The following is a 72089-nucleotide window of genomic DNA, read 5'->3' as shown; positions in this document are numbered from 1 at the left end:
ATTACTTCAATGTCTTTAATTTTTCTTAAAACCAATAGATGAGAGAGATTACTCTGTATGTGTCTCTCCTTCTGACTAATTTCACTCAGCATGATAGATTCCATGTATATCCATGTTTATACAAATTTTATGACTTCATCTTCCTGACAGCTACATAATATTTCATTGTGTATATGTACCACAGTTCCTTTAGCCATTTATCTTTAGAAGGGAATCTTGGTTGTTTCAAAAGTATGGTTATTGTAAAGAGTGCAATGCATATAGGTGTGAGAAAGGGATTTATGTATTGTATTTTTGTGTTCTTAGGGTATATCCCTAGGAGTGGTATAACCGGATCAAATGGGAGCTCAATTTCCAATTTTTTTTTTTTTGAGGAATCTCCATATTGTTTTCCACAAGGGCAGGACTAGACGACATTCCCACCAGTCTTGAATGAGAGTTCCTTTCTCTTCACATTCTTGCCAGCACCAATTGTTCTTTTTCTTTGTGATGTGTGCCAGTCTTTGTGGTGTGAGATGGTACCTAATTGTTGTTTTAATTTGCATCTCCCTGATGATTAGTGATGTGGAGTACTTTTTTCATGTGCCTTTTGGCAATTTGTATTTCTTCTTGAGAAATTGTCTGTTCATTTCTTCTCCCCATTTTTTGATGGGGTTAGATGTTCTTTCTTTGTTAAGTTCTGTCAGTACCTTGTATATCTTAGATATTAGCCTCTTATCTGATGGGTATATGGTGAATAGCTTCTCATTCTGTGGGTGGCTTTTGTATCTTAGGCATTATTTCCTTTGAGGTGCAGAAGTTTCTCAGCTTAATATAGTTCAATTTGTGAACCTTGGCTTTGACTTGTTTTGAGAGTAATGTTTCTTCTCTGAAGATGCCTCTAGTTTTAATGTCCTGGAGTGTTTCACCTACATATTGTTCTATATACCTTATGATTTCAGGTTTGTTATCAAGGTCTTTAATCCAATTGCATTTGACCTTAGTGTATGGTGTTAGCTGGAGGTCTAAGACCGTTTTTTTGCAAGTGGCTGTCCAATTGTATCAACACCACTTGTTGAAGAGGCTTTCCTTGCTCCATTTTGCATTTCTTGCCCCTTTTATCAAAGAATAATTGATTGTATATCTGGGGAGCATTTCCTGAATACTCTAGTCTATTTTACTGATTTAGGACTCTGTCTTTATTCCAATACCATGCTGTTTTAATGACTATTGCTTTGTAATATTATGTAAAATTGGGAAAAGTGATGCCTCCCATATTCTTTTTTCCCAAGGATTGCTCTAGCTATTCTTGGATGTTTATTGTTCCAATGAATTTTAGGAATGTTTGTTCCACTTCTTTGAAGAATGTTATGGGTATCCTTAGAGGGATTGCATTAAATCTGTATAATGCCTTGGGAAGTATTGCCATTTTAATAATGTTAATCTTCCCAAACGATGACCAGGGTATATGCCTCAATTTACGTGTGTCTTATTTATTTCTTGAAGCTGGGTTTTGTAGTTTTCTTTGTATAAGTCCTTCACATCTTTAGTTAAGTTGACTCCAAGGTATTTGAGTTTGTGTAACACTAATGTAAATGGGATTTTTATATCAATTACTTCATTGTCATTATTGGTGTATAAAAAGACCATTGATTTTTGTGTGTTAATTTTGTATTCTGCCACTTTGCTATATGAGTCTATTGTTTTTAGAATTTTTTGGTAGAGTCTTTTCTAAATACAGTATCATGTCATCTACAAACAGTGAGAGCTTGACTTCTTTCTTTCCTAGCTGGATTCCCTTGATATCTTTTTCTTGCCTAATTGCTATGGCAAGAACTTTCAGCACTATATTTAATAGGAGTGGTGAGAGAGGACTGCCATGTTTTGTACCAGATTTTAGAAGAAAGGCTTTTAGTTGATCTTCATTGACAATAATCTTTGCCATGGTCTTGTGGTAGATTGCTGCTACTATATTGAGAGAAGCTCCTTCTATTCCCATCTTAATGAGAGATTTTTTTTATCAAGAATAGATTTTTAACCTTATCAAATGCTTTCTCTACATCTATTGATATAATCATATAGTTTTTCTTTTACTTTTTGTTGATATTGTGTATTATGTCGATTGATTTATGGATGTTAAACTATCCTTGCATTCCTGGGATAAAACCTACTTGGTCATAGTGAATGACCTTCTTGATTAGGCATTGGATCTTATTTGCCAGGAATTTGTTGAGAAGCTTTGCATCTGTGTTGATCAGGGATATTGGTCTGTAGTTTTCTTTTTTTGCAGCATCTCTCTCTGGTTTTGGTATCAAGGTGATGTTAGCTTCTTAAAAACTGTTTAGTAGTGTTCCTGTTTCTTCAATTTAATGAAAGAGCCTGCAGAGGATTAGTAGATGTTCCTCTTGAAAGGTTTGACATATTCGTTAGTGAATCCATCTGGGCCTGGGCTTGTGTGTTTGGGAAGACTCTTTTGGGCAGATATTTATTGCTGTTTTAATTTCCTCAATAGTGATGGGGGTGTTTAGATATGCTACATCCCCCTTTTTCAACCGTATTCATTTCTTCCAGGTTATCATACTTAGTGGCATAGAGTTTCTCAAACTAGTTTCTGATTACCCTTTGAATCTCTGCAATATCTGTAGTGATATCTACTCCTTTTCATGTCTAATACAGGTTATCAAGTTTCTCTCTTTTTCTTTGTGAGTTTTGCCAATGGTCTATCAATCTTGTTTATTTTTTTTTAAAAAATCAACTTCTACTTTCTTTGATCTTTCTGATTGTTTTTTGGTTTTAAGAAAAATAAAAAAAAATTTTTTGCAATAATTCACAGAGACAAAAGAGAAGAGGCTGAAAGGTTCAGCTCACGACATGAAGCTCACCAGAAAGAGTGGTGAGTGCAGTTAGAGAAATAACTACATTGAGAACTATCATAACAATATGAATGAATGAGGGAAGTAGCAAGCCTGTTTAGAGTACAGGTGGGGGTGGTTTGTGGAGGAGGGAGATTTGGGACATTATTGATGGGAATGTTGCACTGTTGAAGCGAGGTGTTCTTTACATGAATGAAACCCAACTACAATCATATTTGTAATTAAGGTGTTTAAATAAAGATATTAATAAAAGAAAGACTTCAAAGTTGTATATTGACTTCTGCCTTCCATTTCTTTATTGTTTCCTGGAGTTAAATTATTTTATGAAAGCTGAAATGTATTATATGTTTTTACTGTCCTTGCAGCTAGACAGCTAACATATTATATTTGCAAATATTCTATTTGCACTTGAAAACACCCTACTTTGAGTTTGTGCTTTACTAATTGTTTATTTTAACTTTAAGAAAAATATTTAATAGACTGTTTTGAGAGCTGTCATTTGTGATATTTACTACATAAGTGCCAAATCTATTCTTTGTACCAACTTGGTCACCTTCATTATTATAGTCATTGTTATTTTATGCAGCTATTATAAAAGTGTTCTAACAAATGAAAACAATGAGTCAGAAGCTACTCTTTGTGCATATTTGCTGTTTTATTGTTAACATTAAAACTGACTTAATCCTATTATCTTGTGACTGAATTTCATTAAATCCATGTTTTCACCCAGGGATCATCCAAAACAATCCATATGCTGGAGCCACACCCTGAGAAATTCTGATTCAGTGGCTTTAGATGGGTCTTTGAAGGAGTAGCTTGAAGCTACTCCAGATGTGATCCTGGTATGCATCTACGACTAATAACAGTTGAATTAACTCAGTGCAGAGAATAGACTTATTCTTGATGGACTGTGGTGCACACTTTCATAGATATGAGAATAGAATTTTAATTGAGGTTATATTTCCATGGGAACAAGAAACCTAGGGCTCCTTCATATTCTTAATCATATCTGTAAAAAAGATTTCACAATGCTGCATTTCAGTGAATTTTGCTGAAGCTAATTTGCTGCATTGCATTGCTATAACTTAGCTCAGAATACATATTTACAATTTTAGGGAGTGGCATATCTATAGACTACTTTCTATCTCTGTGAATTATCTTCATAGAATTTTAGAGCTTGCTAAGTAGATAATACAGTGAGTAAGATGCTTTCCTTGCACATGGTCATTCCAGTTTCAACCCCAGTATTTCATTTGGCATTCTGAGCATTTTGAGGAATGCTTAGCTGTGTGGGATTCCCCCAAATATGCAAAACACTTGATGGTATTTGGGGTCAGCGCCATAAAACAGAAGGTAGGGAACTTGCCTTGCATGTGGCTGACCCATTTTTTTTATCCTAAGCACCTCATAAAGTCCTCCTAGCTCACCATAGTAATCCCTGGGCATAGACACAGGAGTATACCCTGACTGGTGTGGTTCAAAAATAAATAAATTGAAATGTGTAGCATATTTACTAGGGAAAGTTCTTAGAGTCAAAATAAAGAACAAAAATGTGAATGACTTAAGGTAAGATTAAGGAAATGATGAGCACTCTCTCAAAGCCTTATGAAAGCAAAGGGATATCTGGCACATAGATTCTTTCATATCTCACAGACTATATAGAACCATTCTAGCCTAAGTCACACAAGTATAAAACTGGTAAATTTAAATTTAGAAAATATAAGATAAATTTGTTTATTTTCCATTAAAATAAATCTATTTGCATATAGTTCATACTTTGGAAGTGCCAGGCCAATATAGTTGTCTATTGCAAATTTATCTCTCCCACAAGAATAAAGTACTGCATTATTGAGGGAGGGGATTTAGATAGTACATCAAATTGTGTGTTTGCCATGCACATGGCTGACCCAGGCTCAATTTCTAGCAGCATATATAGTCCTCAGGAATAATTCTTAAATGCAGGGTAGGAGTAAAATCTAATCAAGTTGGGTGTGGCAGAAAATAAAATAGAATAAAAAGTTCATAAAAATACAAAAATATCTAAAATAATAAAACTCTATTTGTATTAAAAATTAAAGACACTAAAGTAATTTATTTAGAAAAGTAGGAAATAAAGAGATGAAGACTGAGGCATAGAATGAGAGAAATAATTTTAATAATTTTAAATAAGTTTATTTAGGACATAAAAATGCAGCATGATCCTGTTCAGTGGAACAGACTCTGAAATAAGAAGTTGTAGAAATGCTGGATCTTCAAACAAATTAAACGTGGATATATGTAGTTAGTCCTTTTCACAAGACCATCTATTTCTTTTAACTGTTCTCTAATGAAGGAAACTGTAGTAATTAATACAATATAGCTGGCAGTTGTATTACACTGCTGCTTTTCCATAAATTATGCATTGAAAATTCACTCACTGACTTATAATCATAAAAATTTCAGATTAATATGCTCTGTGAGGTGTTTCATGCAATGCTAGTTTATTTAATGCTTTCTCTTAGAAACTTTTAATGTCCTGTTGAAATTACACTTTACATAAACATAAATCATTTGGTTAAGTCAATTAATGTAGATTATAAAACAAACAGGAGTCCTAAACTACTCTTTATGGGCATACTATTCTGTTTTTATGACGGCAGTTCTCAAAGCACAAGTTTATAAGAAGCATCATTTCAGAAATCTGAAAAGCATACTGGCATTTGCTGTAAAGAATGCAGTATCCATGTTTACAGGATAAGTGTGAGATGAATTCTAACAGATGCAAAGCAATCTAGACAATCACTCAACACATACCTCATTGCTGCAGTGGGGACAAAATAGCTATTCTCATCCACATTTTTCCTTCAAGCACTCAGGTTTATGTTAATACCATAGAGATAAAGAGTGATTTGTTGCGATAATAATGTCTTAAATATGAGTCAAAATAGTTGTAAAATGCTGGGTTTATAGAAAAGGAAGATAGACGAGGTTAAAGAATGAGAAAGGAAAATGTATTCAGGGCCTTACTTTAAGATGGTAATTTTTATGAATGTATTTTAATTACATTTAAACATTAATTAGCTAATAACAACTTCATATAGGTGTCATAGAGTTTTAGCAACAGGTTTTATGATTTTACTTGAAAGGTGTCTGTCAGAACCAGAAAGGCCCATCTTCTTAATGCTTTTCTTATTTTTCTTTCCAGCTACTCTCCTAAAATGTCAAAGATTCTGACATTACATACATTTTAGGCAGTATTCTGCCATGCTGTTCCCTCAGGACACAAATAAAAGTTAGAAATGAAAAATTGAACTTTTCGTAATCAGATTATTATATTTTAAAACATTACCAGCTGTGAGAAAATGTTTTAGTTGTTTGTTTTGAGTTTGGGGCCACACCATTAAGTGTTCACTCAGGGCTTATACCTGTCTCTTTGAGCAGAGATCACTCCTGACAGTGCTGGGGGACCATCTGTGGTTCAGAGGATTGTACCAGGATTGGTCACATGCACGGGTAGATAATAACCTATGTACTATCTTTCTGAGCCTCTTTACGTGTTTTCAGAATAATAAAACCATAATAGAAAATAACTAATTTTGTGATAAGTCAAGCTTAAAGTTTTTAATGTTTTTAAAGGAATCTAATAATAATTATGTAATTATTTACTTATCCTAACTGACATATTGAAAGAAGGTTAAATTTTTGCTAGCATACCAATATGCTCTATACTTGAGATCTTGAAAGAAAAAAATATTTAAATTATAAGGACAGTAACAGAAATAAATATATTTTATCATTAAAAATAGAAAGAATAAACTGAAGAGATACTTAAGTCAGTAAGGTGCTGGCCTTGCATGCTGTAGATAGACCCAGGCTCACTCCCTGGCACCCCATAGGGAACGTATTTCACTTTGAAGTGGTAACTGAGTACAGAGTTAGGAATAAGCCCTATGGGCCCTTCCAATAGAATATAATGTCTTTGAAATACTTTAAAATATGGGGACAAGATGATAATACAGCCTTAGGGTGTTTGACTTGCAAGCATAATGTATGATCCTTGGCAGTCATATAGTACCCCTAGCCCTATCAGGAGTGATCCCTCAGGGAAGAGCCAAGAGTACGCCATGAGCACATTAGGGTGTGGTCCAAAAACCAAATAATAATAATATTTTAAAGGTCATAGATCAGTTATTATCCAATCTTGATTTTTGATTCTTGGTTAATATTACAGATACAGAAAACCCTTTTCATTGAGTTATGCTTCTAAAATCTTCTCTAAATTAAAAATAATCTCACAGACTAATCATTCATGCAAAACGATCATAAAATATATAGGAAACATACATCAGTATTCGAATGAAATTATCTGGACCTCCTACCAAGACGAACAGTCATACAATAAAATGAGGAACAGAAAATATATAATTTCTTTCAAAAACTTATTATTTCTTTAGTTGAAACTCATAAAATTTGAGCAAAGTTTATTATGCATAAAACTTATTTTAATTGCCAGGATGACTCACTCTTAGCAGAAGATGATTGTATACTCAAGACATGTGCAAAATATGGCAGCAATTCTAAGACAAGGCTGATGGGAACCACGAAACTGGTTCTCCCTTTTTGGCTCCCTAAACTGATAACCTTGACTGTCAGCTGGGAATGTCAGTATTGGGATGGATCCAAATAAATTTTCTCAAAGGAGAGAGACATATTTCAGATTTTTCAGGGTTTATTCCTCAGAGATAATTCCTAGAGATGTATGTATTGTGAGGAATCATAGTGGGGTTAACTGCATGCAAGCCAAGTGTTTTAACCACTGTACTATCTCTTCAGTCCCAAAACCTTCATTTTAAATAAAACTCTCAGGTTTTCATATGCTATGAAATTTAGAGACATCCTTGACTAAGGCAATCTTTTCAACTTTAATGTGCATCAAAGTCAATGAGAAAATGAACTAAAACAGATAGATAAATCTCAATCTTGGTGTTTCTGACTTTTTTAGTCTAGAATTAGCCAGGATCTACTCACAACTTAGTGCCAAGAAGAACCAGGGATCAAAATCTGTGTCTTAAAGAATGAACTCCAAACCTCTAAACTATTACACAAGCTCTTTGTATTTATTTTTAAAAGCCATGGTTCAGTTTTCTATTTTTCATATTTTATTTCCTTCATGGTATATAAATTATTCAATAATGTTTGCACTGATATTTTGTAATTTAAATTTATTTATAACAATAGGAATTTACTCTAGCATTACAGGACAACTGAGAAGCAGCATAGGTGAGATAATCTAGAAAACCCTACTGATCATTTAAAATTTGTGTAGATTGAGTGCAACCAGTTCGATAACAGAGAAAACTAAAGGGGTTAAGAGGTAGGTCAACCACAATCATGTTTGTAATCAAGGTATTTAAATAAAATATTATTAAAAAATAAAATAAAATATAAACATAGGCTACAACATAGGCGGACATTCAGGCTTAGTGAGATGTCGTGGATAGACAGACAAGAGACTTTGAGCCACAAGAAAATAACCAAGATTGAGCCAAGATAGTATAGTTAACAGTCAGTGAAATACAAGTAGTAGAAAGCAGCAAAACTGGTTAGTGAACACCCTTGTGCTGCTGTCCTTGTATACAGAGACCTTTATCTCTGATCTGCTATAGTCCATGGAGATATACCAACACAAAGCTGTTAGAATTCAAACACTGAAGACACATTGTGGTGGGTATGCTATTCTTTTTGTTGTGTTTTGTTTTGTTTTGTTTTTACTTTTATTATGAGAACAAAGATGCAAAAAAAGAGAACAAGGTAAAGTTACAGTGGGAAAACCATCACCCATAAACAGAATTCTCAGAAGAAATCCCCTTGCTCACACCTTAATTTTCAACTTTCAGCCAAAGAACATTAAGAAAAATAAAACGAAACCCAGGCACAATTACTTTGCCCCTCAAGTCCCCAGATTGTAGTACATTATAACATTTCTTAGCAGTACACAAAGCAATCTAAAGCCACAAAATTTATGTAACTTCTCTAACATTGCAGGCATAGTATATTTTACAGTTCCATGCACATGCATATTTATTTAAGTTAACCTCAAAATTTCAAGGATCAGAATCAAAATAGCACAGTAAAAATGGTGTTAGAGAGGTCATTGTTGTTGTTTGCATAGGCCCAGCAAAATATGGGGACATGAAAAGGGAAAGACTTGTACTACATGAAAACCTCAGGGGCCCAATAATTAGCTATAAATAATTAGCTATAAATTAGCTAAAACTATTTCTGAAATGTATGTGAGTTTGTGTACATGTATGAGAGATAATACAAAAACTTCAGATAATACTGATACAATCCTTAATTAAAAACTTACAAGTATTAAAAAATTATATTAAAAACTTACATAGGACCCTTTATAAATATAAAATATGATTTATAAACATAATGATATATAGCAACCTAGATGTATGCTATCGTATTACTAAATGTTAAAATTCTCCATTCCAAAAGAGGCACATTAACTTTTATTTATAATGCTATAATACTTATAGGGAGATAAATATTGAAGACAATTAGTATTCAGAACTGAGATACTAGATTTTTAGGTTTTTTTAAATGATATCTGCTACCATGTAACAATTTTGTAAGAGGTTTCGATTTGGATTGTAGAAAAAAAATCCTAGTTAAGAAAAAAAGAAAGAAAGAAAGAAAGAAAGAAAGAAAGAAAGAAAGAAAGAAAGAAAGAAAGAAAGAAAGAAAGAAAGAAAGAAAGAAAGAAAGAAAGAAAGAAAGAAAGAAAGAAAGAAAGAAAGAAAGAAAGAAAGAAAGAAAGAAAGAAAGAAGAAAGAAAAGAAAGAAAGAAAGAAAGACAGAAAGACAGAAAGAAAGAAAGAAAGAAAGAAAGAAAGAAAGAAAGAAAGAAAGTAAGAAAGAAAGAAAGAAAGAAAGAAAGAAAGAAGAAAGAAAGAAAGAAAGAAAGAAAGAAAGAAAGAAAGAAAGAAAGAAAGAAAGAAAGAAAGAAAGAAAGAAAGAAAGAAAGAAAGAAAGAAAGAAAGAAAGAAAGAAAGAAAGAAAGAAAGAAAGAAAGAAAGAAAGAAAGAAATAAAGAAAGAAAAAGAAAGAAAGAAAGAAAAGAAAGAAAGAAAGAAAGAAAAAGAAAGAAAGAAGAGAAAGAAAAGAAGAAAGAAAGAGAGAGAAAGAGAGAAAGAAAGAAGAAAGAAAAAAGAAAGAGAGAAAGAAAGAGAGAAAGAAAGAGAGAAAGAAAGAGAGAAAGGGGCCGGGAAGGTGGCGCTAGAGATAAAGTGTCTGCCTTGTAAGCTCTACCAAGGAATGGACCGCGGTTCGATCCCCGGCGTCCCATATGGTCCCCCCAAGCCAAGGGCGATTTCTGAGCACATAGCCATGAGTAACCTCTGAGCGTCAAACGGGTGTGGCCCAAAAACCAAAAAAAAAAGAGAGAGAGAGAAAGAAAGAGAGAAAGAAAGAAAGAGAGAGAGAAAGGAAGGTAGGAAGGAAGGAAGGAAGGAAGGAAGGAAGGAAGAAAGAAAGAAAGAAAGAAAGAAAGAAAGAAAGAAAGAAAGAAAGATAGAAAGAAAGAAAGAAAGAAAGAAAGAAAGAAAGAAAAAAGAAAGAAAGAAAGAAAGAAAGAAAGAAAGAAAGAAAGAAAGAAAGAAAGAAAGAAAGAAAGAAAGAAAGAAAGAAAGAAAGAAAGAAAGAAAGAAAGAAAGAAAGAAAGAAAGAAAGAAAGAAAGAAAGAGAAAGAGAGAGAGAGAGAGAGAGAGAGAAAGAGAGAAAGAGAGAAAGAGAGAAAGAGAGAAAGAGAGAGAGAGAGAGAGAGAGAGAGAAAGAGAGAAAAACTGAAAAACAAATTAAAAATTCAGTGACTACAATAGGGTGCATTGGTGGTGGGAATGTTGCACTGGAGAAGAGCGAGGTGTTCTTTTTATTACTGAAACCAACTACAGTCATGTTTGTAATCACAGTGTTTAAATAGACATTTAAGAAAAAAATTCAGTGACTATTGTGCTGTAATTTTTCTGTTCATGCCACACCACTGAACATGGGATCTAGGTTTACTGGTAGCTTTTTAGTACATTGCTCTTCAGATTAAGAGAAAGTATGAGAGCAGAGAAGCATTATAGTAAGAAAGGCAGCACATGACTTGTCCATGGTTACCCGGGTTGCTTCCCTGACACATTTTGGTTCTTTAGGAATTGCCAGAAGTAGCCCCTAGTACAAAGTCAGGAGTAAACCATGAACACCACCAGGTGTGTTCCTACCCCCAAAACGAATAGAAAAAAATAAAAAATTAAAGATGAGCTTGACACACAATGAATGTATAAGCTGTCTAAATAAACCTCTAGCAAAAAGCTTATAACATAGGATAGACTGTGCTTGAGTTTTATACCAAGCACAGTTTTGAATTACTTAGATAAGAGAAAAATTTATTTTTTCTTTTTCTTTTTCTTTCTTTTGTTTCTCTTTCTTTTGAACAGATGAAATGCAGTTAGTTGAATATGAAGTTTTAAAAAATGCTCTGTCTGTTCATTTCTATATAAAAATGAAGTCATTTGGAGGACAGTATGAATGCCAGCATTAAATTAAATTGACTTGGACTACTTGCCTATTTTATTTGTGTTTTGTCTAGCCAAAATATGTTCTTCCAACTAAAGTCAAAATAAAAAGATGTCCTCAGGTTGCAGAATTCATCTTCTGTTAGAGAACACATGAAGTAGATTTCTGTGAAAGTGCTTCTGAAAGCTTTACTCTGGCTTCATTTCTATTCATGAGTATCTTAAGAGAAAAAAATCTGCAGAGAAGATAGCTTTTATAAAATGTTGGCTTCTTTAGGGTTTAACACTTGTTAGACTATAGGAGAGGATAAGTAGTTTTTCAAATAATAGGATTTTAGGAGTGAAAAAGATTTTATTTCCTCATGATCTATTAGTGAAGAAAATGAAACTTGCCAAAAAATATTTCCCAAAAGCTATGACAAAAATATAAAACAATAATTATATTTTGCTGGACTATCATTGCAATTTTTTATGAAAGGTATTATTTTGCTATCCCTGAAGAAATTGAATAATTGTCCAAAATATATGAGATTTATATGATATAACTGGATATGAATAATTGTTAGTGCTAAAAAACAATTTAATCACTTGCTTTGTCTTATTTTCTCATTGTTGGCCAATATATTTGAGGCACATATGACATAATTTTATATGAGTAATTGTTAGTGCTAAGAAATAATTTAGTAGTTACCTTTGTTTCATTTTCTCATATCAATATGTATTTGTTCAAAACAAATTCTTTAATATCTGAAAGTCAGGGGAATTATAATGTGAACATAAATTAGAAATGAAACTTGTAAGGTAAGAATTGATTTATCCAAGCACTTATCTTATTAATTTTTTAGAGAGCAATAATTAAAGACAAAAAAAGCTCTAGTACTACTTAATAGATAAAAGCTAAATGTTTGTAGTAAAGCTTATAAATATATGTGAAGCTTGTTATTTTGTCTTTTAAGTAAAAAATAAAAATAAATTATTTTATGTCTATATAGACAAAATTTAGTGCTTATACAATTATGTGTACAGATAAACTTTAAAATATTTTTCTAATAATCCTATTACAAAACTCATATAGTACAAATGCAATTTAAATGTATATAACAAATCAAATACAAAGAAATCAGTAGATCTTTAAGTCTCACATATAAAAGTGCTCATTCTGTATTATCACTTCAATCATCATAATATCCTCTAGTTCCATCCATTTTGCCACAAATCGCAGCCTGGTTTTGTTTTATCTTAGAATTGCATAGAATTCCATTGTGTATATGTGCTACTACTTTTTGTTTTGTTTTGTTTTGTTTAGTTTTGTTTGGGGTCATAGCCTTCTGTTTTTCTGGGTCTAAACTCAGGAATCACTTCTGGCAGTGTTGCAAGGACTATCTGGGGTACCAGGGATAGAACATTGGTCAATCATGTGCAAGGCAAAGGTACTACTCAGTGTACTATTGCTCCAGTCCCTACCAAAACTGTTTGATCCATTCCCCTGTAGTTGGGCATGTGGGTTTTTTCATATCTTGCCTCAATATTGTGCTAAATAAGCAGTGATCATAAAGACTTATAGCAAGTTAGCAACAAAGGTCCAAAGACAACATAATAGGAGATTGATCCACACAATCAAATTTATAGTGATGGGGTGGAAGGTAAAAGGTTGAGAATAGGAAGGTTGTGGTTCTTTATAAAGAGAGGTGGATATATAGTTGATGGGTGTGGTATAAGAATAATGTGAGGGCCCGGAGAGATAGCACAGCGGCGTTTACCTTGCAAGCAGCCAATCCAAAACCAAAGGTGGTTGGTTCGAATCCCGGTGTCCCATATGGTCCCCCATGCCTGCCAAAAGCTATTTCTGAGCAGACAGCCAGGAGTAACCCCTGAGCAACACCGAGTGTGGCCCAAAAACCAAAAAAAAAGAATGTGAATGATAAATAATTATTAATGAATGTAAACCATAGAATCTGTCAATAATTTTTTAAAATGGAATGAGTAGAAAGAAATATATCCTATTATATTTCTGTTTGTAAAGTATTACTTATTTTTTTATTTTAATTCTTACTGGGAACTATTTAAAAATAAAGCTTTGGTTTTAAAATGAACACCTATGAAATTAACTCAATATAATGCTTTTAATTATAGATTTTTATCTATTTTGTATGGATTTATTAAAATCTATAAATTTTTGTATATAGGTAATGTAGTTTTGGGGTCTACCTAAGATTGGGAGTGGGCCACATTTGCAATACTCCTGGGTCTGTACTCAGGAATTACTTCTGGCATTACTCATGGGACCGACCATTTGGGATTCTGAAGATCAATCCCTGGTCAGCCACATGCAAGGCAAATGCCCTACCCTCTGTAATTAACTTTAATTAACTTTGCCTCTTTGTAATCAGAAACAGTTTCAATATTGTCTTTTAGAAGAGCAATTTGTGTTATGAATATTTTGGAAAGTAGTTCAGCTGTTTAAATAACAATAATGGATTTTCCTCAGTAATTTTGCTTTTGGAGTTTAATCATGCACTAAAGCACACTTAATTTGTGGATTAGAGCATTCTGAACAGCACAATTGCCCACACAATTAGAGAGTGCTGTCAAAATTATTTGCAAGGCAAAGAACAAGGTCAGCACAAATGTTCCAGGCAGTATCAGTGAAGCAGATGTGAAGGATCATGTATTTTCAATGCATTTATTTAGGAAGATCTTATTGAATACCTACTGTGTTTTATTGACCAACTCAAGTTGCTAGTTTCATACTTATGGTTCAATGCAAACATGTCATTATACCATAGAACTTTCAAAAATGAGTCAAAAATAGTAAAAGCATTCTGTCCTGACCTCAGCTAGCAGTTCTAATTTCTGGTATTCTTCTACATGTATCTGTAAAACTTATTGGCATGCAAGCTTATGGCTAGAGACCATAAGTAATAATTCTGTGTTCCTAACATGAACTTTCATTCTCACTCATGGAAATGTGATCTTAAGATCAGATCAATTAATTTGTTTCAGTCAATCTTCTTGTTCTTAGCTTCCTTTTCTTGTCAGTATTCTCATTGATAATATTTTCTACTAGGTCACAGAATAAAAATTCTGAAAATATAACATATATTAAACAAGTAAGTTGATCAGAATTTAATACTTTATTTTAAATTTATAAAAAATCTTAGTATAAATATAATTTTATGAATAGAAAGAAATATTTACAAATAAATGATTTAACATAAACATATATTTTCTCTGTTAAGCTTAGAGGTCCTGGAAAGACATTTTCCAGTAACAATATGACCAGCATATATGTATTAGATATATGTCCAATTATTTCTAAATACTCATCTTAAATATGATAAAATAAAATGAGTCACCAAGGATCTTACATTGCTCTCAGCATGTTAAAAATTCATCGATTAGGATAACTGTGTATTAACAATTTCATATGTTCCAAAAATACGGAATTTGGTTTACTCTATCAGTAAGTGACAAAAGTTCAAGGGCAGGGCCTAACAAAAAACCTAATGACAAGCCTCTCTCTCTCTCTGTTTCTCTCGCACACACACTTACTCTTTTACTTTCTTCTCTGTTCACCTTTATTTCCTAATTTCTCTGCTTGTCTTCTTTATATTTTCTCCCCTCCTTCTTCCCACATGGCTCTGGTAGTCAAAGATGGATGAAAAGTGAACTTAGAATAAATCTGGTAATTGTCTCTCCATTTTGGTTTCTGCTACCACTCTTCCTAGGACTTTTGCAGCTTATCACATGGTTTGCCTAATAATTTTTTTTTCTATCTCTCTATTCTATAGTCCATCAGCTCCTCAAGTAGCATCTCTGAGAATAACAGAGCCATCTTCATGACTCCAGTTCATGCTAGACAAGCCACATTGGTTGAGTCTGTCCCCTGATGCTGACAGAAATGACAATGGTTTCTTCTATGATTTTTAATTTATAAATTAATAATTTCATGTGCTTTTACATCATCTATGCTTCTATATATGTTTAGAAATCACTTTTAAAAACACTTATGAGGGTTTTAGTTTTCCTGATTAGAGTCAAACAAATGCAGTGATTAATCACAAGTACTGTAAAAATTTATGTGTATTCACTGACCTGACCTTCTGCTCTTTAGGGTCGCTATGCATTCAGAATATAATACGTTGACTTAATAATCAGCTTAAACATGGTTTGATCATAGAGCCTATCTTTTTTCAAAAATGGAACTAGAATATAACTTGTAAATTATATATTTAAAACATTCAGGAGTAGAAGCATAGATCCTTAGATTGTAAAACTAATAATCAGTGTTGAATTACTAAGCAAATGTGTTCATAGTACTGTTAGAATTAAAAGTGGTACCATTATACACCAAAAGCATTTATTAAATTCTATTCTTACTATGCACTTTATAACAATAAGATATTTATTTTTAGGAAAAAGTAAGTACTAAATGTAACTTCACTTTACCTTTATATGATGAGCAATGTGCAAGAGGTAATGGCCAGATCAAAAATTTTCAGCCACTTTCATTCATTGTTTTATTGGCACCAACAATACTAGGAACATAATTGTAAAATAGGAGGTATGTAAGTATTGCTAAAACTATAATAACCTTGGCCTACATAAGTATCCCTTAATCATATGCTAAAATTAAATAATGAAAGGTATTAATGACATGAAACACTAATTTAATATAAAATGTTTCATGTTTAAACTGTATTATCTTTATGTGTGCATAAATTGAAAACAGAAAAATGAAAATATATCATGGAAATAGAAAGCCTGTCTATAGTACAGGTGGGGGTTGGGTGGGAAGGAGGGAGATTTGGGCCATTAGTGATGAGAATGTTGCACTGGTGATGGGTGGTGTTCTTTACATGAGTGAAACTCAAACACAATCATGTATGTAATCAAGGTGTTTAAATAAAATATATGAAAAAATAAAGAAAAAAGAAAAATCTTAGGCACCATACCTAAACACAGCTAGCTAAATTATTTTGTGTCTTATTGATAATTATACTGTTTAATAATATATCCAGATGTTCTTGTAACAACTAATAACTATATTTATTAAACCACATAAGCATATATATACATATATGTACACATATATATGTATATAAAGAAAGAAATATCTAAATTCATCCTGAGAGAAAAATGTACAGAGTATAATTTTTCATAAATTGAGCATAACCAGAATTAATATGTATCTGTAAACAGATATTAATAGAAACGAGGAAGACCCTTTTATTTTAAGCATCTATACTTCCCTTGCAGTATAAGAAAATTGTTGATTTCTATGACTACAATATCTTTTTGTCATTCTTTTCTTCATGTACACAGACTTACAAGATATATGTATACATTACTGTTTGTCTTCTTTTATTTAGTAATAAATTTGTTGTATTTGTATTATTGTAAGGATGGATTATTCATTGTCATTGCTATAGTCAGTCTTCTAAATCTACAATTTATTTATAGAACCTTGACATTCACATATTTGTGTTTCACATAATACTTTTATGAATATTTCAGTACTGATTATTGGTGAGTACATGCCAGTATTCCAAACTATTGTACTAATTGACATCTTCATAAGAAGCATATTAAAGTTTTGAAGGCCTTACTACATTTGTTCTAATTTTTATTAGAATAAACATATAATCTTTTTATAAAATAGAACTAATTACCTCATTAGTATTTGCTTGTTATCGTATAAAAGAGCTAAAAATGTCAAGTAATATATAAAAAGTTCAAATTCTTGAAATGATTCCTTGGACTCTGTGGTAAGTAGTGATAGCAAAGATAAATTCATATCTAGATCACCCTCTCTCTTCCTCCCTTCTCCCCTCTGCTACTTTCTTCCCCATCCTCTTTTTCTTCCTTCTTCTTTAACTTCCTCTAGGCTTTTAGATTCAACATGATTTTTATCTCACGATATGGTATGTCTGAACCTGGATGAAAGTTATAGATGCATATCCTTTATGAAATAAAAAATCTGCATATTTGTGTCTGTTCTATTTATGTTTACACACATTTGTACCAACTATTTATTTCTCTAATATTTTAAAAAATGGCACTTTATCAATGGATAGCATCACGAATGTTTAAATGTCTTAAGTAAGAAAACAATAGTATCTATTTTGGACTTGGTAGACCATAATAACTTCCCTAGCAATTACCAAAGTCTGTTACTATAGGTGAAAAGAAGTTACAGGCAATAGATACACACATGAGTGTAACTATATTTCTAACAAATTTTATAAAAATTTGTAAAAATTTATAAATTTTTTTAAATTTTTTTCTTTATTTAAACATCTTGATTACATATATGATTGTGATTAGGTTTCAGTCATGTAAAGAACACCCCCTTCACCAGTGCAACATTCCCACAACCGATGTCCCAAATCTCCCTCCATCCCACCCCACCCCCACCTCTACTCCAGACAGGCTTTCCAGTTCCCTCATTCATTCACATGATTATAATTTTATAAAAAATTTTATTAAAATTTTATAAAAATAGATACAAACTTGACTTGGTTCACGGGCTATAATTAAAATAAACAGAATTGCTTCATTTGTCTCTGTTCATTATCAAACATATCTAAAATTATTACTTTATATCCTGTGAAAAAATTAGAAATAACCAAAATACATAAAGTTCTATGCTGAGCAATTTTTCTTATTCTCCCTTAAGTGATATACTGAATGAATGAATGACACAATAAATCATGCATTTCAGTCTTTACTACACTGAATAATAAATATTAATGCTGCTTAATAGAGAAAATAAAGCCTAAAAATGTTAGATACTTAAAAACCATTAATATAGTGAATTATTATTTTTATGATATAAACATATGCACCTAAAGAACTGTTATCCCGCTCTCAGCTTCAATTTTTTATTATAAATGCATTTTGTCACCGGATGTTAAATATTTTGCACTTTACTTGTTTTATGGGTATGTGTAAATTGCATATAAATTAAATAATTTAAAAATTTAAACTATTTGAAAATGTGCACACAAATAGGATGAAAAAAAGAATCTAGAGTAAAAACAATTACCTGATTTTCTCATTCTCCCAATTCCTTTATTTCTTGTTCATGCTAACAATATTAAAAATATTTTTACAATTATTTTGGAATCTTTCCCCACAGAGATGCATTTGGGGGGCCTTGGGTTACACCAGGCAGAGATTATTCCTGGCAGTGCTTGTGGGATCAAATACTGATTAATTTTGAATTGAGGTTGGTCCCATATAAAGCAAGTGCCTTATCCCCTGTATTCTTCTCCTGCCCTTTCCGATATATTTTAGTTAGAGAGACTAGAGAGTCAGAGAATAATACAGCTGTCTACAAAGAGGGCCCTTTGCATATTTTATTTTTCCCCAAGAGGGAAAATTTGGAAGGCAGAAGAGAATTTTCTTTACTTCACTTGCTAATGAGCAAAATATTTTCTCTTATTTAAGATGCTATGTGTTTTGGGCTTCAGTTATTTTGAATTGCCCCACAACATTTTAGGTGCATTTGATATGTAGTGGTGACCTGAATAACTGCTACTAATATCCATAATACATTCCCTATTCCCTACATATTTGTCTTAGGCATGCTTACTAACAATTGCCAAGAATTGGAAACCTGCTAACTGAATGAGATAGGGACTGCTGAACTTCAATTTGAAGCAAAATAATATATACTGAAATATATTACAATTGTAATAATAAATATTGTATAACTTTCATTTCTTATGCTACTTCCCGTTAAGGAAACAAAATAAATAAGTATTTATTCTTCCAGGTGAATGAAAAAAAATTGTCCATAAGGAAAAACCTACTAGATTTCTTATGGAGACAGAGTGATAACAAGTAGATGTGGTGTTTGCCTTGCATATATCTGACATCAGTTCAATCCACAGCACTGGATATGATGTGTATTTATTTCTTAAAAATTAATGAGAGCACAGCAGTGGGGTGATTGCCTTGCATACAGCTGACCCAGGACAAACCTGGATTCGATCTTTGGAGTCCCATATGATCCCCCAAGTCAGAAGCAATTTCTGAGCACATAGCCAGGAGAAACCCCTGAGTGTCCCCGGGTGTGGCCCAAAACCAAAACATATATATATATATATATATATATATATATATATATATATATATATATATATATATATATATATATATATAAAGAAAATTAGTCTTATTCTTCTTCCATAGTAACTTATCTTTCTGGAAAATAATGATGTAAATATAGAACTCACATGAATTTCTACTTTCAAATGTATTCCCTTTATGTATTTTAAATCTTTTAAATATTTCTGAGAGTTTTAGAAATTTCATACTACTTGACAAAAGGCAAATAAGGGGGGAGGATGTAATTCTTTTTTGTTCATAACATCTAGTAGTCAGAGTTTAGAAGAGTGTACATATGTCCTAATTTCTTTTTTTTTTTTTTTTTTTGGTTTTTGGGCCACACCCGGTGACGCTCAGGGGTTACTCCTGGCTATGTGCTCAGAAGTCGCTCCTGGCTTGGGGGACCATATGGGACGCCGGGGGATCGAACCGCGGTCCGTCCTAGGCTAGCGCAGGCAAGGCAGGCACCTTACCTCCAGCGCCACCGCCCGGCCCCGTAATTTCTTAAAAATTGAATTCTTCTGGGCTGGAGCAGTGGCAAAAGCGGTAGGGCATTTGCCTTGCACGCGTGGACCTAGGACGGACTGCAGTTCCATCCCCTGGCTTCCCATATAGTCCCCCAAGCCAGGAGCGATTTCTTAGCACATAGCCAGGAGTAACCCCTAAGTGTCAAAACAAACAAAAATAAATAAATAAATAAATAAATAAATAAATAAATAAATAAATAACCTGAATTCTTCTACTTAAAAATGTGGAAAATAATTTTTTTTTTTTGGTTTTTGGACCACACCCGATGACTAACCCTCAGGAGTTACTCCTGGCTATGAGCTCAGAAATCGCTCCGGGCTTGAGGACCATATGGGGTGCTGTGGGATCAAACTTTGGTTCGTCCTAGGTCAGCGCACAAAAGGCAAGTGCCCTACCGCTGTGCCAGCACTCAGAATTTTTTTGCCTTAAAGGGATGAAGAGAAATTATGAGAAAAATCAGAAAGACCTGCATTTGATTCTGTTACTATTCAGTTATGAATCTTAACTTTCTCTGAGCCTGATTTATGAGTGAAAATCGAAATTGTATCTCATGTTGGAGATAATAATTAGACTATATAGATGAGTTATGGTATAAATTCAGTATTTGTTCATGCTTTTGAAGTGCCAGTTCTTGGCCTTAGTGCCTGGTTATATAGACCATTGAAAAAAAAGTCTGACATTGTACTTGCAAAATACACACTATCAAGGAAATCTTTTGATATCTGATAAGTCATATGAGCTTTATAAATGTGAAAGTTATCCTCTTGTTTTAAACATTTATCTGTTTGCTTAAGTTTTGGGGCCATACCTGGCAGTGCTCAGGGTATACTCCTGGCTCTGCATCAGAATTTGCTCCTGGCAGGCTAGAGGAACCATGTGGGATGTTGGGGAATCAATTGACCACGTGCAAGGCAAACGCCCACCTGCTGTACTATTCCAGCCCCTGAAGTTATCCTCTTTTATGAATGTGGTCATAGGCAGCAGAGATTGGGTATATTTAAAATTAACTAGGATTTTTTTCTACAATCCAAATAGAAACCTCTTACAAAATTGTTACATGGTAGCAGATATCATTTAAAAAACCTAAAAATTTAGTATCTCAGTTCTCAATACTAATTGTCTTAAATATTTATATCCCTATAAATATTATAGCATTATAAATAAAAGTTAATGTGCCTCTTTTGGAATGGAGAATTTTAACATTTAGTAATACAATAGCATACATCTAGGTTGCTATATATCATCTATGTTTATAAATCATATTTTATATTTATAAAGGGTCCTATGTAAGTTTTTAATTTAATTTTTAATACTTGTAAGTTTTTAATTAAACATTGTATCCAGTATTATCTGAAGTTTTTGTATTATCTCTCATACATGTACACAAACTCACATACATTTCAGAAATAGTTTTGGTAAAGTCAGTCTCATTTATAGCTGACTTCAAGAATACTTAATTTTTTTAAATCATGATTACTTTTATTTGCCTTTTAGATGATTCAATTGATAAGGTTTTGGTTATCTGCTTAAATCTATAATCAATTATCAAACTTTTATACTAGAACACTATACCAAAATATGAAGAGAAAGTTCTTTCTCATTAGTGTTAAACAAAAATTTTTCAAAGGGTAATTGAGAACAAACTTAAATATACATGCATCCATTTCTTAATTACCAGGTGTAGGGAACAAATAGTGGAAATGTTCAGGACCAGATCTCTTTATTAATACTTGTTTATATACCCATTAGACAAAATTATGTATCTACCATGAGCAGTCACTATGATGGAACCTGTCAATATTACACAAATAGCTAATAGATGTTATCTTACATTTACTATCTAGATGGAAAAGAGACAGTGCAATTCATTGAATGATAACAAGATTCTTGCCAGTCTTACTATGCATTATAACTATTCTTAAAAATTAGCTTTACGCTTTAGAGGGTAATAATAAAGCTAGTCCACAATTTTTTAGCTTTATTGTCATTTTTTGATAGAGGAGAAGTTTGAGACTTTGAATCAATTCATAATTGGTATGAACAGAATACATATTATGTGCTAGGTTAGATTACTTGCTATGCTTATCAGAGACTGAAAGAGAGAATAGTAACTTTCTTAAGCTATTATTTTTTTCACATGACCCTTCTTGGTACTGTATTTCAATTTCATTTGGAATTGACATAACCATTCAATCCATTATTAAAATGCAGTTACTGTGGAAACATCAGAACAAATGGCAGAATAATGCAGAATGATAATTTGAATCCTGATTGGTTTTGGTTCTATACATGGTGGACCCCTCTATTATAATCTTCCTACAAGAAGGATCCTATTAAAAGTCATTCATGTTATGTACATGAATAATAACGTTTTTAGAATTTACCTTTAAAATAGAATTATGTAAAGAAACCCTTTTGACAAAAGCCTTGCACAAGTTCTTTCACAATGAATGCAATTTCAAAGAAGCCATTCTCATTACAATATATTATCTCTTTTTTTCTAATTAATTCAAGGTCAAACTCCTGGAGCAGTCTCTGCAAAAGAGTAGGCCAGTTTTATTCCTCTTTTATCAAAGAAAAAAAGTAGCATGATGAAAGACTTAATTAAAAAATTACAAAGATATATATTTTAAAGCTGACTTTACTATAGGATGTGGCATAAGAATAAGAATAGAAAAGCATTACTTTGAAGTCTAACAAAGAGAAATTCCATTAAACTCAGGTTCAACAAGAAGTTATACTTTCAGAAAGGATATGGTTATGAGGTGCTGAAAGTGTGTGTGTGTGTGTGTGTGTGTGTGTGTGTGTGTGTGTGTGTGTGTGTGAATGTCTGGTAACAATATCAAGAATTAGAGTTCTCAGGCTATATACACCATTTTGGGGAACAAAAACTAGATATAAATAAATGATTTAAATATTACAGAGATTAAACAACACTTTTTTGGCAGGTTTAGTGGAAACACTTAGGTGCCATTTTCTTTGCATTCTCTTCCATTTAAAAACATCACAGAATTGTACGTGTTAATATGTCACGCCATGTGCTCTTATATTGTCATTGAGTATTTCAATACCTCCTGAAAACAAAAAAATCCCTTAACTCTGCTGTCTCCATGGAAACTGCATTTTAAGAAGGTGAAGTTTCTAGTTTAATAGAGCTGAAAGGCTATTAACGTCAGGTCTCACTAATACTAGAGTGTCAGGAGGAGTGAATATAACCATGGGATCTAACTTGACCCCACCTACCACTCAGTTTACTACTAAAAGATGGTCTAAAAAGTCAATAACATGAATTATTAAATGGTAATTAATATGCCATGATCTTACAAAACTTAACATTGATTCTAAGAGCATATGTATTGAAATTTACCTCTAATGCCAACCTTCAAAACATTTTTAGTAGAAAGAAACAGAACAAAATGATTATATCTAAATAATTTCATTGTGGTATTTTAGAGTAACTATATAAAAATCATACAAGATATAAATTCACTTTATTAATTCATTAATACTTCAAGATCTACAATATTTTTAAGTAAACCTTAGATATGGGAAGAAAGAGAATAAAAACTATTCTCAAGAAGAGTCATCTCCTAAGATAATCTAAGAGAAAAAAATATTTCAACTGAATAAAGTACATCAGTTAACTGAAGTTTTATGACAATTTATTAGAGCAACATATGCTAAACAATAGAAATTTATTTCTGCATATTTATGAGGATTGAAAGATTCACAATCAATGTGTCATCAGACTTTGTTCCTTTTCTATATTCATCTTGTAGCTTTAGTAGATTAATGATAACTTAGAGGTAGATACTTATATTCCTGATTTTTGTCTTATGTTCACATGGCATTCTGATTGTGTGGTTTTGTATCTAGATTTCCTTTTACAAAGAGAGAGGGTGAATGTCCCGTTCAATTTGGACCTGTTCTTGGATTATTATGTGCTCAAAAAAAAGATGAGGTACTACTTCTAGAGTTTAGACATTTAACATATAAATTTGGTTTTTCTTTTCTATCAACTGGAGTAAAAAATCTTAATATTCTTTGCACTGCATTAGGTATTAGAATTTTTTTTGATTTTTATTTTGATCATAGTGGCTTACATATCTTTCACATTAGTATTTTAGGTACATATTGACATTGAATCAGGGGAATACCCAGCACCAAATTTGTCCTCTCCCCTTCCCGTTCCCTTTCTGCAACCCATATCCCCCACCATCACCCCCAGGCTGCTAGAGTAGGAGGTCCCCTCTTTGTCTAGCTTACTATCAGTGATCATACATCTGTTTGGTCCTGGTGCCCTCCCTTGTTTCTCCCTCTATTTGAGAGGCTAACATCTGGAGGGAAAGAAAGGCAATAGAATGGGGTAAAGATTAAGGAAAAAAATTTTAAAAATTAATTAATTAATAAAAATATGCTGAAAATGGGCGGAGTCCTTCTAGTGGCTATCAGCCTCAGTTTGAGAGAGCACATGAAAAAGGTAATTGAAACACTATAACAATACAAAAATAAATGTCAAATAAAATATCCAGTGAGCCCTACAGCAATAAAGAGAAGCACCACACAATAGTCTCGGTTCTGAATTCAAATCATGCCAGAATGCAAAAAGAAAAAGATAAGATAAAATAATATAAAATAAAAAAGGAGACATCAACTTCAATATCTATACGAAAATAAAGACGTCAAAAAACAATCAATCAATCAATCTGTGTGTGTGTGTGTGTGTGTGTAAAAATGATTGTTGTGTGCTTTTTTTTCTTTTTCCCCCTATATAGGCACAGTAATTATTGGGGATATTGTAGAGGGGAATTCCCTTGGCCTAGGAGATACAGGGTTTCTCCACCCCTGAAGTATACTGTCATGGGATTAACTATAGACTCCTTGCATGATCATTTACTCTCCCCTCGGTGCTTTTGTGGTGGATGGAAGACTTCTGCTTCGTCATGGATGGTAAAATCAGTCCTCTGTATCTAGAAATCTTGGTGACTGTGCATCTCAAGGAATGTAATTTATGATGAAGGCTTTCTTTGTGGTTCTAGCAGTTCTGCTTCTTCAGTGGTGTTTTAATTAATCTTCTGTAGTTGGTGTTCTTGGTCATTATGTTGCTCCTAGGATGGAGTCTGGGACAGAGTCTTTCGTTATGTTTCTGGAAGACCTGTTCACTTGCGGTTGTCTCAGTCAGATCTCTGGAATTGGAGATCTTGTTTTTTGAACAGATTGTAGACCAAAATTAGGTTAGAGCTTTTTTGTTGTTGTTGTTGTTGTTGTTGTTGTTGGTCCCTGTATGTATGCGTACTGTCCAGTCCTGGTTGTAACATCCAGTCATCTATATATAACAATCTTGGTTTTTGTACAGATCAAAGGGTGACATGTCTTCTGATTTTGTCTTATCGTTGGCTGGTGAGGAAGGATAACGCTCTTAGATCTAGTTGTTCCCATTTCCTCGTTGTTAGGTTATCAATTTAGAACTTGTGTACGTTGGCATCAGTGCAGTATTATGAATGCCCTGGAGGGGACTTGGTTCTGGAGCTTTTGTGGAGAATTCTGTTGTTTCTATGTCTGGGATCCAGGAGTCAAGGCTGGGTGGTCGGTGCCTATTTCCCTGGAGTCTAGGTTGGTTTCCCATGACATATATTGAGGGTGGGAGATGTCCCTGTATTGTAAAAAAGTATAAGTTCTTATCCCTAGAATATAAGATCTTGTTTTTACAGGTAAAATTTCCCCTAATTTTAATATGCCTTTGCAGGAAGAAGTGGTGCTACATTATATTGCTGGTGGATTTGAGGGTGAAGAGAGAAGAAAACAGACCCATGACGAAAACTAAAAATATATATGCTCAGACATATCTAAAGAAAAAAGAGTTTCTTAAGAGAAAAAAAGGATTAAATAAAAGACATAATTAAAGGAATAAAGTGGGGTCAGGAGAAATAGCATGGAGGCAAGGCATCTATCCTTCCTCTCTACTATAATGAAATAATCTAAAGGAAATAATGCTGGTGATATAATACTTCCCATAAGAAATAGCCCCAGATATTTAAGTTCAAAACTACATTTCTACATTAAATCTTTGCTTCAATGGAAAAATATGCTACCATTTCAGCAATTACAATTTTAAACATTCTGATATAAATTTCTGTAATTGTTTGATTTTCATTTTAAAACTTACACAATATTAATATAATGCATAATTTATGTATTTTATGGATAATTAACTTAATGTGAGTGGGAAAGATCTAACTTTAAAACAAAGTACTTATAAAACAGTTATAACTCCATCAAAGATTCCTTAGAAGCATTACACTGATCTATAATGATTTAATAAGTTACATTGCACTCCCTAATAGAAACGCAAAAATTAACTGAAGTGTAGTGCTGAAAATTTTGCAATGCAAACAATGAGTCAATCAAGTCTTAGTCATTTCTTTAGAAAGAGAGACAGAAACAGAATAAGGTAACAGAAAGACAGGGATTGGTAGCACCAAGAAAATGCTATAAGGAGCAGAACTCCTGGGTAGATAAAGACAAAGTAGAAACTGAAAACAAGTTTACACTTTATTAGAACCAACCACCTACTATACTAAAAGCAATAAGTTCCTTTGCTACCTTCGATATTCTTGCATTGTTCAGATTCTGGAATCTATTTTGCAAAGACAATTTATAAACACAAATTTCCTTTATTTCAACTGTATTTTATAGCTTTTTGTTTTCTCCTAAATTGGATAATTCATATCTTTACACTCTGATTCTGAATTTTCTTTTGTGAGAAAATTTGACTAATTTTTCTACCTCTAAATAAATAATTCTGAACTTATACTTATTTGTATATTTATACTTATTATACTTATACTTATTTGTTTTGGGGGCTATTTGTTTGTTTGGGGGCCACACCTGGTGACACTCAGGGATTACTCCTTGCTCTTAGCTCAGAAATAGCTCCTGGCAGGCTAGGGGGACCATATGGGATGCCGGGGATTGAACCCAGGTCATTCCTGGATCAGCCGCTTGCAAGGTAAACGTCCTACCACTGAGTTATCTCTCTGGCTCCTATTTATACTTATTTGAAGATGAAGTTGAAAAACATTATTGAGCTTTCACTAGATGTAAAAAATTCTGATTTCATTCAGTGACTGTGATACTTAGATGGTACTAAGGTGCTCCAAGAGAAATGATTTTGTATTAGTCTCTCAGTTTCTCCATAATTCACTCTAAGTGGCTCTGCTCAAGTACTGGCTAACTCTTGTATCTTAGGGGATAGAAATTTAGAAAGAATACCAACATTGAGGTGCTGTATAGTTGGATTAATTGATGATGGAAGCTCTACTCAGGTCTACCCATAATTATTGCCTATGTTCTATTGACCTATTTTATTTCATTAATTGAATGCTAAAAAGAACTCAAAATTCTCTATTTTTATCACTCTTCAAAGTGCCAAATGCTTTATAAATATATGGTATGGTTAAATAGAACTCAATTGGAGGTGGGGGACTATAGTTTAGATTTTAGAAAAATCATAAATTTTAATCTTAGCAAATGTCACTATTCTCACTTCCTATACATTTGTATAGGAAATTTGGTTATATTTGTTTACATTTGTTTAGGTATAACCCAATTAAATATTGAGCTCAATTATTGAAGCATCCAAGAACAAGACAAATTATTTTTTCATGAAACTAGAAATATTCTCATGAACAAAGTTTATCCATGACTTACGTTATAGGTTTTCAACTGGGTGTTTCCAGAACAGTGGGGTTCTAGCTGCTAGAACCCTGAGGCTGATTTTTTAATGATTTTTTAATGAAACCTAACCTAAGGCTTCTTAAGGCTGTAGAATGGGCACTGAGTCTGATGAAATCTGCAAAGGAACTTGCAGTATAACTTGCTTCTGCAGCAGGACTCTTGGCCTTTACTTTCCAGGATGAGCCAGCCCTGATATTTTGGTCATCAAGGTAGCTCTCTCAGTAAGTTCTGTAGGGAATGGAGGTCAGTGGTCTTGTGTGTGTGGGAAGAGTGTTGCATGTGCAACCACAGAGGACAAAGTAAGGTAGGAAGGGAAGGGAAGGAGAAAGAGCAAAGATTCTCTTCACAAACCTTGGACTCTGTTTCCAAATGTTCATGCAGACACTTCTTTGGCAGTTTCTTATACAGTTATTTATGTAAACAAGTGTTCATTCTGAAGTTGTTTCCTCTTTGTGAAATTTGGGTTTCATCGTTGTTTTGAAACTTAAACTGTAATCGTGTAAGTATTTTGTCAAGTCTTGTACTTCCGCATGCTTCTTCACTGTCCTATAAAATTGTTATTGCTTTTATTTGTGCAACATGGCTGAAAAGTAATTCACATGCTCATAGGAAATATGATGTCTATCTATTTTTTAAAGAAAGGAGATAAAATTTCCTTAATATATCTTTGGCTAGAGTTAAGTTCTTTGGCCAGAGTGAATTTTGAAAAGAATTTTGAAAAGTGATTTAATAAATGTTGTCCATATTTACACAGACAGGCCCATTAATCACAGTTGCCTACATGTAAGCTCGTTGATATACAAATTCTGGAGTTCTTGGAGCAAGCAGTCATGTAAAACACCTCCAAATTCCCTGATATTGACAGCCATACAGAGACTCACCAAGTTACATGGGAAGGTAGCAAAGAAACCAAATAATTGCAATAAACAAAACCAACACAGTATTTCAGCTCTCTTTCCTTCTTGTTTCAAGCATTGTGTCATTTGCAAGGCCAACGTCCTATCCACTGTACTTTTGCTCATCTTTTGTCATTACAGTTTCATCGGCACTAACAATTCAGTTTCAGGTGCCTGATTAACTGAGTACTGGTATGATATTTTTTTAAATTTTACACTAAGTTGGCACTGCCTTGGCTCTTTTATTTTTATTATTTTAATTACCCTACATTCCGAAGGGACAAGGAGGAGCTGACCTAGTTTTTCTAGTTTATTTACCAGGGCTTTTGTGGAGAGGTATTCTGAGACAGAATTAAGATCTCATAGCTTTTTCACCAGTCCTAAATGTGTGTGAAGCAACTGGGCTAGAGCAGTAGCATAAAAACTAATGAGACCATAGTGATAAGGGTGCAAATTTGACTTCTAGCCTACTGGATGTACCAGATTAGATTTAGATGGTTTTCTTATTGTTGCTGCTGTTTTGGTTTTTGAGTCACACCTGGTGGTACTCAGGGGTTACTTTTTGCTTTTCACTCAGAAATCACTCCTCGCAGGCCAGATGGGATGCCAGGAATAGAACTGGAGTCTATTCGGGATTGGCCTGTGCAAAGTACACATCCTACTGCTGAGCTATCACTCTGGCCCATAGAGATGGTCTTAATAATTGTTGGTCCCTATGTCTGACTGGGTGGCAGACACAGGAACAAAAGAAGGTAGCTAAAGTGAAGTTGGGGCAGGTCTTGGGGGCCTGGCTGTGACAAAGTCACAGAAAGTACCTAAAGTCCCTTCTCTAACATTTGAGTTAGAGATGGCCTTAGTTTGCACGGTTTCCTAAGGCTTTCTCAGTGGTGCATGTAGGCATAAAATAGGGTCTTGTCTCATTTTTATTTTTAACTCTCTTGACAGCATGGTCATGAAAATGCAAGAGATTGTCTTGAATTCTACTGTTCAATTCAGTACTTTATTGATTAGCATTGACTGGATAGAGAAAAGTAGCAATAAACACTGTTTTGCAGATACAGGTTGGCAACAGAATTTTTCTCTGAGAATCAAATGATTCAGTTCTCTACTAGCTTCTTGTCATTTCTGTATTCAAAAAAATGTATATTTTTCCGTGAATGGCATGGGGCAGAGAAATGTGTTTTCTATAGAATACTTAGAAGTTTTAAAAATATGTGGCTCAATTATATAAGCCTTCTCCAGACCATCAATGAGAGCTTCAATTTTTAAGAAGAATAATATTTGAGTTGATTGACTATTCATACAAATAACAAAATCTTGAAGTTTGGGAGTGCCATGTTGCTTTTGGTCTCACATCATGTTTTATGAGTTGTGTTGAACTAAATAAAAAAGATGGTCAAGAGCGTTGTGATGTAGACTATCAGTTGACAATGTATAATGCCTTTTGTGAACTGTTGCTTTCTTTTTTTTTTTTTTTGGTTGTTGGTTGTTTTTTTTTTTGTGGGGTGGGCACACCTGGACACTCCTTGTTCTGTACTCAGAAATTGCTCCTGGCTTAGGGGACCACATGGGACGCTGGGGAATAGAAAGGCAGTGCATCCAAGGTTACCCCATGCTAGGCAAACGCCCTACTGCTTTCACCACTGCTCAGCCCTGAACTGTTGCTTTCTTAGAGCTACTATGCCTATACATTTTTTAAATAAAAGTAACAACATCTTTGTGATAGCTGGTTTTCTGAGCTATGTCTGCTATATTTAAGTTATAAATCAGCTTGTGGCTTAAGAAAGTTCTCTTTTCCAAATTCTTGCTTCTTAAAATTCAAATATTTGAAGCAAATACATTAAAAGCAAACTTTTAAAGTGTGTCAAATACAGCTCATTTCTCAAGGACTTCCTGAGCTGCTAATGAGACTTTTTTGTCACTTCTCCCACATGTCCTGCACAGTGGCTGCTTCAGTCACTGGTGGTAGCAGTATGGTGAAGTAATCTCTTAGGTATGGTTTCTTCTATAGGAAAGGTCAAAAGCCATAAAGTTCTGTAATTAGTGTTCTTTTTTTGTTGTTGTTAGTAGATTTTTTTTATTTAAACACCTTGATTACATACATGATTGTGTTTGGGTTTCAGTCATGTAAAGAACACCACCCATCACCAGTGCAACATTCCCGTCATCAATGTCCCAAGTCTCCCTCCTCCCCACCCGACCCCCGCCTGTACTCTAAACAGGCTCTCCATTTCCCTCATACATTTTCATTATTAGGACAGTTCAAAATGTAGTTATTTCTCTAACTAATCTCATCACTCTTTGTGGTGAGCTTCCTGAGGTGAACTGGAACTTCCAGCTCTTTTTCTCTTTTGTGTCTGAAAATTATTATTGCAAGAATGTCTTTCATTTTTCTTAAAACCCATAGATGAGTGAGACCATTCTGCGTTTTTCTCTCTCTCTCTGACTTATTTCACTCAACATAATAGATTCCGTGTACATCCATGTATAGGAAAATTTCATGACTTCATCTCTCCTGACAGCTGCATAATATTCCATTGTGTATATGTACCACAGTTCCTTTAGCCATTCACTGTTGAAGGTATCTTGGCTGTTTCAAGAGTCTTGCTATGGTAAATAGTGCTGCAATGAATATAGGTGTAAGGAAGGGATTTTTGTATTGTATTATTGTGTTCCTAGGGTAGGAGTGATATAGCTGGGTCATATGGGAGCTCAATTTCCAGTTTTTGGAGGAATCTCCATATTGCTTTTCATAAAGGTTGAACTAGATGGCATTCCCACCAGCAGTGGATAAGAGTTCCATGGTTTCTTTGAGTTCTTTGAGCATCTTCCATATTGCTAGTCTAAAGTCCTTATTTGAGAGGTTGATTAGTTGGTTGGTCATTATCTGGTCATCAGAATTGTCCTCTTCATTCTCTATGTCTGATGTTGGCCTGAGTTGTTTCCCTATTGTCACACTTGTATTATGGGTTTTTCTAACGTGTTGTGGTGGTATTCATTGGCTATATGATGCAGGCAGCACACTCCTCTGGCTCTGCCCTCTCTGGATGGGCTGACTTGCCTCTAAGGGAGGGGAGTCCTCCGTGGATGAAGCCTCACACTGGATCAAATCTTAGGCCCGAGCATGCAACAGAGAAGACAGTCCGGAGAGAAATGCTTGCTTCTGTGATATAGCACAGTTCTTAGTGTGATTTTTTCTTCTTGTTGAGATGGTGTTCTTTTCTCAGAAAGAGCGCAAGGCCGCGTAGCGATGCAAAGCGGCCGTGCTCTGCTGGAGCCTCTTTTTGCCCCACTCCCAAGAGTTTCACGCAAGAGGACAGTAGACAGACATACACTGGTAGCACTCACAGTTTTTCACAGTTGGGCCCCACTGGGCAGGCATTGTTTTGTGGATTTTTCCCAGCCTGATGTCACAGACAGGGGACCGGCTTCTGCAAAAGCTAGCTGGTTTCTATGTTCTGGAGGTCCGCCCTGAAAATGGCCTCTCAAGAGCAAATTTTCTGGAGCCGCTTTTTGCCCCACACCCAAGAGTTTCATGCAAGAGGACAGTAGACAGACATACACTGGTAGCACTCACAGTTTTTCACAGTTGGGCCCCACTGGGCAGGCGTTGTTTCGTGGATTTTCCCAGCCTGATGTCACAAAAGCTAGCCAGTTTCTCCTTAAGTATTCCTTACATAAATCTTAACCTAAAGAATTTGTCTTTGGAGAACTTGTTAATATAACAGTAGCCTGCAATTATATTTGAAGAAGCAAAAGCTAAATAAAAATTTATATATAGCTAAGTGTTAAAAAGTCTCTTCCCTGAAAACAGATAAAATCTCTAAGTGCCTTGCTAATAGAAGGAGTTGTCACCATTTTAAAAAGTTCTAATATATATAGTTCCTAGTACATCTTATTGAACTATCTCAAAGGCGTTTTGGTAGATGGGTCCATAAGAGGGAAAATAAGAAAGAAAACCAGTTCCACTTATTTTTTAATAATATTTTTTATTTAAACAACTCGGTTACAAACATGATTATGGTTGGCTTTCAGTCATATGAGAGGACACCTCCCCATCTCCAATGCAACATTCCCACCACCAATGTCCCAAATATCCCTCCTCCCCACCCTGCTCCCTCTAGACAGGCTTTCTATTTTCCTCATACATTCTCATTGTTAGGATAGTTTGCATTGTAGTCATTTCTCTAAACTCATCAGTCTTTGTGGTGAGGTTCATAAAGTGGGCTGTAACATCCAGCCCTCCTCTCTTTTGTCTATGAAAATTATTTCAAGAATATCTTTCATTTTTCTTAAAACCCGTAGATGAGTGAGATCATTCTGTCTCTCTCTTTCACTCTCTCTCTCTGACTTATTTCACTCAAAATAATAGATTCCATGTACATTCATGTATAGGAAAATTTCATGACTTTATCTCTGCTGATGGCTGCAATGAATATAGGTGTTAGGAAGGGATTTTTGTATTGTATTTTTATGTTCCTTGGGTATATTCTTAGGAGTGGTATAGCTGGATTGTATGGGAGCTCAATTTCCCGTTTTTGGAGCAATCTCCATATAGCTTTCCAGAAAGGTTGAACTAGATGGCATTCCCACCAGCAGTGGATAAGGGTTCCTTTCTCTTCCCATCCCCGCCAACACTGCTTGTTCTCATTCTTTGTGATGTGTGCAATCTCTGTGGTGTGAGGTGGTACCTCATAGTTGTTTTGATTTGCATCTCCCTGATGATTAGTGATGTGGAGCATTTTTTCATGCGACTTTTGGCCATTTGTATTTCTTCTTTATCAAAATGTCTGTCCATTTCTTCTCCCCATTTATTGATGAGATTAGATGTTTTTTTTCTTGTAAAGTTCTTTCAGTGCCTTATATATTTTGGAGATTAGCCCCTTATCTGATGGGTATTTGGTGAATAGTTTCTTCCACTCAGTGGGTGGCTCTTGTATCCTGGGCACTATTTTCTTAGAGGTGCAGAAGCTTCTCAGCTTAATAAATTCCTATTGTTAATCTCTGCTTTCACTTGTTTGGAGAGTGAAGTTTTCTCCTTGAAGATGCCTTCAGCCTCAGTTTCATGGAATGTTTTACCTACATGTTGTTCTATATACCTTATGGTATCAGGTCTGATGTTGAGGTCTTTAATCCATTTGGATTTTACCTTAGTACATGATGTTAGCTGGGGTGTACGTTCACTTTTTTTCCAAGTGACTAACCAGTTGTGCCAACACCACTTGTTGAAGAGGCTTTCTTTGCCCCATTTAAGATTGCTTGCTCCTTTAACAAAATTAGGTGATTGTATGTCTGGGGAACATTCTCTGAGTATTCAAGCCTATTCCAATGATCTGAGGGCCTGTCTTTATTCCAATACCATGCTGTTTTGATAACTATTGTTTTGTAGTACAGTTTAAAGTTGGGGAAAGTAATTCCTCCCATAGTCTTTTTCCCAATGATTGCTTTAGCTATTCTAGGGTGTTTATTGTTCCAAACAAATTTCAAAAGTGCCTGATCCACTTCTTTGAAGAATGTCATGGGTATCTTTAGAGGGATCACATTAAATCTGTACAATGCTTTGGGGAGTATTGCCATTTTAATGATGTTAATCTTTCCAATCCATGAGCAGGGTATGTGCTTCCATTTCCGTGTGTCCTTTCTTATTTCTTGGAGCAGAGTTTTATAGTTTTCTTTGTATAGGTCCATCACATCTTTAGTTAAGTTGACTCCAAGATATTTGAGTTTCTATTGCACTAATGTGAATGGTGTTGTTTTCTTAATGTCCATTTCTTCCCTTTTATTATTGGTGTATAGAAAGGCCATTGATATTGTGTGTTAATTTTGTAGCCTGCCACCTTGCTATATGAGTCTCAGTTCCACTTATTTTAACTTTGCATTATCTCTCATTTTGCAAAAATGTTGAGAAAAGGAAAAACAGGTATTTTAAGTTTGTACCATTATTGGGGCCAGAGAGATAGCATAGAGGTAGGGTGTTTGCCTTGCATGCAAAAGGACGGTGGTTCGAATCCCGGCATCCCATATGGTCCCTGAGCCTGCCAGGAGCGATTTCTGAGCATAGAGCCAGGAGTAACCCCTGAGTGCTGCCAGTTGTGACCCCCCCCAAAAAAAAAGTTTATACCATTATTTATATGAACTTGAAAAGAGGCCCTACTTTCAGATTGCAATTTTAGTTCTCTCAAGTTTAAATAAGTGTTTTCCTAGTAAGTTCATTAAAATCTCAAAAGTGACTATTTTTCTCAAATTATTAAATATATTTAATGATATACTATGATTATGATATACTATGATTATGATTATATTGGATATTTCAATTCTGTTAGCTACTGCATTGTTTTAGATGTAACTCATATACACAAAGAACATACATATACTTAAAACAGGAATAAAATATGTTATATTTTATTATACATGCTCTAGAAAGTGAATTACACACATATAATAAGATATATTGGTTATTTTAATTTATCCATATTTGTTAGAATTTATAATGTCAAGATGATTCTGAGTATTGGTATCTATATGGAAAAAGATATACTGAATATAAGTAGCTTTATTTCCATCATCTCAGTACTTTCTATTTTAAAGCCATCATCTCTATAGAGATAATTTAATCCAATATCTTACAAAGGAAATATATATTAACCTGTTACTTGAATAAAATTTAAAATTTTATTTATTTAAAAGAATAAAACCTTATGACCCAGTTGTCTCTGAATAGTAACTTCTTTTCTACTCATTCAGTGTCCCAGAAAGCACATGTCCCTACAGAATTATCTGTGTCAAGAAACTGCCATATGATTTATATGTTTTTTATATGATGCTATTTTAGAAGATTTTGTAAAGCATAATGCCTTGGAGAATTGGACTTCAGAAATATTAACATCCTTTGGAAATTGGAATTGGAGAATTGGACTTCAGAAATATTAACATCCTCTGGAAATCTAGTTTGGCGAAAAACACTAGATATGCTATTATACTTTCTTATGGATAGATTTTTACTCATAGAAAAGCAATGTAAACAAAAAATATTTAAAGTATAATGCGGATGTACTAGCAACATTGCAAGAAACTATTATTTATATTAGTTTCTAAATGACCTGGGATGCAAATAATAACAACACAACATGTCTTATACTTTGATCTTGGGTATATAATTTAAAAGTGAACATAAGTGGGAATTATGCCTTAGAAAAATAAGTAAAAAATGAACCTTATGCTGACAAAATAAAACATTTTTAAAAATTATAAAGGAAACAGAAGTGTATAAGTAAACATGCCAATACACCTACACAAAGTTGTTTTATAAACTTTTATTTAAAGATTATATGGCAGGTCATGTAACCAAGTGTAAAAGAAAAATAAAAGTAGATTACAGATCCTAAATAACAGGTCGAGAAAGCCAGATTTCAGTCTTAAGAAAAACTATAAAGAAAAACAAATAGTTCTATTTTAGCTGTATAAGGGTAAGAAAACATACAACAAATAAAACTGGATAGTTGAAAATGGGGAAAGAAATAAATATTGAAGGAATATATGTTACCTAATACTCAGTTCAGAAGTAAAATATGTTCTGAGCAATAAAATAAAATGTTAAGATATAATTATTACTTCCATTTTACAGAGAGAGCTAGAGATCAGAAGTTAGACAATTAACAGAAACAGAAGTAAAGCAATTTACAGAGGTTTTGCAACAAGTTCATGAGATAATAGAATAAAATATTTTCTATTTCAAAGATGGAAGAGTGAACTATCAACATAAATTATGCCCTCACCTTCATAACTAAAGAATATAGCTTTCAAGCTAAAATATAGATTTAAGTAAGTTTTAATATTCAAAAAAATTCAACCTATTTTTTTAAAAAATATTTCAAAGTTTTATATACCCTATAAACTTTATATTTAGTTCTATATACATATTAAAGTTTAGATAAAGATTAGTTTTGATAAAAAATTTATTAAATTTTATTATGAACCTTCCTCCATATATATATATAATTTATTGTATAGCAGTTTAAAGCTAAACATCATATAGTACTAAGTTACTTTGTTTGATAATAAAGTTATTGTTTGAAATAAATAAGTGCAAAAAATATAAAAATGAACTGTGTTGATTTTCAAAAACAGAAATGTAAAACTAATACAGTACTTATAAGTGAACACTTATTGTGATCAGCTTATATGCAGTAATTGGCTCTTGAAATATATTTTCTCTTTTAAATTTTGCAACTACCTGGGTGAGCAATTTTGAATATTGTGAAATCAGAAATAAAAATATTTAAATATTATCAGACTCTAAATAGTTAGAATATAATAGAGGAACTAGATGTTAAATCCTTAATTGTAGTTAAGATTATACTGTAGATCTAACTTTCCAAGTGATGGTAGAGCATCATTTAAAGAACCTTAGAGAGCTGAATACCTTACAGAACTAAGAATAAATTCTTCTGCAAAGGAGAGTTAACAATAAATTCTACTGACAGAAATGTGGCAATTATCTATGTTAATTAAGAATCCTTCAGTTGATATTGGTATTGGAAAATGTGCACCAGGAAAGGGTGTTGCATATTGTATGACTGAAACTCAATCATGAACAAATTTGTAACTTAAAAAGAATAAATAAGATCACATAAAATATTCTTATGTAAAAGTATCCTTATCATATACACTTTCTCTTGGATATATACCTAAAAATAGATATGCAATAGATGGGCAAAATTAGTGAAATACAAAGCAGAAATGACATACTGATATATCAAAATGATGCCTCTTGCTATTAAATTTAAAACGATGTGAAAATATGACAATTGGTTAGGAAATAACTTTGGGAGTTAGCAGATGATAATGAATTATGGAGAAAACTTATGAATAACCTCAGCAATTTTACTTAAATAATTGGAAGCTAGTAGTTGCTATCTTCTATTGCCCAAAGATAGTTATAGAAGTAAGGCTTTGAGAAGAATGAGAGTAAGGGCAAGTTAAAGAAGAGGCATAATGTGACTAGATCATGTTCATCTTTCTATGTAAATTTTATATCCTTAAAAACTGTTAAATTGGCAGTTAAAGATATAAAACTAGATCTCAACAAAATATAAATCTGGAAATCATAATATTTTATTCATTTATGCATTTAAATACTTAAATTTTTTTGATTTTGACTACTGGGAATCATAATGCAATAAAAAAACACAACCAAGATTTCTCAGGGTGTTTTAAGTTCATTACTTTGGGGAAATGAAGAATTACCGAATTGTATAGTAATTCTATTTTTAGTTTTCACAAATTTATTTCTTTACATTTGTGTCAACATTTGTTATATCCTTTAAGGTTGAAAATAAAATTTAGTTATTAAAACTGATATTGCAAATTAACTAGGAGACTTTTTATACACAACACAAAAATTTTAGGCAACAAAGGTAAATTTTAAACAAATAGAATTGTATCAAACAAAAGCAGTTTTCACAGCAAAAAAAACCAAGAACAACATAAAAAAATTTTTTTAGATAAGAAAATATTTTCGGGCCGGGCGGTGGCGCTAAAGGTAAGGTGCCTGCCTTGTCTGCGCTAGCCTTGGATGGACCGCGGTTCCATCCCCCGGTTTCCCATATGGTCCCCCAAGCCAGGAGCGACTTCTGAGCGCATAGCCAGGAGTAACCCCTAAGTGTCACCGGGTGTGGCCCAAAAACCAAAAAAAAAAAATTAAAATTTTTTTTAAATTTAATTTAAGAACCATGGTTACAATGTTATTAATAGTTGAGTTTTAGGCATATTATATGTCAACACCAATCCCACCATGTGCTTCCCATATGTCATTCTCCCTAACCCTTCCCCACTCACATTATAAAGTTCAGTGGTTGCAGCCTATAACCCATGTTTTCAATGTTGTTGGTTCTGTGCTTTGGGTATAGAGCTATACCACTGTCCCATATTGTTGTTTATAGTCCGAGTGTGGTGGGGGTTGATGAGGAATTTCTTGGCTCAGCCTGATGCGTGTAGCCCCTTTCCCCGGGGAGTCTTTGCATTTCTTCACATGGCTTCTGAGCTAAGCAGCCTCTTTCCTGCTACTCTCTATCCATCCTAGCTGCATATGCTTTCTTTCCCTCCCCTGTCACCCAGACAGCCCTACTATCCTCTCTTCCAGACAACAGCCCATCTAAGATTAGCATATGGCATTGGGGGAGCCATAACACCATATCACCTATATAACAGAAGCCTCGAACCCTGTTCCCCCCTTACTGCTGTGTCTGGAAGAAAATATTTTCTGAAAAGTAGCAATAGTATAAAATCTATTTTTGTGTGTAAGTCTTTTTTAAGAAATAATATCTTTATTTAAGCACCATGATTACAAACATGTTTGTAGTTGGGTTTCAGTCATAAAAAAGAACATCCCCCCTCCCCTTACCAGTGCAGCCTTTCCACCATCATCAAATTTTTATTCTTTCCCCTCATTTTTCCTACCATGCGTGCGATTGCATCAGCTACAATCTTTGTCTCCATTTTTTTTCTTTGAAATGGAGGCTGTGCCAATACTGTGTTTGGGACTTTCCATGAATGACACAAGAGATATAGAACACATGTAGAATATGCAGAAGTTCATTTGCCTGAAATTCTAAAGTTCAGCCAACTAGATTGGTTTATCAGTATAAAAAAAAAAAAAAGGACTGACATTTGATCTCCATTCATATCTTGAATCCTTCAACTTGTCCAAAAATCATTTTATAAGACAATTAAGGGCCTAGAGAAGTTTTGCAATGGCAATATTCTATCACATTGATGTTGCTGATCCTGGTTTGTTTTTAAGTACCATATATGATCCCCTGGGTAGCTCCACAAGCGAGCCCTGGAGGTGGTTTCTAGTGACCCCCAAACCAGAAGAATCCTTTAAAAATTGCCAGGTATTGCCACTGCAAATCCATTCCAAAGAGCAAATAACTGACCTTACCAGACACCAATAGCATAAAACAATTCTCGCCTTACTCTTAATTTTTAAATACTGTTTATATGGCATATAATTTATGTAAAACCTACTTTATGTTGTGAGAATTCTCAAGTCGGTGATTGTAAGTTAGGCTGAATTACTCACAAATAAAGAATATTGAGTAAACTAGTTATGAGATTATTAAATTTAATAAAATGGCTTATATCCATAAACTATAATAATTTTAAGAAAACAATTTAACATTTGACACACCTTAATGCATGAAATAACAGAACAAATTGAAAATTGGAGTCCAATGGACAATAAAAATTCAAATTCTTCAAAAATCTCTTTAACTAGTATTTTTAACTAGATAATTGGAAGAAATTTTTGGAAATGATATTTTTTTCAGGCATGATTCTTTAATTAAAATCTAGATGCTGTTAAAATAACTACAGTTTAATATAGTTCCAGTCACTAAATTTTATCTTTGCAATTATAGCTAGTGTTCATGAGATGATAGAGGGGAACGTCTGGATTTAGAGAAAAAGCAATCAAATTTACAACCTGTTATGATATAATTGTTCTCTGAAATTATTCTTAGAAAAGGAATATTTGTAAAACACATTGCATGCTATTAGAACAAAATATAATTGTGCAGGATGAATCAGAACAATGAAATAGTCCATTTAGTGTGTTTATGTGTGCATGAAAGAGAAATAGAATTTGCTTTACAGTTAAATGAAACTCTTCAAATTATTTCTCTTAAGTGACTAGACAACAGAATTCAAGATATAACTAATGTTGTTGAAGTTATATGATGGTCTTTTTTATTCAGCATTTAGTTTTATTGTTATTTTAAAATGATAATGATAACCACTATAACAGTTATTGGGCAATAACTATATTCCAAGCATTAATCTAAGCATCGTGCCTGTTGCACACAGATATCACACACATGTACACACACATATAAACCACACAAAAAAAATCGAGGCAGTTACTTTTGCTTTCTTCATTTTATATATGGGACAATAAGATCACAAATAAAGTCAGAAAATTTTCCAAAGTTACTGCTGGCAAGTATCAGAATTCTGTTTGTGGGGGAAATTTTGGTGTAGAGCCTTTGCTACATACATCAATAGTTAAAATTATTCTGTACTGTTTGTTAGGGATGAAGTTCAGTGGCAGAGTGTTTGCTTGTGTATGTGAAGCTTGAGTTTGATCCTCATGACTGAAAAAAATTTAATGTATTTTGGAGTGAGACCTTGTGAATATTATCAAGACAAAAGCACCATTGTGGGGTGGGAGCGATTGTGCAGGAGGGAAAAACAGTAGTTGCCTGCATGCACAAACCATTTTGATCCCCATCATCGTGTATGCTTCCCCAAACCTCACCAAGAATGATCCCTGAATGACATGAACACTACTGAGTGTACCCCAAACCAAAAACACCTTTGAATTTGTTTTTGATATTAAATAATTTAAACTTAATTGATTTATTAAAATACAAGTATTTATGAATGCATATGTCAGCATTAGGTTCCTTTTTTAATTTATAACTCACTTTAAAAGCCATTAACATGGTTGCTCCTTTTATATTCAACAGTCAGAAAAATGCTCAGTTTTCTAAAATATAACAAAAGCACATAAATAACAAATAAATTAAGTAAATATATTTAACTATAATCAAGTCATAGAATCTTAGGTAGACTTTACCAGTAATTTACTTTACAAGTAAATTGTAAATGATTTTACAAGTAAAATGTAATGATATTTAATTAAATGCAGAAATACTAAAATATTATAAACAATATTATATTATTTTTCTGGTTTTGTACACGTAAGTAGTTCTACGTATGAATTTTAGCACAATATACTAAAATGTATATATTTATATAAAAGAAAATTTAATATTGTTTATCCTTTGATAGATGCTAATGTAAGTTATATTAATTTCCTTTGCAAGTCAATTCTTTAGTTTTGTTTTGGGGCCACACTCAGTGATGCTCAGGGGTTACTCCTGGCTTTGCACTCAGAAATCGCTCCTGTCTTGGGGCCACCATATGGGACGCCAGGGGATTGAACAGCGACCTGTCCTAGGTTAGCGCTTGTAAGGCAGAGAGATGCCTTACCTCTAGCGCCACTGCTCCGGCCCCTGAATTCTTTATTTTTTAAAAAAAAATAAGTAAAACATATTTTTAAAAATAGTGAAACATTAATATTTTTAAAAATAGTGAAACATTAAAAATGAAATAATTATTCATATTTATATCTACAAAATTAGATCAGTAATATGGTTTCTAATTAAATTTTAGTGACATAAACAAGTCATTATGCACTAAAGGTTTTATCACAGTAGAATATTTCTAAAGAATGTGAGCCAGAGCGATAGTACAGGGGTAAGGCAATTTCCTTGCAGGTGTTAAACCTGGGACTGATGCAGATTTCATACTCAGCATCCCATTTGCTCCCCAAGCCTGCCAGAAGCAATATCTAAGTAGAGAGCCAGGAGTAAACCTTGTGGCCCAACCCTCCTCCAAAATTAAAGACTTTATCAGTATATCTACTAGTATTTCTCTGTATTTTGTTTATGTCTCTTCATTTAATCATAACCAAGGAAACTCATATATAGGCAAATTCTATTTTTATTGTACAAGCCTTTGATCTGTGGATCATTAAACTTCCATAAATTTCTAAGACAAATTGCACTTGAAGTGAATAATCTAAAAGGTCAATAGAAGTCATTTTTTGTGTGTTTTTATAACTGCTGCAGCAGAGTTAATTTTCTCCTGATACTTATTTGATAATGAAAGAATATCCCAATATTATATTGGGATTTTTACCCTAATTCAAGACACTACTCACCTCTCCTATTACTGAACTCAAATAATACACTGGAATATTAGTATTTCCCAAGAAGTAAAGTAGGACTCTTACCCAACCCAGAGATACCATTTACTGGCATCTACTTCCAAAACAGAAAGTCATTAATAAAAAAATTATATAAGCACACCTATGTTCAATTTAGTGATTAGCACAATAAAACAATCCAATTGTCCAATTATGGGTAAATGAATCATGAAGTTGTGATTAATATTCCTTTACACAATGGATTATTATGCATTAGTAAAGAAGAATGAAATCACTCAATTTGTCACTACATGACTGAAGCTGCAAACAAAACATGCAGGACATCTGTGCCCAGCTATGCCCAGCCACCAATTTCTCTTTGTTATATAGTATATGATTATAGTACATGAACATGCCATTATTTTCAAAGCCTGCATGTGGGGAGATGATGGGATGACACAGCATGCTCATTTAGAGACTGGGTTCTTTGTAGGCATGTACAAGTCCAGGAAAAAATTGTTTTTGCAAGTCACAAACCACCAGGAGGGAGCAAAGAACAAGGAGGTGCACCAGTTAAGATAAGGAGCAACTTCTGAATTAGCGAAATAATGACTATCTGTTTAGGGCATACACAAGGCACTAGAGCATTGTTGCAAGAAAGATATTCTGCAGAAAAACAGTCTATTCTTCTAGGGAATGTGCTCTCAGGAGAGCTTTTGTCCTTTATTGTACAACCCACATTTCTATAGCACAGACCACATCCCTACAGCAGGCAGTTTTTTTTTCTGAATAAAGACAGTTAGAATGAAAGTCTATAATACAGAATAAACTCTTGTGGGACATAAAGAAAACACAGTAAGAGAGCAACAAATGATCAAAGGCAACACAACTGAAGAGTTGGTCTTTAGAATTGGGTTTGGGAGATTTGAGAAGGGTTTGAATTGGAGGGTCCTTTATGTATTGGTGGAGGAAAGAGGGCATATTGGTGGTAGCTGTATACTGAAATAATATGCATGAAACTATCATTACCAGTATTGTAAATCATGGTGCTTCAAGAAAGCTGGAAAGAGACATGTATGCATGTATCTATGTTCATACATTATGGCCCATGCAAAGTTCAATGAAAATTGAAGTGGTGGTAAATTCCTCCTCTTTAGTCTACTGTTTAAATAAAGGTTAAATAGAATAAAATAAATTAGCAACAAACAGGGTTGTGATACTAAAACATATGTTGCTATTTTCATGTTAGATAACAATGAATGACATACAAACAAAACCAACAAATTTTGGCAACAACAAAATACATTTCATAACAACAAAATATATTTAATATATTTTATATTTATCTTTGTTGGACAGAGTTTTTCACTCCTTTGTCTCTCTGTACCTCGAAATAATGAATAGCTTTGTACATGTTCTTTTAATGTCTTAAGTCATAATTGCTCCTGGGACATAGCATGACTATCTCACAGAAACTATAAAAGACTGACTTTCTGGAATGACCGTGCCAGTTTATGTTATAAAATTACTAGTTTTCAAAAGCTACAGGTCTTTTTTTCTTGTTCCTGTACAGCAGGAATTTAGTTTTCAAAAATAGTTGTTCAATGAAAAATATTAGTGAATGGAAGGTAGAGAAAACATTACTACATTTTTGAATTTATATAACAATCATGCAACTAGATGGGAAGAAGTAGAAATAAAGAAAATTAAATTGAATTTTCCACTCCACTAATGGTAAAGAACTTGTAATTAGTAAAGATTGAATATAAAGACAATCAGGCTTTTAGAAAAATATATATTAAATAATTGTTTTTCTTTGTATGGACAACGACTATGATATTTGACTCAGAATAAAAGTTATATTTACTCTTGGAAGGTCATGTATGTTCATAGGTGCATATATTCATGTGTGTTTGTAAATCTATGATCATCTGAAAGAACACAATTTTTATGATACTAGGGAAAATCGCTACTATAGAAGACTCAGAATAGTACTTGGAACAGTATTTTTATAAAATAGAAAACTGCTATTGTCTTATTGAGAGCTGTTGTACTTGATTTTTATTTTAAAAAGTTTCCCATATCTATGGCTTTTTACTAAACAATAAGTACATAAAGTCAATACTTTAATTTTTTTTGCACACTAAAGCAATTTTTAAATTTGCTGTCTGAAATTGAAGTTTGCTTTCTTATGTTTTAATGTTTGAATTAATTTTAAATTTTCTTAGGCTATGCTCTATTTTTACAAGTCTTTCACATTTATATATGTATTTTAATTAATATATTTATTTAAACACCTTGATGGCAAATATGATTGAGTTGGATTTCAGTCATGTAAAGAACATTCCCCTTCACCAGTGCAACATTCCTATCACCAATGTTCCAAATCTCCCTACTCCCCAACCTACTCCACCTGTAATCTATACAGGCTTCCTACTTCCCTCATTCATTCACTTTGTTATGTTAGTTCTCAATGTAGAAATTTCTCTAATGCACTCATCACTATGTGGAAAGCTTTATGTGATGAGCTGAACCTTCCAGCCCTCCTCTCTGTTGTGTCTAAAAATTATTGCCAAAACGTCTTTTATTTTTCTTAAAACCCATAGATGAGTGAGAGTATACTGCATCTACCTCTCTCCCTCTGACTTATTTCACTCAGCATAATAGATACCATGTACATCCATAAAATAGGTGAATTTTATGACTTCATCTCTCCTGATGGCTGCATAATATTTCATTGTGTATATATGTACCACAGTTTCTTTAGCCATCCATCTGTTGAAGGGCATCTTGGTTGTTTCCAGAGTCTGGCAATTGTAAATAATGCTGCAATGAATATAGGTATGAGGACGGGATTTTTTTTTATTGTATTTTTCTGTTCCTAGGCTATATCCCTAGGAGTGGTATAGCTGGGTCATATGGGAGCTCAATTTCCAGTTTTTGGAGGAATTCCTATTTTTGCTTTCCAAAATGGTTGGACTAGATGGCATTCCCACCAGCAGTGAATAAGAGTTCCTTTCTCTCCACATTCCTGCCAGCACTACGTGATCTCATTCTTTGTGATGTGCACCAATCTCTGTGGTGTGAGATGGTACCTCATGGTTGTTTTGATTTGCAACTCCCTGATGATTAGTGAGGTGAAGCATTTTTTCAATTGCCTATTGGCCATTTGTATTTCTTCTTTGACAAATTGTCTGTTCATTACTTCTCCCCATTTTTATGGGCTTAGATGTTGTTGTTTTTGGGGGGGGGTTGTTTTTTTTTTTTTTTGTAAAGTTTTGTCAGTTCCTTGTATATTTTGGATATTAGCCCCTTATCTGATGGTTATTGGGCTAATAGTTTCTCCCACTCAGTGGGTGGCTCTTGTATTCTGGGCACTAATTCTTTGAGGTGCAGAAGCTTACAGCTTAATATATTCTCATCTGTTTATCTATGTTTCCACTTGTCTGGATAGTGCTGTTTCCTCCTTAAAGAAGCCTTTAGTCTCATTGTCATGGAGTGTTTTACCTATGTGTTGTTCTATATACCTTATTGTTTCAGGTCTGATATCCAGGTCTTTAATCCAGTTGGATTTTACCTTCATACATGGTGTTAACTAGCTGGGAGTTTCAGTTCGCTTTTTTGCAAGTGGCTAACCAGTTGTGCCAACACCACATGTTGAAGAGGCTTTCCTTGCTCCATTTAGGATTTCTTGCTTTCTTATCAAAATTTAGGTGATTGAATTTCAGGGGAACACTTTCTGAGTACTAAAGCCTATTCCACTGATCTGAGGGTCTGTCTTTATTCCAATAACATGCTGTTTTGATAACTTTTACTTTGTAATACAGTGTTTAATCTACTTTTTGAAGAATGTCATGGGTATCTTTAGAGGGATAGCACTAAATCTGTACAATGCTTTGGGGGAGTTTGCCATTTTGTGATGTTAATCCTGCCAATCCATGAGCAGAGTATGTGTTTCCCTTCCCACATATCCTCCCTTATTTCATGGAGCAGGATTTTATAGTTTTCTTTGTATAGGTGCTTCTCATCTTTGGTCAAGTTGACTCCAGAATATTTGAGTTTTTGTGGCACTAATGTGAATGGAGTTGTTTTCTTAATGTCCATTTCTTCCCTATCATTATTGATGTATAAAAAGGCCATTGTTATTTGTGTGTTAATTTTGTAGCCTGCCACATTGCTATATGAACCTATTGTTTCTAAAAGCCTTTTGGTAGAGTCTTTAAATTTTCTAAGTAGAGTATCATCTGCAAACAGTGTGAGTTTGACTTCTTCCTTTTCTATCTGGATTCCCTTGATATCGCTTTCTTGCCTAATCGCTTTAGCAAGTACTTTCAGTACTATCTTGAATAGGAGTGGTGAGAGAGGACAGCCATGTCTTGTACCAGAGGGACGGATTTAAGTTTTTTTTTTCCATTGAGGATGATATTTGCCATTGGCTTGTGGTTGATGGCCTTAACTATACTGAGAAAGATTCCTTTAATTCCCATCTTGCTGAGAGATTTTATCAAGAATGGGGTTTGGATTTTATAAAATGCTTTTTCAGCATCTATTGATATGATCATGTGATTTTTATTTTTCTTAGTGTTGATGTTGTGTATTATGTTGATAGATTTATAGATGTTAAACCACCCTTGCATTCCTGGGATGAAACCTATTTGATTGTAGTGAGTGATTTTCTTGATGAGACATTGGATCATATTTGCCAGGAGTTAGTTGAGGAACCTTGCATCTGTGATTATCAGAGATATTTGTAATTTTCTTTTTTGGCAGCATCTCTGTCTGGTTTTGGTATCAAGGTAATGCTGGCCTCATAAAAGCTATTTGGAAGTGTTCCCGTTTTTTCAATTTTATAAAAGAGCCTGGCCAGTATTGGTAGTAGTTCCTCTTGGAAGATTTGAAAGAATTCATTAGTGAATTGATCTGGGCTTGGGCTTTTGTTTTGGGGCAGACATTTGAATACCATTTTAATTTCCTCAATAGTGATGGAATGTTAAGATATGCTACATCCTCCTTATTCAATCATGGAAGTTTATAAGAGAAGGTTCTAAGAATTTATCCATTTCTTTCATGTTCTCATGTTTGGTGGCATGGAGTTTCTCAAAGTAGTCTCTAATTACCCTTTGAATATCTGCAATATCTGTAGTGATCTCCCCAATTTTATTAGTAATATGGGCTATAAAGTTTCTCTTTTTTTCTTTGTTAGTTTTGACAATGTCTATCAATCTTTATCTTTCTAAGAACCAACTTCTACTTTCATTGATCTTTCAGATTGTTTTTTGGTTGGCACTTCATTAATTTCTCCTCTAAAGTTTGTAATTTCCTTCTGTCTCCCTATTTTTGGTTCCTTTTGTTGATCACTTTCTAATTCTGTAAGTTGCATCATTAAGCTATTGAGGTATGCCCCTTCTTTTTTCATGATGTATCCTTGCAAAGCTATAAATTTCCTCTCAGTACCGCTTTTGCTGTGTCCCATAGATTCCGATAGTTTGCATCTTCATTACAATTTGTTTCCAGGAAAGTTTTTATTTCCTCTTTGACTTCATCTCGGACCTACTGGTTGTTCAGTAGTAGGCTGTTTTATTTCTAATTGTTAATGTTTTTTTCTGTGTCCCTTTGTAGTTCATATCTATATTTTATGTGCCCACATGTGGTCTATCCTGGAGACTGACCCATGTACATTGGAGAAGAATATATATATCCACGTTTCTGGGGATGGAGTGTCCTATAAATAACTACAAGGCCTCTTTCTTCCATTTCTCTTTTTCAGAGCTAGTATATTTTGAGGGTTTTCAGTCTGGTTGACCTATGCAGTGGTGACAAGGCTGTTTTGAGGTCTCCCACAATTATTGTGGGAGATGTCCTCTTTAAAATTTGTCAATAATTGTATTAGATATTTTGCTGGTCTCTCATTAGGTGCATATATGCTTAGTAGTACAATTTCTTTCTTTTGCACATATCCCTTGATTAGTAAAAAGTGTCCATCTTTGTCTTTACACATTTTCTGAGTCTAAACTTTGCATCGGCTGATATTAATATGGCCACCCCAGCTCTTTTAAGGGTGTTGTTGTTTGCTTGGATGATTTTCCTCCAGCCTTTGATTGTGAGTCTACGTTTGTTCTGACTATTCAGATGTGTTTCTTGTAGGCCACAGAAGATTCAATTCATCTTTGATCCATTTCGCCACTCTGTTTTTATTAATTGGTGCATTTAGTCCTTTGACATTGAGGGAGATGATCGTCGTGAGATTTAATGTCATCTTTGTGTATAACTTTGGTGTGTCTGTTGGTCTGTCTTGTCTTAAAGTAGATCTTTCAGTTTTTCCTTTAAGGCTGGTTTTGTATCTGTAAAGTTTCTGAGCTGTTACTTTTTTGTGAAACAGTGTGTCCCTCCTTCGAACCTGAACCTGAGGCAGGCTGGGTGCAGTATTCTAGGTGAAGCATCCAATTCATTCAGTCTTGTCACAATATCCCACCACTGTCTTCTGGCCTTGAGAGTTTCTTTTGACATGTCTGCTGAAAATCTTAAAAATGATCTTTTGAATGTGATTTCCCTTTTTGATCTTGTTGCTTTCAGTATTCTTTCTTTCTCTGTGGGATCTGTCATTCTGACTAGGATGTGTCTTGGGGTGCTTTTGTTCAGGTCTCTTTTAGCTGGTACTCTTCAAGCATGCAGGATTAGGTTGCTGCAGTCTTTAGTTCTGTAAGTTATTCTGTGCTGATGTCTTTGACTGTTGATTCTTCCTCGGGATCTCCTTCCTGGGTCTCTGAGTCTCCAATGATTCTTATGGTGTTTCTGTTGAATTTATCAAAGACTACTATTTTCATCTGTTTACATTCCTTGAGTACTTTTTCCATTGTCTGATCACTTGCCTTAAGGTTCTTTTCCAATCTCTTCTTGCTGTATGGAGTTATTCTGCATTTTATATTCCAGTTCACTGATTCTTTCCACAGCTACTGTTACACTGTTGAAGAGGCTTTCCATTGTGGTTTCAGCTCAGCTACTGTGTTTTTAGAGCTGGTATTTTGTTTCGGAGTTTTCTGATTTCTATCTTTGTGTTCTGTTCAGCTAGAGCTATGTTTACTTTGATTTCCATGAGGCTCCTCCATATTTCTATTCTAAACTCCTTATCTGAGAGATTAATCTGACGGTTGGTATTTTTTTGGGTCATCATTGCTATAGTCTTCATTTTCTGTACATGTTGTTTGTCTATGAGGTTTCCCCATTGTTACGCTTGTAGTGTGATTTTTTTCTACATGTTATGGTGGTGTTTATTAGTTAGAAAAAGCTTGCAGTCAAGAAGTGGTGAACTCTTCTGGAGCCTCTGAAAGACAGTTTTCACTGGATCTTTATTGGCCTTCTTAGGAGAGTTTCAGGAGACAGAAGAGAAGAGAAGTGAGCGAAGGAGATAAATATTTTCGGTCTCTGTCCCTGTTGCTATCCACAAAGCAGGGGACAACCACCTCCCACCTTTGCAGACAAAGAAGTATATCTTTCTGCTGTGGTGCCCCTGGAAGACAGTCTTTGCTGAGTCTGTCTTGGCTTTCTTAAGAGTTTCAGGAGAAAGAAGAGAAGAAAGCTTGCATTGTTTTAAATAGAACTTTTGGTAATCAATTTTTGTTCCCTTTTGTGTGAATATTCTAGATATCTATTCCTTTCAGGTGAATTGTGCATTGTGTCATTATATACTGATATATATATGTACTGATATATATTATATACTGATATACTTAATAGTTAAAATATATTTGGTAAAAAGGCCATACTCATTTCATATGTTTATAAGTTTTATTCCTTTCTGTTCATTAGTTTAAAGATTAAATTATACTTTTTAAGTTTAATTTATACATCCCTAAATTCTAGTTTCATGATTCTGTTCTTTCCTTTTGTTCTAGACTTTTCTGCTTTGCTTTTTATTTTTCTTCTACATCTTAAGTGACTATTAATTAATTTTAAATTCTTTTTCTAACTATAATAAATTGCAAAAGCACATATTTCCCTGATAGCACTAATGTTATTACAACAGATCTTTTAAGATATTTTATCCTTGATGCCGTTAGTTCAAAACATTTGAAAAGTTTTCACTTTAGGTGTTGAAATGGTAGCATAGTGCTTTGGCATTTGTCTAGCATGCAGCTGACTCTGGATAGACGAAGGTTCTATCCTGGTCATCCCAAATGGTCATCAGAGTTCAGCCAGGAGCAATTTATGAGGTAGAGCCAGGAATAACCCGAGCAACACTGAGTGTGACCCTCCTCAAATTCTCTGTAATGTGATATTTGATATAATAATTATTTAAAAATATTTTATGCCAGAAAGAATGCTGAGTGGCCTGAAGAGCATACATTATATGTGGAAACATCAGGTTTAATCTCAAGTACTGAGTAGCCATCTTAGAAACTCTAGGAATATCTACTGATTATTATCAAGTATTTTAATACCCACCCCTGCAAAACACTATTTTAAAATGTATAATTTTTTATAATTTACATTTAATTGGGAGCAGAATTTTCAGCTGGCACGGGCTGGCTCCTGGCAGACCTCCGTATGTGCCAGAGGCCTCTTGGCCCGGCCTAGGGTAGGGGGGCCCGGACCTGGGTCACCCGACCCCCCTCTCCCCCTTTCCTCCGGACCTCCAGGTGGGTTTCTGGGAGGACCTGATAGGGAACCCTGGGTTTTCCCCACTCCCAGGCCAGCTGCGGAGATTGGCCTAGGGTGGTGCTTGAGCTCCTGAGATTGGCTTGGGGGGTGGTGTTTGATCTGTGGGGTGGCAGATAGCTGGTCAGTTAAATTCAGGCTGTCACTGGCAATTTCATACTAGTCTACATGATGTAAACTGCGTGGGGGCTAGTGCCCCCGCGCGAACATATACTCCTCCCAACTATCAGTACCCCAGATTTACCCTTCTTAACTTCAATAATACACCATTCTAATCTCAGACCAAAGACATACAGTGGATCTAACATTCCCAGAACTATTTAGAAGGACATAAATTGAACACATATATCTTTTGAATATTTTATGTATATTTTCTTTAACAGCTGTAACTCTATATATTCTTGTACCATGATGTTTCTATCCACTTTTCATCTTGTCTTTTCTTTGTAAGCTGTTCAGTAAGGATTGTTGGTGGAACTGTCCCTCAGGTTAATGCCTATGATTGAACTGTCATGGAAATTGCTGGTCTTATTCCTATTGCCTCCAAATGGACCGATAACGCTTCATGGCATTGATCTTTGTTTGCATAGACACATTAAAATAGGAAAACACTATACCTACAGATAATTTCTTATCTAATAAATCTCAGTACAATGTACCTTACACCCTGAACATTGATATAATGACCTGGACTGGCCTCAGAAGAATGGGCATCCTCCATTCACACCAGAACCAGGCAAGCTATCTACAAAACATCCAAGGTCTTTTATAGCAACAGCTGGAAGCAGTCCTCTACCAGGAAAGACACTACCAAGGGTCTGTCATCGACCTCCTAAAAAGAGACTTCCGTTTACACTGAGAAGACTTGACAACAACAATGACCGGCTCTATAGGACATGGTTCTCTCTAGTGCCCCTTAAGTGTGAGGTGAAATGAGAGGATGCTCTGCACCATCCTGACTGCAATATGGGATATGCAGACTCCAGGATCTTTAATACAGAAGCATGATACCAACAACAGAGACTATGTGAGGAATGGAGGTGTATTGCCACTACAGACTATGACTTGGATTGAACAAACTAGTTTGCCTGGAGACTAGAGTCAGTCCTGTGCCAGGAAACTTCAGGGGTAGGGTTTCCTTGTATTTAGACCATAATTTTTCTTTCCATGTCCCTTATATTTTGGTGGGCCTATGCAAACAAATGCCACTCTAACACCATTTTTTACTATTTTCCCTTGACTCCAATCCTTAAGAAAAACAACCCACTAAAACTTTTGAGGTTAACTTAAACTAGTAAGCATGTGCATGGAACTAGATAAATGTACTTTGCCCTCAATGTTTAAGGAGTTACATAAGTCTAATCTCTTTGGATTATATTGTGTGCTGCTAAGAAATAGTATGTAGGGGCCGGGTAGGTGGCGCTGGAGGTAAGGTGTCTGCCTTGCAAGCGCTAGCCAAGGAAGGACCGCGGTTCGATCCCCCGGCGTCCCATATGGTCCCCCCAAGCCAGGGGCGATTTCTGAGCACATAGCCAGGAGTAACCCCTGAGCGTCAAGCGGGTGTGGCCCAAAAACAAAAAAAAAAAAAAAGAAATAGTATGTAATACAACTGGGGATTTGAGGGACAAATTAATTGTATTGTACATGGGTTCAGTTTTGTTTTTCTTAATGTTCTTTGGCTGAAAGTTCAAGGCTGGGATATCATCGATGGAACTACCGAGAATTCTGTTTAGGGTGATTGTGCTTCCACTGTAACTTTACCCTGTCCTCTTTCTTTGCATCTTTGTTGTCATAATTAAAATAAAGAACAAAAAAAATTTACATTTAATTTATTAATGAGTAAAAGTTTAATTTATGGTGAAATTTATGTCATTAAGATTGTCATCTTAAAAACCTCTTGCTTCTTGTCTTTTGTTTTATGACCTTCATTTATATCAAACATGCATCCAAGAGATTCTATCAGATGCTATTATATCTTTGTTACAACAGAATGTTTATTTTATATTTTTCCTCACCTAAATATAAGTTCTTTTATTGTATTTTAACAGATATGATTCAGTTGATTTTTAGACTATATATATGAGGGCATGAAAGTTTTTACTGTTTTTAGTGTCCAAATGAAGTTGGCTGAGGTCAAGTTTATAGTGTGGCAAATAAAATTAAAAGACAAAACTAAGTCTAAAGTTTGTATTTATAGGACTCATATTTTCTCATACTTCATAACTATACATAACATCTACAGCCACAAAAACCATGGAAGCTAATGAGTATTTATTTTAAGGCTACATGAACCAGTAAAAACATTGCCTTCCGTTATTTTGTCTGTTTACTTAGAAATGTTTAATGCATTTTATCATTGTTTTATTTTTACAAAGGGGTATAATATTCCCCTATATAGGCACCATAATGTCTGCATTACTTATACTTGTTTATGATTTGATATGTTAATAAACTTATATTGAAAGCCTTTTAGCCAAGTATTCTACACAAGATACTTATGAACAAAATAAAATTACTTGGACTATAGTTAAATTTCTGTGGCATTCTAGAATAACACAAATATATGATAATGGAGAAAAACTGAATTTAAAATTTAAGTGCACAAATCACCAGATGACTCATATATTAAATGATTGTTTTATGGGCTTCTAAGTATTTAGACAGGTCAACACAAGGAGGACAGAGAAGAGCAAATTGGTGTATAATTTGGGTTAGCATGCTGCACGAACTCATGTTCTTTATATCAAGATAATAGAGGGCTAAAAGTATGACTTTCATAATGTAATCTCAGTTTTTTTTATTTTGAGGATTTAGGCAAGCATCTATACTTTTATGTGTCTTGGATATTTTATATTAAAATATTTTTTCATGATTTAAATTAAAATTTAAATGTCTTAATTACATGGTTGCCCCTCACCTAAATTAAATTCTATATGTTAGCTATAATAATATGCTGGAATGATAGACAATTATACTCTAATATCAAAATATTTTGGCTAAGTTCACTCAGTTTAAGTAATAAATATTTTAGAATCAGATAAAAATGTACTATCATTTAATAATTTTAAAACCCAGTAGACTTATATAGCATACAGATAGCCATGATAAACATTTATAAATAACCAATCATAAATTATTTTATTGTCCTCATTGTTTTGCTTTACTCCACTACATTTTGATATTTGAAAACCTGATATTTAAATTTGTCTTATGTAATACTGAATATATTGTTGCCCCTCACCTAAATTAAATTCTATATGTTAGCTATAATAATATGCTGGAATGATAGACAATTATACTCTAATATCAAAAGATTTTGGCTAAGTTCACTCAGTTTAAGTAATAAATATTTTAGAATCAGATAAAAATGTACTATCATTTAATAATTTTAAAACCCAGTAGACTTATATAGCATACAGATAGCCATGATAACATTTATAAATAACCAATCATAAATTATTTTATTGTCCTCATTGTTTTGCTTTACTCCACTACATTTTGATATTTGAAAACCTGATATTTAAATTTGTCTTATGTAATACTGAATATATTGTTATGCTAAATAAGTCATAGTTTATCTGTCTCTAGCATCCACTACATACTTGAATTTGGTGCCACTGATTCATTCAAATTCATTTAGTTGATCAATTTATACACACTGTAAATAAATTAGCTCTTTTAATTTTTATGTTCATTTAAATTTCATGTGCATTAAATTTAAAAGATACTTAAATTTCTTAATTTTGTAATTGTAAATAATCATATTTATCATGTAATATTAAATTCCAAGTGAGACAAAATACTTAGCAATAAGAAGTCTAGTTAAATGAGCTAAAATATTTATATTAAAGAATAAAGAGCTTTAAATGATTCTTTAAAAACAAATTTATTTCACAAAATTGTTTATGCTTTGTTAAAACCTATAAAGTGGAATATATAGTATAATCCTACTAAAAGTATAAATGTGTTGAAAAGGCTATGAAATATAGCTATTAAGGGGTTAATTTTAATATCTGAGTGAACTATAAATCTATTCCTTCATTTTTATTAGTATCTTTATTTAAACATCTTGATTACAAATATGATTGTACTTGAATTTCAGTCATGTAAAGAACACCCCTTCATCAGTGCAACATTCCCACCACCAATGCCCCAAATCTCCCTCCTCCCCAATCCAATCCCTCCAGTAATCTAAAGAGGCTCTACTTGCATCACTCATTCACATTGTTATGATAGTTCTCAATGTAATTATTTCTCTAACTGCACTCATCACACTTTGTGGTGAGCTTCCTGTCATAAGCTGGACCATAGAGCCTTCCTCTCTTTTGACTTTGTGAATTATTGCAAAAATGTTTTATTTTTCTTAAAACCCATAGATGAGTGAGACTATTCTCAGTCTATTTCTCTCCCTCTGGCTTATTTCACTCAGCATGATAGATTCCATGTACATCCATGTATAGGAAAATTTCATGACTTCATCTCTCCTGACGGCTTCATAATATTCCATTGTATATATGTACCAAGGTTTCTTGAGCCATTAATCTGTTGATGGGCATCTTGGTTGTTTCCAGAGTCTGGCTGCAATGAATATAGGCGTGAGGAATCAAATGGGAGCTCAATTTATTGGTTTTGGAGGAATCTCCAAGTTGCTGTCTATAAATGTTGGAGTAGATGGCATTCACCAGCAGTGAATAAGAGTTCCTTTCTCTCCACATTCACACCTAAGCACTGCATGATCTCATTCTTTGTGATGTATGCAAATCTCTGTGGTGTGAGATGGTACCTCATAGTTGATTTGATTTTCAATTCCCTGACAATTAGTTATGTGGAGCATTTTTTCATGTGACTTTTGGCCAGTTGTATTTCTTCTTTGATAAAAATGCCTGTTCATTTCTTCTCCCCATTTTTTGATGGGGTTACATGCTTTTTTCCTTGTAAACTTTCATCAGTGCCTTGTATATTTCGGATATTAGCCCCTTATGTGATGGGTATTGGGTGATTAGTTTCTCTCACTCAGTGGGTGGCTCTTGTACCCTGGACACTATTTCCTTTGAGGTGCAGAAGCTTCTCACCTTATTATATTTCCATCTGTTTATTTGTGCTTCGACTTGTTTGGAGAGTGCTGTTTCCTCCTTAAAGATGCCTTTAGTCTTACTGTCATGAACACTTTTACCTAAGTGTTGTTCTATATACACTATAGTTTCAGATATGGTATCAGGTCTTTAATTTATTTGGATTTTACCTTCATACATGGTGTTAGCTGGGGTCTGAGTTTGCTTTTTTGCAAGTGGCTAACCAGTTGTGTCAACACCACTTGTTTCTGAAAAGGCTTTCCTTGCTCAATTTAGGATTTTTTGTTCCTTTTTCAAAAATTAGGTGATTGTATGTCTGGTGAACATTCTCTGAGTATTCAAACTTATTCCACTGATCTGAAGGTATGTCTTTATTCAAATATCATTCTGTTTTGATAACAGAACAAGAAAAAAATTATACAACAGGAGACAACTATCAAAATAATCTAAAAATAATACAGCTACTATGAACAAATTTTGTACATAAATAATACAAGAAAAAAACTGGTGTTCTAAGATGCTTTTCAGATCTAGGTTCTGTACAAGAACCACTATCTATATTTACAAAAGATTGTCTACAACAACCGTGTCTAAGCAGAACTTTACTGGATCCAAAATAAAGACTTTATCCTCAGCTTCATCCCAGGATCTGTACCAAAACCAAGATCTCTAAACTACAGAAGACTGACTTTGTCAACCACAACTGAGCAGAATTTTTTCTGGGACCATAGAGACATTGGGGCAACAAACATGCTTGAAGCTTGTAGTTGGTCTTTTGACAGTATGCTTCATGGGCAGAGACACCCTATATCCCTTTGGCCAAAGGAATTTTCTTTCTAATTTCCCCAACATTTGATGTGTCTATGCATAAATAAATAAATAAATAAAAAAACAAATTGAGGGGCAAAGCAATCTTATGATCATTGAGTGGAAATAAAAAATAATCAGTTGTAAATACCCAACTCAAAGTTAATGGCAATAGAATCAAGAAGCCCAAACCACAACAAGCTATACACAAAAGGGATTGTTACACTAGCAGTCTAGGGGACTAAGGATGGAGGTATGGGATGCATGCTAAGGACAGAGGTGATCTGAAGTCATCACTGGTGGTGGGACTTGCCATAAATCACTCTTATTGTGTACCTCAAATATAAATGTGAGCTGAACAGAGCCCCTTCCCAGCCTTAAGGAAAGATGCCTCTCCTGCCCAGCAAAAACTCTCTCCTGGAGCCACTCAGGCCAAAAGTCCAAGAATGACTGAGTGAGTGAAAACTGGCTATCAGAGGTGCCAGGCAGAGAGGTAACTCCTTTGTGAAGGCAGGCAGGAGGTGCTGTGTAATTGGCAACTGGAGAGACTAAGGGGAACTGTCGACTTTGTGTGTTTCTCTTCTCTTGTCTCCTGAAGCTCTCCTGAGAGGACCAGGAAGAGCCCAGCAAAAACTGTCTACTAGAAACCCCAGAAGAACATGGCCACGTTGCTTAGATTCATGACTGTGTACTCTTTCTAACTAATGAACCACACCATAACATACAGAAAAAAATCACAGCACAAGTGGGAAAATGGGGAAACCTCATAGGCAAACACCTTGCACAGAGAATGAAGATAAAAGCACTGATGACCCAAAAAATATCATCCATCTGATTAATCTCTCAGATAAGGAGTTTAGAATAGAAATATGGAGGATCCTCAAAGAAATCAACAAAAACATTGCTCTAGCTGTTCTGAACACAAAGATAGAAATCAGAATATTCCAAACAGAAATAACAGATTTGAAAAACACAGTAGCTGAACTGAAAGTCTCTCCAACAGGGTAACAGCAGCTGAGGACAGAATTAGTTAATTGGAAGATGAAATGCAGAACAACTTCATACAGCAGAAGAAATTGGAAAGAAACTTAAGGCAATTGATCAGACAATGGAAAAAGTACTCAAGGAATGTGAACAAATAGAAATAGTAGTCTTTGATAAGCTCAACAGAAACACCATAAGAATCATTGGAGACTCAGAGGCCCAGGAGGGAGATCCCGAGGAAGAATCAAGAATCAAAGATATCAACAGAGAGAAACCTCCAGAGCTAAAGATTGCATGTAATTAAATCCTGCATGCCCAAAGAGTACCAGCTAAAAGAGACCTAAAGAAAAACACCCCAAGACACACCCTAGTCAGAATGATGAATCCCACAAATAGATATAGAATACTGAAAACAGCAAGATCTAAAAGGGAAATCACATTCAAAGGAGCATCCTTAAGATTTACAGCAGACATGTCACAAGAAACTCCCAAGGCCAGAAGACAGTGGTGGGATGTTGTGACAAGACTGAGTGAAATGGATGCTTCACCTAGAATACTGCACCCAGCCGATTCACATTAAGGTTTGAAGGAAGGATACATAGTTTCATGGATAAGCAACAGATCAGAAACTTTACAAATGCAAAACCAACCTTAATGGAAAAACTGAAAGGTCATACTTTATGACAAGACAGACCAACAGACACACCAAACTTATACACAAGATGACATTAAATCCCATGACAATCAGCTCCCTCAATGTCAATAGTCTAAATGCACCAGTTAAGAAACAAAGAATGGCTAAATGGATCAAAAAGATGAATCAAACCTTCTGCTGCCTACAAAAAGCACACCTGTATACTCAGAACAAAGATAGAACCACATTAAACGCTGAAAGAAAATCAAGCAAACAACACCCTTAAAAAAGATGGGGTGGCTATATTAATATAAGATGATGCAAAATTTAGACTCAGAGAAGTTGTAAGGGACAAAGATGGACACTTTGTGGTAATCAAGGGATATGTGCAGCAGGAAGAAATTGCACTAGTAAACATATATGCACCCAATGATAGACCAGCAAAATATCTAATACAATTATTGAAAATTTGAAAGAGGATATCAATGATAACACAATAATTGTGGAGACTTCAACACAGCCCGGTCAATACTCCATAAGTCAACCAGACTGAAACCTAACAAAATATATTTACCCTGAAAAGAAAAATGGAAGAGGCATAGAAGATATATATATATAGATATATATATATAGATATATATATAGATAGATAGATATATATATATTCTACTCCATCTCCAGAAACCTGGATACACATTCTTCTCCAATGTACATGGGTCATTCACTAATTCACTAATGAATTCTTTCAAACCTTTCAAGAGGAACAACTACAATCTTGGCCAGGTGTTTTCATGAAATTTAAAAAAAAGGGAACACATCCAAATAGCTTTTATGAAGCCAATATACCCTTGATACTAAAACCAGACAGAGATACTGACAAAAAAATTACAGACCAATATCCCTTATAAACACAGATGCAATGATCTTCAACAAAATTCTGTCAAATAGCATCATTCACTATGATCAAATAGATTTCAACCTTGGAAAGCAAAGATGCTTTAGCATCTGTAAATCTATCAACATAGTACACAACATCAACAACAAGAACAATAAAAATCACATGATCATATTAATAGATGCAGAGAAGGCATTTGATAAGGTTCAACATCCATACTTGAAAACCTCTTAGGAAGATGGGGATGAAAGGACTCTTTCTCAAAATACATAAGACCATCTACCACAAGCCAATGACAAATATTATACCCAGTGAAGAAAAACCAAAAGCTTTCCCTTTAAATTCTAGTAGAAGACAATGCTGTTCTCTTTCACTGCTACTACTTATCATAGTACTGGAAGTACTTGCTATAGCAATTAGGCAAGAAAAAGATATCAAGGGCATCCAGATAGGAAAGGAAGAAGTCAAGCTCTCACTGTTTGCGATAGCATGATACTCTACTTAGAAAAGCATAAATATTCTGCCAAAATGTTTTCAGGAGCAATAGATTTATATAGCAATGTGACAGGCTACAAAATTAGCACACAAAAATCTATGACCTTTTTATACACCAATAATGATAGGGAAAAAATGGACATTAAGAAAACAATCCATTCACATTAGTTTCACACAAACTCAAATATCTTGGAGTCAACTTAACCAAAGACATAAAGAGCCTCTACAAAGCAAAGTTAAAACCCTGCTCCAAAATATAGGAAAAAACAGCAGAAATGGAAACCCATCCCCTGCTCATGGATTGGCAGGATTAACATCATTAAAATTGCAAGACTCCCCCCAAAGCATTGTACATATTTATGTGATCCCTCTAAAGCAGGGGTCTCAAACTCGTGGCCCTCAGGCCGTTTGCAGCCCTCCATAAAACATTTTGTGGCCAGTGGCTGGCCTTCAAATATCGCAGTATTCACAAGTATTAGCTTACTGAATAATAGCAATAAAAATTGCATTAGTAAGAAAAAAATTTCATTAAACATTCGCATACCCAGAGCAGTTCCTTTTGGGGTATGCAAATGTTTAATGCGATTTTTTGTGATTTTTTTTCTTACTAATGCGATTTTTTATTGCGAATGTTCGGTAATAGAAATCCCTTATGTGGCCCTGACTCACTCTGACATTGCATCCTGCAGCACTCAGGTAAATTGAGTTTGAAACCCCTGCTCTAAAGATACCCAAGACTTCTTCAAAGAAGCAGATCAAACACTTCTGAAATTTATGTGGAACAATAAACACCCTTAAATAACTAGAGCAATCAATGCGAAAGAAATATGGGAGGCATTACTTTCCCCCAACTTTAAACTGTATTGCAAAGCAATAGCTAACAAAACGGAACGGTATCAGACACTTAGATCAGTGGACTAGGCTTTGATCTGTGGAATAGGAACAGAGACTGTTCCCCAGACATATTTTTTTAAAATTTAATTAATGATTGTGTTTGGGTTTCAGTCATGTAAAGAACACCACCCATCACCAGTGCAACATTCCCATGACCAATGTCACAAATCTCCCTCCTCCTCACCCAACCCCCTCTATTTCTATTTCTCTCGTACATTCTCATTATTAGGATAGTTCAAAACATAGTTATTTCTCTAACTGAACTCATCCCTGTTTGTGGTGAGCTTCAAGAGTTGAGCTGTAACTTCCAGTTCTTTTCTCATTTGTGTCTGAAAGTTATTATTGCAAGAATGTCTTTCATTTTTCTTAAAACCCATAAATGAGACCATTCTGCGTCTTTCTCTCTCTCTGACTTATTTCACTCAGCATAATAAATTCCATGTACATCCATGTACAGGAAAATTTCATGACTTTATCTCTCCTGACAGCTGCATAATATTCCATTGTGTATATGTACCACAGTTCCTTTAGCCATTCACTGTTGAAGGGTATCTTAGCTGTTTCCAGAGTCTTGCTATGGTAAATAGTGCTGCAATGAATATAGGTGTAAGGAAGGGATTTTTGTATTGTATTTTTGTGTTCCTAGGGTAGGAGTGATATAGCTGGGTCTTATGGGAGCTCAATTTCCAGTTTTTGGAGGAATCTCCATATTGCTTTCTATAAAGGTTGAACTAGACAGCATTCCCACCAGCAGTGGATAAGAGTTCCTTTCTCTCCACATCCCCGCCAACACTGCTTGCTCTCATTCTTTGTGATGTGTGCCAAACTCTGGGGTGTGAGGTGGTACCTCATCGTTGTTTTGATTTGCATCTCCCTGATGATTAGTGATGTGGAGCATTTTTTCATGTGTCTTTTGGCCATTTGTATTTCTTCTTTGTCAAAGTGTCTGTCCATTTTTTCTCCCCATTTTTTGATGTGATGAGATGATATTTTCTTGTAAATTTCTGTCAGTGCCTTGCATATTTTGGAGATTAACCCCTTGTCTGATGGGTATTGGGTGAATAGTTTCTCCCACTCAGTGAGGGGCTCTTGTATCCTGGGCACTATTTCTTTTGAGGTGCAGAAGCTTCTCAGTTTAATATATTCCAAACTGTTAATCTCTGCTTTCACTTGTTTGAAGAGTGCAGTTTTCTCCTTAAAGATGCCTTTAGTGTCAATGTTCTGGAGTGTTTTACCTACGTGATGTTCTATGTATCTGATGGTTTCGGTCTGATATCGAGGTCTTTCATCCATTTGGATTTAACCTTTGTACATGATGTTAGCTGGGGGTCTAAGTTCAATTTTTTGCAAGTGGCTAGCCAGTTGTGCCAACATTGTTGAAGAGGCTTTCTTTGCTCCATTTAGGAGTTCTTGCTCCTTTATCAAAAATTAGGTGATTGTATGTCTGTGGAACATTCTCAGAGTATTCAATCCTATTCCACTGATCTGTCTGTATTCCAATACCATGCTGTTTTGATAACTATTGCTTTGTAGTAAAGTTTAAAGTTGGGGAAAGTAATTCCTCCCATATACTTTTTCTCAATAATTGCTTTAGCTATTCTAGGGTGTTTATTGTTCCGTATGAATTTCAAAAGTGCCTGATCTACTTCTTTGAAGAATGTCATGGGTATCTTTAGAGGGATCGCATTAAATCTGTACAATGCTTTGGGGAGTATTGCCATTTTAATGATGTTAATCCTGCCAATTCATGAGCAGGGTATGTGCTTCCATTTCTGCATGTCCTCTCTTATTTCTTGGAGCAGAGTTTAATAGTTTTCTTTCTATAGTTCCTTCACATTTTTAGTCAAGTTGATTCCAAGATATTTGCGTTTCTGTGGCACTAATGTTAATGGGGTTGTTTTCTTAATGTCCATTTCTTCCCTTTTATTATTGGTGTATAGAAAGGCCATCGATTTTTGTGTATTAATTTTGTAGCCTACCACCTTGCTACTTGAGTCTATTGTTTCTAGAAGCTTTTTTGTAGAGACTTTAGGGTTTTCTAGGTAGAGTATCATGTCATCTGCAAACAGCGAGAGCTTGACTTCTTACTTTCCTGTCTGGATTCCCTTGATATCTTTTTCTTGCCTAATCTCTATAGCAAGTATTTCCAGCGCTATGTTGAATAGGAGTGCTGAGAGAGGACAGCCTTGTCTTGTGCCAGAATTTAGAGGAAATGCTTTCAGTTTTTCTCCATTGAGGACAATATTTGCCTCTGGCTTGTGATAGATGGCTTTAACTATATTGAGAAATGTTCCTTCTATTCCCATCTTGCTGAGAGTTTTGATCAAGAAAGGGTGTTTGACCTTATCAAATGCTTTCTCTGCGTCTATTGATATGATCATATTGATTTCTATTTTTCTTGTTGTTGATGTTGTGTATTATGTTGATAGATTTACGGATGTTAAACCAGCCTTGCATTACTGGGATGAAACCTGATCATAGTGGGTGATCTTAATGAGGCATTGAATCCTATTTGCCAGGATTTTGTTGAGGATCTTTGCATCTGTATTCATCAGCAATATTGGTCTGTAATTTTCTTTTTTGGTAGCATCTCTGTCTGGTTTAGGTATCTAGGTGATGTTGGCTTCATTAAAGCTATTTGGAAGTGTTCCTGTTTTTTCGATTTCATGAAAGAGTCTTGCCAGGATTGATAGAAGTTCTCTTGAAAGGTTTGAAAGAATTTATCAGTAAATACATCTGGGCCTGGACTTTTGTTTTTGGGCAGTCATTTAATTACTGTCTTAATTTCCTCAATAGTGATGGGTGTGTTTAGATATGCTACATCTAGTTTATAAGATTATAAGAGTCCAAAAATTTATCCATTTCTTCCAGGTATTCATTTTTAGTGGCATAGTGTTCCTCAAAGTAGTTTCTGATTACCCTTTGGATGTCTACCATATCAGTAGTGATCTCTCCTTTTTTATTCTTAACATGAGTTATCAAGTTTCTCTCTCTCTTTCTTTGTTAGTTATGCCAGTGGTCTATCAATCTTGTTTATTTTTTCAAAGAACCAACTTCTGCTTTCGTTGATCTTTTGGATTGTTTTTCGGGTTTCCACTTCATTGATTTCTGCTCTTACCTTTGTTAATTCCTTCTGTCTCCCTATTTTTTGGTCCTTTTGTTGAGTACATTTTAGTTCTATGAGCTGCATCGTTAAGCTATTCAGGTATGCCCCTTCTTCTTTCCTGATGTGTGCTTGCAAAGCTATAAATTTTTCTCTCAATACTGCTTTTGCTGTGTCCCATAGGTTCTGATAGTTTGTGTCTGCATTGTCATTTGTTTTCAGGAAGGTTTTGATTTCCTCTTTGACTTCATCTCGTACCTACTGGTTATTCAGTATTAGGCTGTTTAACTTCCAGGTATTAAAGTTTTTCTTCTGTGTCCCTTTGTAGTTCACATATAATTTCAGGGCCTTGTGGCCAGCAAAGGTAGCCTGCAAAATTTCTATCATCTTGATCTTATGGAGGTATGTTTTATGTGCTAGCATGCAATCTATTCTGGAGAATATTCCATGTACATTATAGATAAATGTTTATCCAGGCTTCTGGGGGTGGAGTGTCTTGTATATATCTACTAGGCCTCTTTCTTTTATTTCTCTTTTTCAGGTCTAGTATATTCTTGTTGGGTTTCAGTCTGGTTGACCTGTCAAGTGTTGACAATGTCGTGTTGAGTTCTCCCACAATTATTGTGCTGTTATTGATAGTATTTTTCAGATTTGTCAATTATTTTTTAACTATTTTGCTGGCCCATTATTCGGTGCATATATGTTTAGGAAAGTGATTTCTTTCTGATGTACATATCCCTTGATTAATACAAAATGTCCATCTTTGTCCCTTACACTTTCCTATGTATAAAGTTTTCCTCATCTGATATTAGTATAGCCACTCCAGCTTTTTCATGGGTGTGGTTTTCTTGGATGATTTTCCTCCAGCCTTTTATTTTGAGTCTATATTTGTTCTGACTATTCAGGTGCGTTTCTTGTAGGCAGCAGAAGGTTGGATTGAGTTTTTTGATCCATTTAGCCACTCTGTGTCTCCTAACTGGTGCATTTAGTCCATTGACATTGAAAAAAATTGTCCTAGGAGTTAGTGCCATCTTTATATCGAAGTTTCGTGTGTCTATTGGTCATCTTGTCTTAAAGTAGGCCATTCAATTTTTTTTTTAAGAATGGTTTTGAGTCTGTAAAGTTTCTGAGCTATTGTTTGTCTGTGAAACCATGTATTGTTCCTGCAAATCTGAAAGTGAGTTTTGCTGGGTGCAGTATTCTAGGCAAAGCATTTATTTCATTGAGTTTTGTCACTATGTCCCACCACTGCCTTCTGGTCTTGAGTGTTTTCAGTGACAGGTCTGCAGTAAATCTCAAGGATGTTCCCTTGAATATAATTTCTCTTTTAGATCTTGCTGCTTTCAGAATTCTGTCTCTATCTGTGGGATTCATCATTGTGACTAGGATGTGTCTTGGGGTGTTTTTTCTGGGGTCTCTTTTAGTTGGTACTCTTCGGGCATGCAGTATTGGTCGCATGTATTCTTTAGCTCTGGTAGTTTCTCTTTAATGATGTATTGACCATTGATTCTTCCTGAAGATTTTCCTCCTGGGTCTCTGGGACGCCAATGATTCTTAAGTTGTTTCTGTTGAGCTTTTCATAGTCTTCTATTTTCATCTGTTCCCATTCTTTGAGTAATTTTTCCATTGTTTGATCACTTGCTTTAAGGTTTTTTCCAATTTCTTCTGCTGTATGGAATTGTTATTCATCTCATCTTCCAGTGTACTAATTCTATCCTCACCTGCTGTTAATCCATGGGAAAACTCAACCATGTTTTTCTTCAATTCATCTACTGAGTTTTTCAGACCTGTTATTTGACCTGAAATTTCAGTTTGGAGTTTTCTGATTTCTATTTTCATATTTTCTTGAGTCTTATTATTGTTTTCTTCTATACTTTCTTTGAGTTCTTTGAACATGTTCCATATTGCGATTCTAAACTCCTGATCTGATAGACTGACTAGTTGGTTGGTCATGTTCAAGTCATCAGAGTTGCCATCGTCATTCTCTATGTCTGGCCCTGGCCTGTGTTGTTTCCCCATTGTTACACTTGTATTGTGGGTTTTTCTACATGTTGTGGTTGTATTTATTGGCTAAATGATGTGCACAGCCATGAAGCAGAGCGGCCACATTCCTCTGGCTCCTCCCTTTCTGGGCATGTAAACTCACCTCCAGTGAAGGCTCTAGGGAAGGCGAACCCTCCGCAGATGAGCCACACACAGGATGAAATCAGGCCAAACATGCAGCACAGCACAAAAGACAGGCAGATAGGGGTGCTGGCACCTGAGATTTAAGGGCCGGAAAGATCAGCTCACAATATGCAGTTCACTAGGAAGAGTGGTGAATGTTGGTAAGGAATTAACTACATTAACAACTTGCATGACAATGTTAATAAATGAGACAAGTAGAATGCCTGTATGGCGGGGAGGGTAGGAGGAGCTTGGGTTTATTAGTGGTAGTGCACTGGTAAAGGGGGTGGTGGTTTATGATTGAAATCCAACTACAACTATGTTTGTAATTATGGTGCTTAAATATAGATTTTATTAAAAAAATGCAAGCATTTTGGGGACAGAGCAATAGCACAATGATAGGGCATTTGCCTTGCAAAAGACCGATCCAAGCTCTTGGTTCATTCCCCATCCCATATGGTCCTCTGAGCCAGGAGTGCTTTCTGAGAGCATAATTAGGAGTAACCCCTGAGCATCACAGAGTGTGGATAAAAAAGCAACATAATAATAATAATAATTATAATTATTATAATAAATTAAATTAGGGACAAGGAAGAGAATAGAGTCACTTCAATTTGATCTCTCGCACCATGTGACTTTGTGCGCACTGCACACTACCTGGTGAAGCTTTGAAGACCTCCAAGCACAGTGACATATCCCAGTAACCCCAGAACTGCAAGGTTTTAGTAGCTCTGCCAGCTCCAGTAATAGTAATAAACCATTGTCCTTATTGGTCATGTATATCATGAGTGTCTAATGGACCCTTGAGCCTTATTTAAGAATATTCTTCACTAACCAACACTACCAAAATTAAATGTAGTTAAACATTGAAATTGCTTTCTCAAATTTTCTTATATATAAGCAAAGTATTATTTTCCATAAAATAATGAATAGCTATAACTTTCTCCCCTTTATGATTTATTTGTTTTTATTTCTGTTGGGGTTGCAACTAGTCTTTTCTTCTAACTGCTCAGTCTTTTCTTCTAACTCTGTGCTCAGGAATCAGGAATCTCTCCTGATAGGTTTTACACATATATCAAACCCAAAAACGGAGATGGCAATAGAATGGTATAAAAGCACTTTAGAACAATTCAAAGTTTATAGGAATATTCATCCTCTTAATTATTATAATTCATAGGCACATAAAACATACATCATATAATATACACATTAAAATGGATAGTTTTCAAGTTATTAATAGAATAAAATTATTTTTAAAATACATGATTAAAACTTGTGTTTTATTATTAAATAGCCATGCAATATTTATTACATGCCTTAAAAATCTGTAGAACGTACAAATAGTATACTCATTTGCAACTCTAAAAGTGATAAAAATTACTTTTTCTGGGTATCAGTGTTAGTCAAAGTATCTTTAAAATACATTTATTAAAATATCTTTATGCATCCCTCAGTTTATCAGGACTCCAGTCAATTTTATACATGAAAGGTATCTTATTACTTTCTCTGCCTACACTCATAAACTCGCTTAAGACTCAAAGTAACTATCCTGCATAAATAGAAGTAGTTAGCATAGCAATAGCAATAAATGTCAAAAAGGCAATTGAATTTATACTTTTAAATTACCAGTTTCACTTACTAGGTTAAAAACATGCCAACATATTTATTTTCATTAATAGGTAAATTAAGGGCTATTATTCCTAAATTAATGAATTTTCTTCAACCTGCTATTACTACATATGCAGATCTTTTCGATAATCCTCCTAGCTTTTTTCCTTCATTACATATAACCTTGAACAATTGATGCTAAGGTGGTGTTTTTTTGGGGGGCACACCCAGTGATGCTCAGGGATTACTCCTGGCTATGCACTCAGAAATCGCTCCTGGCTTAGGGAACCATATTGGAGGCTGGAGATTGAATTCACGTCTGTCCTGGATCAGCTGGTGCAAGGCAAATAGCCTACCACTGTGCTATCGCTTTGAGCCTGATGGTGATTTTTTTTTTTTAAATAGAAACTGTTGTCTAATGTGAGTTGTCTAGTGACACCTCAGCTCCTGGAATTAAACATGTCTCTTAATTGGAAGAGATCTGAGGTGATAGCAATATTTATCTTGACATAAAACTACAAAATTGGAACAGATTATTTGTCTCTAAGATTAGCTCTATGAGATTAACTCTGTGAGTTAGTTGATTAGTTGGTAGAAAGAATAAATGTCACTTCTTTTATTGTATTTATTTCAACAATAAAAAGAAAGTTCTGCACCAATGTTTATTTACTCTTTGGCAGTTATCCTAAGAACCAAAAAAAAAAAGTTTTATTTAAAGTGCCAAAGATTTCCTGGCAGTAGAAGTCACATACTTCCAGTAAAGGTCTTATATAATTTGGTTTTAGAGAAATTACATGTCATTCACACCACAAATGATTTAGAACTGAAAGTGACCAGAGATAACCTGACCCTGCTGCCTGATTCATCAGGTGAGTCAACATGAACCAGGTGGCAAGAGACTCGACAAATTCACAAAATGAGTCATTTATTTGGGTCGCCTCAGTTTCGTTGTATAACTTCTCCAGTCTTTCATGTAATAATTTATTAGAAAGGAAAGCAGTGGGTAACTAATTTTAACTTATGTTTACTCCAAAAAACAGAATTGTTTTGATATAGAGAAAACTAACTATCACCAATCTCATCCTAAGAGCCATACAATTCGATATTAGACATGAACTAATCAATTTTCCTGTCACAGTTTTATTAAAATTGGTTCTGAATTTTATTTTACTGCTATATTATTAGTTTACAAGAGTATAAATATTTGTATGTTTTAGGATTATAATGTTCCTGTATCCATTGACTTCTGAAGTGGAAATATCCTTCTACCACAGTTCACTGAGTACTTTGAGATTTCCCCGTCCTGGCAACCTAATTCTGTTGTGAAGGTTTAAAGAAGAGTCTAAGGGATTTTGTTTTTTGTTGTTGTTGTTGTTGTTGTTGCTTTTGGGGGCCACACCCCAATATGTTCAAGGCTTACTCCTGGCTCTGTACACAGAGAACACTACTGGAGGAGCATCATAAATTGTGTTGGAATTGAATTCAGGATAGATGTGTTTGAGGCTAACATCTAGCTGCTATCTGCTACTCTTCCCTAACCTAACCTAACCTAACCTATACTATACTATTATCTGTCCAATCTTTACTTTTTACTAGAAATTTTTCTATTTTCTCTATGTCACAAATAAATAAGCTGTCTAGTATTTGTCTTTCTGTATTTTACTAATCATACAATTCTTTCATTCTATTCACATTGTGACAAAGGGGTAGGATTTTATTTCTTATATTCCATTGTGCCTATGTACTTCAACATATTTATTCATTCACATGCCATTAGGCTTTATATTTGTGTACAAACCTCAGATATATACCATTGTAATTGAATAAGCAAAAATATATATAATATTTGAATTCATGTTTTTATGGGATTTTTGATATTTGACTAGAAGTAAAATTTCTGCATCACATATTTCGACCTTTTTCTTTTTAAGTTATTCATACTTATATATATATATACATATATAAAAACCAATATGTAGCCTCCTTTTGCTAGACATCTGGACTTTTGATATAGGCCATTCTACAAGTATAATAATTTGTCATTTCTATTTTCTTACTGGTAACTAATAATATTTTAATTAATAAATACAATGTATTATTAATAATAAATATTATTTATTTTCATATCCATGTTTACTACCCATATGTTTTTGATAAATATAAAGCATATATTTTACATATGTTATTTATATTATACACATAGTTGTATATATTTTATATATGTTATATGTCTTTATATATGTTCTGTTCCTCCCTGCATTTTTTTTTTTTTGGTTTTTGGGGCCACACCTGTTTGATGCTCAGGGGTTACTCCTGGCTAAGTGCTCAGAAATTGCCCCTGGCTTGGGGGGACCATATGGGAAGCTGGGTAATAGAACCACGGTCCTTCCTTGGCTAGCGCTTGCAAGGCAGACACCTTACCTCTAGTGCCACCTGGCCGGCCCTCCTTCCCTACATATTTTTACAGGATTATTTATTTGTTGTTTTGTTCCTACTTAAAGAGTGCTCCTGAAATTCTGTTAAGTGATAGCAAGGGATAAATATAATGATTTGAATAGGCTAGTCATTTTAACAATGACAATTCACCCATTCCACTTACATGGAATATTTTCCCATTTTGTTGTTCCTTTTTAATACTTTGAATAATCACTTTTCAAAGCATGAGTCTTTCATCTCCTATGTTGATTCTTTGGAAATTCTTTTGACATAACTTCCAAAAAGCCAGATACACATTTTTCTAAGGAATTCAATGGTATGTACCCCAAATTAAAAAAAAAACATAAAAAAGTGTAAAAAATAACCACAGAAATGAGTGTCCATAAAAGTCTTAATAATAACCCCCAAAATAAGCAAATATAATGGTCATAGAGTGATGAATTGATCGGGGCTGGAGATGTGGACCAGCGAATTAAGTGGAACTTTACAAGTAGGATATCTAGCTTTGATCTCTAATAACAAACACACAGATTAAGAAATACATTACAAATGGAGCTGCCAAGTCTGCATTGGGCGAGCTCCTTAGACTCACTGTTCTCGAAAGAGATGTCAGCCAAGCCGGGAACACTCCTGGGGACCAGCCACACAGTTGGATCCTGGCAATCGTGAGAGGAGCGGACAGGCCACACTCGCACCCTACTGAAGCCATGCCTGCTGCCCCATCAACCAGAATCGTCACCTTGTCTATGACGATTTGAATTCATCATTCCTCTATGACTCAAACTCCTCCCGCAAACTTCTTTGTCTGAGGGACCTGGAAGCTGAGATCATACACCACATCAGCTATAGTCAGTAAAAGTGCTTTAAATTCCTGGACCTTGTGGCTGTGAGACCATTTCATTTGTTGGATGCTGTTATCCCCATAGAAACACCAATTTAGATGTCAATATATAACTAATGACACTTAATGTTCAGAAACGAATGAAATATCATGGGTTTTTTTTTGATATTTGACTAGAAGAATTGATGTGTCATATAATATTTCTATCCTTTTATTTCTGAGTTATTTATACTGTTATATATCAGTATATATAAAACAGTATGTAGCCTCCTTTTGATAGACATCTAGACACTTATATAGGCCATTCCTACAAGTGTAATAATTTGTCATTTTTATTTGCATTTTTCTGGTAACTAATAATATAGAACATTTTTTATAATCCTGTTTACTACCCATATATGTTTTTGAGAGATATACCTTCAGTTCTTCTCTACATATTTTTGATAGGATTATTTATTTGTTGTTTTGTTCCTTCTCGAAGAATGCTTCTGGAATTTTGATATAGATCGCAAGAGATCGATATAATGCTTTGGATAGGACAGTCATTTTAACAATGAATTGTGAATTTTCCATTTTTTTATATTCCTTTTTTGGGGGGGTCACACTTGTCGGCGCTCAGGTGTTACTCCTGGTTCTCTGCTCAGAAATCGATCCTGGCACGCAGAGAGGACCATAAGGGTTGCAATTTCCATCCTGAATAGGCTTTGTGCAAGGCGAATGCACTACCGCTGTGCTATGTTTTCAGTCCTTGCTGTTCCTTTTTAATACTTTCAATAGCCACTTTTCAAAGTATTAGTCTTTCATCTCCTATGTTGATTCTTTGGAAATTCTTTTTGATGCAACTCCAAAAAGCCAGATAACATTTTTCTAAGGAATTCAATGGTATGAACCCCCCAATAAAGAAAAACATAAAAACTGTAAAAAAAATATAAGAAATGAGTGTCCATAAAAGTCTTATTAATAGTAGCTCCAAAGTAAACAAATATAATGGTCATAGAGTGATGAGTTCACGGGGGTCTGGAGATGTTGACCAGCGTTTAAGTGGAACTTT

The sequence above is a fragment of the Suncus etruscus genome, chromosome 10, assembly GCF_024139225.1.
Source record: "Suncus etruscus isolate mSunEtr1 chromosome 10, mSunEtr1.pri.cur, whole genome shotgun sequence".
Taxonomy (NCBI): domain Eukaryota; kingdom Metazoa; phylum Chordata; class Mammalia; order Eulipotyphla; family Soricidae; genus Suncus; species Suncus etruscus.
This window is presented reverse-complemented; position numbering follows the sequence as displayed.